This window comes from Anopheles ziemanni, chromosome 3 (assembly GCF_943734765.1).
Source record: "Anopheles ziemanni chromosome 3, idAnoZiCoDA_A2_x.2, whole genome shotgun sequence".
Taxonomy (NCBI): domain Eukaryota; kingdom Metazoa; phylum Arthropoda; class Insecta; order Diptera; family Culicidae; genus Anopheles; species Anopheles ziemanni.
In genome coordinates, this window is record NC_080706.1 from 27,127,806 (window position 1) to 27,198,910 (window position 71,105).

General features: G+C 44.1%; 6 protein-coding genes across 6 annotated transcripts; 3 read left to right on the forward strand and 3 right to left on the reverse strand.

Moving 5' to 3' along the window:
- The first annotated feature begins 7,132 nt into the window (after positions 1-7,132).
- Positions 7,133-7,687, forward strand: LOC131284445 (uncharacterized). Its single transcript, XM_058313303.1, has one exon. It carries the CDS (start codon positions 7,133-7,135, stop codon positions 7,685-7,687), a length of 555 nt encoding a protein of 184 aa, XP_058169286.1.
- Positions 7,688-9,600: 1,913 nt separating this feature from the next.
- LOC131284446 (neuropeptide CCHamide-2 receptor-like) lies at positions 9,601-18,753 on the reverse strand. The gene is made up of 5 exons (XM_058313304.1): positions 18,419-18,753; positions 14,974-15,193; positions 14,737-14,903; positions 13,577-13,891; positions 9,601-9,832 (listed from the first exon to the last, which is right to left on the reverse strand). Exons 1-5 carry the CDS (start codon positions 18,751-18,753, stop codon positions 9,601-9,603), a joined length of 1,269 nt encoding a protein of 422 aa, XP_058169287.1.
- Positions 18,754-39,661: 20,908 nt separating this feature from the next.
- Positions 39,662-42,157, reverse strand: LOC131284447 (U3 small nucleolar RNA-associated protein 14 homolog A). The gene has a single exon (XM_058313306.1). The coding sequence runs from the start codon at positions 42,155-42,157 to the stop codon at positions 39,662-39,664; it is 2,496 nt and encodes an 831-aa protein (XP_058169289.1).
- Positions 42,158-43,672: 1,515 nt separating this feature from the next.
- On the reverse strand, positions 43,673-48,331 carry LOC131286041 (uncharacterized protein CG7065-like). Its single transcript, XM_058314902.1, has 3 exons — positions 48,086-48,331; positions 47,472-47,736; positions 43,673-47,401 (listed from the first exon to the last, which is right to left on the reverse strand). The coding sequence occupies exons 1-3, from the start codon at positions 48,149-48,151 to the stop codon at positions 43,728-43,730; spliced, it is 4,005 nt and encodes a 1,334-aa protein (XP_058170885.1). The 5' UTR covers positions 48,152-48,331; the 3' UTR covers positions 43,673-43,727.
- Positions 48,332-50,431: 2,100 nt separating this feature from the next.
- Positions 50,432-55,030, forward strand: LOC131284448 (protein suppressor of white apricot). Its single transcript, XM_058313307.1, has 3 exons — positions 50,432-50,996; positions 52,254-52,426; positions 52,506-55,030. Exons 1-3 carry the CDS (start codon positions 50,626-50,628, stop codon positions 55,028-55,030), a joined length of 3,069 nt encoding a protein of 1,022 aa, XP_058169290.1. The 5' UTR covers positions 50,432-50,625.
- Positions 55,031-57,247: 2,217 nt separating this feature from the next.
- Positions 57,248-59,028, forward strand: LOC131288272 (inositol oxygenase). The gene is made up of 5 exons (XM_058317392.1): positions 57,248-57,268; positions 57,449-57,620; positions 58,209-58,554; positions 58,623-58,853; positions 58,920-59,028. Exons 1-5 carry the CDS (start codon positions 57,248-57,250, stop codon positions 59,026-59,028), a joined length of 879 nt encoding a protein of 292 aa, XP_058173375.1.
- The last annotated feature ends 12,077 nt before the right edge of the window (positions 59,029-71,105 follow it).

Below are 71,105 nucleotides of genomic sequence, written 5' to 3' on the forward strand. Positions count from 1 at the left end.
AGATCAAATTATGTCCCAGATAGGCGCTAATTAGGATGTCTTCCGGCGAGAGGTTGAGCCCGTGCTCCGTGGACATCCGCTGCAGGCGCGCGTACATCGCGGCCGCCATTAGTGGCCGCGGCGGAACACGTCCGCGCATTTGCTCCGGGTCTTCCGACGCGCTCGGAATCATTGCCAGAATTTTCTTGCCCGGCGCTGCGTGTGCACTCCTGCGGAAACGGATATTCAATTTGTTCCACCGACTCCGCTTGGTTAAAACTTTACACCGTTCCCGGTTGGCCGAAGTTTCTGCTATCTCCGGTTAGCTCTGCCTGAAAGCCACCACTGCGTCACGTACCACACCGAACGAAGGACAATGTTTGACTGCTTCCAGTGTCTGGTAGCGATAAACACACACGTCCGTTACCATGCAATGTTCCGGTCGAACCATCCTGGGTCTCCGGTTACGTCTCACTCCTGAAATTCCTAACGCACACACCCTCTCAGGAACGGTATGGTTTTTACAGTCGGCCCTGTGTTTCCCCAGGCGACGAATCTGGAAGCCATATGATGTTTTTCTCCAGACCCATTGCAGCTGATCGAACGCATTGCCGACAAAACACCCGGACTCGCCAGGGGTAACCGTGCGGCTGTTGAGACATATCAAAGGTAGAAAGAGACAACCAAACGATGGCGGTGGGAAGAAGGAGACAGAACTGAACAACCCATCCGTATCAGCGGGGCAACGGCGGAATGGCACAACAAAAAGGATACAGAGATTGGCTTGGTTTAAAGTCCCGCCGTCAACCGAGCTTTTCGCTTCCTGAGGGAGTAAGGATTCAACATTTTCTCCGCTTCGGCTTCGCTCTCTCTTTTCTTCCGCTTCTTTTTTCAACCCTACACTGTACTCATGCATTCATTGACTAGGAGTTATGATACGTTAGTGTTTCTATAGACACCACAATATTTAACTGTTTGATAAAGTATAAATGTTGCATAACGGTTTAAGTTTAGTTTAAGAATACATTAAACGACAACTGCAGCACTGCTCGAACATAATGCAGGCACTATATTATTGTTGTAACATATAAGAAATCTGTTTATTATTTTGAAATCATGATACAAACCACGAATGGATTGCAAAAAATATTAACAGCAAACTCTTGGGTGGATTGAAGCCAATTGAGCGGTTTCCGTGTTCCGTTGATCGCAGCCTTGGACCGGATCATTCTGCACCGTTGCATTTGTGGGTTTCGCCATGTGCTACGCGTTCTTGCTGCATTCGTCCTGCAAACATATGTGAGGAACGTGTGCCGTACCGGTTAACCATCCGATCCGCAGTGGAGCATGAATTCAATTGGCCCATCTGGCGCAAGCCTGCGGATATCATTAGAGACGACTAATGGAACAAACGACGGAAGTGGTCGAGGCACACGAAGTTTCTCATTTTGTGCGTTGCAACAGAAATAGTAACGATTCTTTCAAACATCTATGGTCATATGAAAAACATTTATTTTTAACATTTCAACATTTTCAACATTAACATTTTCATATCATCTTGAAATAGCTTTAATACAATAAAAAATGACAAATTGCAAAGTACATGGTACATACAAAGGGATAAGTAACTTACTCAAACAGTAATGAAAAAAATCCACCCTTAGAAATGTGCAGCAATGGTAGAAATGGCTATCGAAGGACATAGAAACACATGACCACATAAATGAACACATGCATGGACAGATAAAAAACATACCAATAACTTCGGAAAACAACAGTTAGTAGGTGGGATGATCCAGAATATGTGCAGTTGGAATTTGCTTTCGACTTGAATGGAGTTCCGAGTGGGACGGAAACCACCAAGTATGACACTTTCCGACCACATGGAAAAAGCAGTGTCTTTCGAGTTCTTTGCGATGTAGCACGTTCGTTTCTCTAAAATTATATAAGCCACTGGAGTGAAATCTTATAGGTTATAGCAAAAACCCAATCACACATTATGCTATTATATAAACGGAATGTTATAAGTATTACTTCGATATTACAATAATTGGCAACTCACGTGTTCAGAACACATTTTATTAGAACGAATAAGTAGTAAACCGTCATTTGTTCGTTTCGAAATAATTTTTTTATTTACTTTTCCACGGAACTTGTCACCAACAGATTCCTGGCGAATGTCAGCCAAATCAACGATTTTTTTCAATTATTTGCTTCCACTATAGTTACAAACAATAGAAAAATACAAAAGAAGATGACAAAAGCATAGTCGTTGAGCAGTCGAAGGTGTTTTTCTAAAAGAAAAATAACGAAATCAGTAAACAGGATAGAAAGTCTGCTCGCAAACTGTCACGTGCAGTGGAGCTTTTGTATTCCAGAATCAACAGGGGGAGGACGGGGTGCGTTATTCAGCATTGGGTCCTCATTATCTGCGGTTCCAAGAGCATTACAAGGATTCAATCACGTTTTCCAGCGTGTAAAAAAACCCTGTGTTTTAAATATAATGCTTAATGTGGAGGTTTTCGTATGAAGGTCACGGACGAACATTCAAGGAAAAAGTTAATATTACTAGAAAATACTAGCTAACACAAGACTCATTCAAAACCCCTTCGTTGGAGTCGTGTTTTATTCAGGTTAACAAACAAATCACGACTGGCTGGTGCTCTGATAATTTCGTCATCAAAAGTAACAATAAATAGTTTGGTGTGAAATATAGTAACGCGTATAATTCAATATACATTCGAAATGCAAACATAAACACAAACATTTGAACTGCAATGTTAGCCATATTCGAATTTGGGGATGCTTCCCGATGTCATCATTATAACGTGTTTTCCGGGTAGTTCTAGTGATATTCCATTTTCCGGAAACCGTAAAATGTGGTATTAATACTATCTTGAAAAAGGGTGCATATTAATAATTGTACGCGTTGCGGTAGCAAATCAGTGAGCGTAATGCTCTAGGAAAACATCGGTTTTTGGGTAATGAGCATACATACATCCACAAACATGTTTCTAGCTTCGCAGCAAAAACACAGCGATAATTGGAGTCAATAGCAGTTGCGCCATCAAATAACGGTTCCAAAATGTTTGCTCATTATCAGTTTGTTGAGGTGTACCCGGAAAATTATCAACGATATGCACGTGGTAGCATGTGCTATACAACCAAAATATAATGTGGCGGTCGGAAGCAACATAATCATCGCACGTTGAGGATGTCTTCGCAATACTTTGGCCCATCCACTCACGGGACTGCAATCTACGAGCTTTCGCTATTTGCTTATGTCATTAATTTACTGAAAAGGACTACATTTCATGCCAGTCTGAATCGAACCCAAATGGTACCGAGAATGTCGTTCACTTTTTTGGCAAGCAAGCGGTGGTTGCTCCATGCAAAAGGTTGTTTAACATCGGTAGTGAACTTACCATTTCGTGACAAACATAAACACACCGCACATAAACCTTTAAACACTTCTTAGCCTATTTGTTATAAAACTTCATAAACACCTTTTTAAATGTTAAGCTGAAATTCAACCCATCCTTAGTTTAAAATACACATCGTTCGATCGCTGGATCCTTTACGCTTTGTTCCCTTTTTTATTCCATCCGTTGAAGATCCTTCGTCCTTTGCAGCTGTTTTTCGGTGAAGTTCCCTTTTTTACCGACTACCTTTTGCTCCTTAGCCAAGGTGAAGCTTAATTTGTTCTCGATTCATGACGTGGTGGCAGGCTGAAGCTTGTTCAAGACGCAGAGAATAACGTACCTAGCACCTGGACTTATTTTTGTCTTCATGTGTGGTAAGCTAGGTTTGAAAACAGTCCGAGGTCTGCGGTGCCTCGGGAGCGGTGCGCTTAATTTTTTCTTCCCACAAAGCTTCAAGATTTCAAATGTATTCTGTTTGTTAGTTATCCAACTGTTGATGAACGATGGTTATTGAGAAAAATTCGAACGAACTCAGACATTTGGACAGTATAAAAGAGAAGTGCCTGTTCAGATACAATTTAATGCCATGCCCCATCCATCCTAGCGGAGGCAGAGTACGTAAAGCAGAGTACGAAATTAGTTTTTCTCAGAAGAGAAAGTCAAGTTTCATCAAATAATCTTGATAGGTTTCATTCGTCTTTGTATTTAGCTTAATGGTCCATTTAAAAAACATTTCTCGTCTGCCATTTTACTATTTTTTCTTACACAGATTGATAAAGTTGTGAGCGTAATGCGCTTAGTGAATGTTTCAAAAAACATTGTTAGACGAATCATTCGATGATGAATTACATTTCACAATGTTCCTAAATATGGCCATACATTCATGCATAATCGTAAAACAATCCATGATAATAGATAATCGTAAGATAATAAATGTTCCATTAGAAATAAACCTAAAAATACAAAATTGACCTAATATAGTAAAAATTAAAGCGAGACTAAGTTGTATGATAACTAATAACCTAGATCAGAGGCTGGCATATCTTTCTTGAAAGAGGCCAGATGATGAAAAAGAGCCAGCGGGCGAAATTTTTCTTTGAATTTGGACCTTTTTCAACATATTGGCCTTTTGCCGCACTATAAATTAGTTTTTTTTTATCATTCTTTGGAATAAATCATCTGCTCAAATGGCTTTACCGTAGAAATGTTTTTCTGGTGTACTCACAGTTGTTAAAATAAATCGGCTTCCGGATGTTTTGAATATTGGAACCATATTTCGTTTCGTAATGGAGTCGGAAGTCATTTTATTTGAATGTAGTTAATGTGGATAGAAAGTAATCACGTTATTTAGCCGGGGGGTTCAAAACCATATTCACGAGACTGGTATGTTTTAGATCGGTAGTAAAAGTACTTGTGGAAATCACCCAGTATTAAACACCATGTTTAGCTATTTCAACGAATATTCTTAAGGAAAAGACAAGTGTGATACAGTGAATAAATCCAATAAGAATTGAAATGTTTGTTTTATGTATGGAACACTAAAATTTTCTTACAACCAATGATCTATATGCTATTTGATTATAGTCTAAAAAATCTTGTCTTTTTAGAAATTCAATAGAAAAATAGTGGTTTTGTCATCATGTTTAGTGAGAAAAATTAGTTTATTCCTCTCTTTTAAAACTGTGTCACAAATCGATGCGTCTTTACGCATTGGCTGCGAGTAATTATGTTTCACCCTCCTGCTACCATCTTTCCAGTGGAATCGAAACATGATGCGGGATCGGTTCGAACACTCTGTTCTGGTTGCCCCCGAAGCGCAAAAAGGACATTTCATGCGGTTCCCTCGCTCGAAGCGCGTGGCTGACGCATGCGGCACGCGTGTGCCTCATCAATGCGCGTTCGACGCAAACTGATGGAGAAAGGAACAGCTTGCTTTCTTCTTCAAACGACGCGAATCCTGATGCGCCCGGGCACACACCACCGCGCTTGCCAGCCGTTGTAGCTTTGAGTCCCCGATCGTCCCCTTTTCCATCCGTTGCCAGAGTCTTCTCGTTCGCTCCTTCGTGTTCGTGTACCGCTGTTCTCGCTTCCACCGAGATAATGTTGGACCAAAGCCAACTGCCACTCGATCAGCAAACGGCCGCGGCAGCTGTTCGGCACTCGGTTCGCAAGAGGGGTGCACGGTGCGCCAAATACAACAACGGCACCTCGACGGCCGGCAAGCATAAGCACATAAGGGAAGGGCCAAAGGAAACTCTTAGCAGGCTGCGTTCGGGTCCCTTGGAGGGGTTTGATGTAGTGGGCAGGGAGAAGAAAAAAAATACAAAACAGTGCTTAACCCTTAAAGTGATGATGGCTTAGGAAACAACAACATGTTTCGAGTTTCATGGCAAATTATTTTTTGAATGACAAGCTGTTCTATAAAATTTACAGATTTATGTGTGCTATAGGAAAAAAACCTGTGTTGGAATAATGAAAGGAAATTAACAAAAAGTTTTGCTTATACCAGCTGTTAATTGTCAGTAACAACCTCTCAGATCGTTCATATTTATTATCACTTGATGTTTTTGGGTGTGAACTGCAGAAAAGTTATCTAATGGGACACGTTAAAACGAAAAAATTAGCAGTATAACTTAACATCTACTACCGTGATACAACATTTAGATTTCTAATATCTGATGTAGCAAATATATTTCTAGAATAAGTTCAAAATTTAAAATACACAAAATGTCTCACTGCAGCAACAGCAGCTGTACGCAAGTATCATAAACTTTTCAACACGAGACAGGCTTTGATTTTGAAAGCTATGTATTTCAAAATCCGTTTTAGATTTATCATTTCATTATTTAAAAAATAGGATTTCAAATAAATGAAATGATCATCGCATTGGATGCATCAGGACGACGTATGATATTGTTTTCAATACTAGCCTACAATACATGTGCCTTGAAGGGTTGTTAAATCGCACCGACATCACAGAGGGTAGCAGTTGTTTTCGTTGCATCTCGTTTACACTGCGCATGCACCACAGGCTATCGATGCACAGGCGACGCGTTCTGTCTCTTTCTCGACGAGTTGCAGCCGGCGGCACGTTCGGCGGCCAACATCGTATGCTGCGCGCAGCAATACCCATCTTCCCACTTCCATCCGGTGCGCTGCACCTTTCCTCGCGTTGCTGTGGCGCGGCTGAACCGGTGCACGGAACCGTTACCGAAAGGCGGCGAGGGATCGGCACCAACTGGCGAATAGGACGGCAGTCTGACAGAACACGACAAAGCAAAAAACCTGCCCTCGTGTTTCCGTTCCGGGGCCACCAGACGTTTCCAGCGGACGCCAGGCTCACTTCAGGAAGTGACGTCGAGCGGAGTGCACCGTCCGTGTCGTGGTTCGCTTTAGTTCGTCCTGGTGCCACCGCCCCGTGGACTTGTGGCTGCAAACACACCTGACTTAAGGATCTTTTTTGTGACATCCAACAGTGATCATCAAAATTATTAATCAAAATTGTTGTGGTGTTTTTGAAGCAAACCGTGTTCTTGTGTTTCGTCATCCGGTTTAGTGCAGAACATACTGTCCCGTTTATTAACTCACTCGTACTTAGCAAGTGTGGTTTAAATATTGTTCCAACCCGAGTGTCCAGGCTGAAGTATGTCACGTGAATTGAAGTGAACCGTTGATCGGTGAACACAAACGGTCGAAAAACGGATTGCGTTTTAAAAGAGCTTACCAACACGATGCCCAAAGCCATCCCAAAGAGCAACAATGGTCGCCGGACCGATGGCCGAAAGCGGCAATTGGACACGGAAGAAGTGTCATCGTCGCCATCGCGCCCAGTTCGTCCCCGCATCGTCGTCCAACACCGTCCTCCGGAAGTCGGCAGCCAGCGCAGGGCATCACCATCGCAACGTTCCTCGGTCGTATCCTCTACGACGTCCCCACGGGAACCATCGCCCGGCGCTGGAGCTACCTCGAACTTCCTGCTCGAGGCGTTAAGGCGCATCCGCGAGCTGCAGGACGAGCTGGACTTCCTGCAGAATGACCCGTACGCCGAGGACACGGACGACGAGGAGGACGACAACGACGACTACGGGCAGGAAGCGGAGCAAGGCACGATCGGCGGTCAGCAGGCGGAAGCGATCGGGTGGGCCGTGTGTGCCCAGGAAACCATGCACTTTTTGCAGCGTGAAGGTATCCCGGCCGACAGTCCGCTGGTGGTGAATCTTCGTCGGCGGCTCATCGGTAACCATGGCGATGGGTCCGGTCTGCCCGACGAGGGATTATCCTGCTGAGCTGGGATATCGTATCCAAGTGAAGAGAGGTCAGGACCAGCGGGAGAGAGCGGAAAAGTGGGCGACTTACGTAAAGTGATCCACACGCCGGACTCTCGAGCCATTGCTGCCAGCCTTCCTGGAACGTGTGGAACGTGACCTTCCTGCAAAGCGAAGCCAAGAGGAAATGTTCACCTACCGTCGTAGCACTTAGCAACTCTTCAAAGAGAAAACATCTAGTCATTCGGAGCATGAAGATTTTTTATGTAACTTCATGTCTCTTTTTACCCTTTACACCAGTGACCTAATAAATATTTTTAACAAAATAAAATTACGTCAAATACATGGACCTTCGACTTACCGCTCGATTGCAATCAAATAAATTGCTTTGGCTTGAGATTTTGAGAAATTATTATGCACACATAAAATGGTTGATTTCGCTTTCTGCGTCGTACGGCAGCATATTTTATTACTGTTCTGTTTGAGATGACGAATATAAATCTTTATTTTTACAACTAGAAAACATCCTCCGAGCGGTTCCTTCATGGGCCTACAGATAATCATCTAACCTTTACCATCATTTCGTTTTCTGTACGCCACATGTTTGATTCAGCGAGGAAAAACACGGCACACTTCCCTAAACAGTTTCCTTTACCCATTTTCTCCACACGCACACACATACACATACACGCACACTTGCGCAAACAAATACATTCTTCACCTGTCTTTTAACGACTATCACCGGGTCATAGGTTTCCTATTCCAGCGAACTGCTTTCCTTCGCCATTGCTACATATCACAAACATCGATACGAAACCCTACCGACGGTAGGTGCTTGAGGGTGTGGTAATGATGAATTTATGTTTGTGGCGCCCTCGGTTAAGCTTGAAGGTTGTTAAACAATGCAGGTTTTGCGACCTGTTCAAAGTTTATAGGTTTTAGAGCCTGTAATTTCTAGTTTTAATCTTCCAATTGACAATTGACAAATTTTAAACTACATTCACGGTGGTAGATTATGGTTTTTGGTATTCGTTTTCCTGGCCGGGAAGGTATCACAAAAATATATCCTATGGTCCAATTACTACAACTAGATTTTAAAGATCGGGTTTTACTAGCTCGGTCCTAGTACATATCTGGTTTTTTTTTTTGTTAATATATTTTAGGTACTTTATCCGCAGCTTAAATGGATGCTAGGAATTTCGCCGGTCGTCTAAGCGCCTAAGAACAATATTTTCGTTGAAATTTATTCAAGCTAAAATAGAACTAGTGCCGCCCGGTAGATCCCGCTTTATGAGCGTAACTTAATGAATAGAAACTTCCCCCGGTTTGCTTCTTCATGTCATGGAATTAATCGATCACTTTTATCTATGGGTTCCCGGGGTTCACAAGCATTTCACAAAACTTTGTGATACGAAAAGTTTTGCGGAAGATAAGTGGTAGTAAAAAGGCCTAAGCTGACCGCATCATGGTTGGGGCTTAGGGCGAGATTCGTAGAAGAGTTAATGGCGACTTCGGGGAACGAAGCATGCGGAAAACTTTCTCTACCCGCTAGGGGAAATTTATTTTACAGTGTAGAACATGCAACATCCGGTTGGTTTGGAAGGGTCAGGAACAACAACTGGTGTTCCTCTCCAGCTGGACCAGCTTCCCTGCCGGAGGATCAACTTCCATGGGAATGATTGACGGCACGCCTTCAGCCTTCATCACGAGTTCACGGAGTATTAGAACTCTGTGTCTCTCTCACACAAATACATGATCTAAGTTACCTATGGTTCAAACCGTTGCTGATGCTGCTTCTGCTGCTGCTGTTGGTGCTCGCGGATCGCCATGGGCATCGTTCGATCGACCTCCTCCGACGGCAGCGGCCGGTGGTCGAGCCGGACGTTCTTGGCGTCCGCGTGGCTGCGGCCGTTCACGAACATGCGCACGAACTTTCACCTCTTGCAGGGTACGCTGTACTGCACCGAGAAGGACTTCCGGATGCTGTGGTTGTTCGAGCGCCGGATGGTCGACACGAAGCTCGTCTCGCAGGCGTTCCCTCCCGAGGACAGGCCGATCCGGCGCTGGACCAGCATCGGCCGGCAGCACAGGTAGCGATGGAAGTGCTGCCGGAAGACGCCCGACACGCAGTACAGTGCCACCGGGTTGATGCACGAGTTGAGGAAACTGTTGTAAAGGAATAATTTAATTAAAAATAGAATTTAACAATATTTCATCTTTTCACTATTTGGATTTGTTTCGTTTTTTATGATTATCTGTTTTGAAATTTTCTTCAAACTCGAAAGGTTTGGAAAATTTTACTCATAAACTGTATCTTTCACGCACATCTTCGCAAGAGGATAAGCTCCCGGATGACTGCATTCGCATAGTTAAAACCCATCGACATCGTTATATTCACAACAAACTTTCAACAACACTCATGGAGCTTCTAAGGCATATCCTTTTCATTCCGTTTTCATTAAGACTCCATACACGAGAGTTGCAGCTCCGATTCCTTGCCTTTCCCGCTTCATGTCGCACGATAATACCACGACCGTTTCCAGTGGATTCCACCACAACTGACGCCAGAGTCAGCGTTGCGTCACAAACTATGCGTAACTTTGCCATCGCACACCGAACATTTCGTCCTGGCGCAGTAATTAAATTCCTACCCTCTGTTTCGGAGCACAGGGAAGGCAGCCCGGCGGCACATTTTTTCAATCGCGTTTCGAAGAAAAGTTCAAGATGGCGCATATGCCAGCCAGGGGTGGCGATGATTGCCAGAGGGGGGGAAATCTTTGCTTTCAACGCTTGCCCAAGTTCTTGTAACATCCCTCACGTGGGATGGTATCGTTTCGCTTGAAAAGTATGGAACGATAACATTGAAGCGTGCAATTAATGGAAAAGCAATCGCTATTCGTTTGTGTACTCGGGCAGTCGGCAAACACCATCAGATACTAGGACGAACTAAATAATTAGACGTAACGATTCATAGCGTAAAGATTTATGAGACTTCAGAAGGTTTCATGTCTTACATAGAACTTTACGCTAACTTCGACAAGAAATAAAATGATCATTGATATTCATTTAAAAAGATTTTGAAACAAAACTATGAAAAGTTACAATTTAACCATAACTCTGTGAGTCTTCCATTGCTTCTTTTATACATATGCACATGTGCGTATATGTTACTGAAACATCACGATGAACTCTTACCGGGTTCGCAAACGGTTCGTTCCAACCCATTTCGTCGCTACTATGAAGAAAACTTTTATGATGTATCTCCTCGAGGCTATCCGCTTCCCATTGGAAAGGCGCATCATCGGCATCCGGTACCCGCTCCATCATTCCGCTCAACATGCACCGAGACAGCCCCCATGCAGCCTTAAGGAAATTGTCCGGTCGTTCCGTTGGACGGGGAAGATTTATGAGGTGCCTTAACTTCCACCATCGACAACGCACTCACACAGCATGCCGTGGCGTGCTAGAGCATTCCGGAACGACGTGCTCTAGAAAATCAATCCAAGCGAGAGTGAATTGGATGTTCACCCAGAAGGCAAAGTCCTTTATTTCTGCCTCGGAAGTGCACGGATTTAGATCGACCACATGATGGATGTTATCAATCTCACAAGATAGCGGAGCGCTTTTGTTTGAAAACTAAGTGAATACCGGTCCTGCAAGCGTTCCGAATGCAACCTATCGGAGTGAAACTTTGAGCAACACATCTTGATTATCGCGATTTCTTCTTTACTGTACAGAAACCAACAGCTAATAATGCCATATCCACAGTCGTATTAACGAGGTACGTCTTTATCGTCACGATACGCTGCGATGTCTTTATGGATGAGGAGTTAAAGCTGCACGTTTAATATATCTGCCATCCTGGACCATCTTTACTGCTGGCTTTACGATTGCAGTATAGATAAAAACGTCTATAGAGAGATAGGCACAGCATAGCCGCCATTTTTATATCTAGGCGTAGCAGATTAAGCAGACTTTGCTTCGAAGCGAACCCAGTGAACGTTTGTACCAAACTGGGTTTATTTCCCGTCAATTGTGAGGCAAGCGTCCGGTAAGTGTGGATCATTTCTTTTCTGTGTTAGCGACAAATTCACCAGGGCAGTGCCATGATTCGGCCCCATTATCTTAACTAACATCTTTCTTCTCTCAACTTAACCCATTTTTCAAACTAAATATGGCGTTCGATTATATTTCTTTTTTGTCAAACTATGAGTTCATTTTTTAATGATTTTTTAAATTTTCAAGATAGCTTATGAGATTTTATTCTAAACATCAATTTATTTAACTGGTTTTTCCTAAATATTTTACAAAAAGATAATCTAACTAGTGTTGTGCCTTATGAATCTTTAATCTAAGATTCATTCAGTTTGATTCATGAATCTATTGGGATTCGAATCTTCTAACGTTGACGAATCTTACGAAACTCAAATTAATCTTCATGAATCTTTCATGGCTCTTCCAGCTTTTGGTCTTCAGTTTTCTGTTCTTTTAACATTAATGAATCTGTGCATAATACTGGGAATAATACAACTCTAAATCTAACCCAAAAATCCCACTTGTTTTGTAATAACCACAATACATAGAAATAAAACAACCATTACTGCAACAATGTATTCTAAAACCATTTGAAATTATGAAATCACAGGAGACATAAGTTTTGTTAAGCTAAAAGGTTAAATCAATTTTATTTTTGTCATCCATTTCAAATGGTATAGAACACAGTTATCAATATGATCCATTTGGTTTGATCTGTCCTGTTTTAGGGTCTTTCAAACGGGATTACGGTGCCTAATGAAAATGCGTTCAACCAGTTCAATCGCTTCCTTAACAAATAGCTCCCAGGCAGTTGCAATCGATTAGGCACTATCAACCATGCGTGCCCATTTGATTGCCGAATAGCTCATTTCGTACTTGCCAAAGCTAGGGTTAATATAGCAGCCCTCGGAGCCATGGTTTCAGTCGTAATCTTTTGATGTTTGGTATCGTGATGAAATTGAACCCATTAATAGGACCAACCTTTCTTCCATTACCCAACCTTCCCCTACCACTAATTTACCACGAATTTGGCCGAAACCGGAGGTCAAACAGCAACACCTCAACGTACCGCTGCTGGCGGGTATGAATAGAACAACTAATTGACTGCCGAAGCCCTTCCCGAGGGTGGGAATTCAACTATTAATTATTTACCATTATTCCATCACCTGGCTGAGATTAAGAGCCAACACCGGGGTGGGAAATTCCATTATCACGCATCACCAGACGATCTGGCAGAACCAAATTATGGCCAATAATCTCGCACTCAACTGGCCGTCACATTTGCGCAATGTTTTCATCTTTCACTCGGTCCTGCTGGGCAAATCGCAGGTCATACCTGCATCAGGTTCAGGGCGCATTGATCCTTGCTATAGAATGTCGGTCCAGAAATCACGCCGAAAGACGAAAGGCGTAGCTTTAACATTGAGCCGGATCTCGGTAACGGTTCAAAGGGTTTCGATTAATTGACCACCGTTTCCGAGAAGTGTTAGCCCCGGTCCTTGCTATTGTCGTATATTTCCAGCTCATAAAAGCTAGCAAATCGACCGATTGTTTCACGGTCAGGGATCATTAAAGGTTACTTTTTCCCAAAATTTGTTTCAAAAAATAAGACTAAGGACATTCTGTTGAAATCATATTCGTTTGGCAGATGTTTAAAAAGCCTTAACATTACAAAACCTCTAACATTCATGCGACAGCAGATAAATAGTATTGGGACATGATAAATCGGCAACAGATAAATGGAATAAAGGCATTGGGTTAACAACCACTGCTGGTAAGACTTCCATAATCCGCTACGGTCCGAATCGTGCCGACCAGTGCGTCGTCCTAGCCGGGCCCATTAAGCTCTCGCTCGGAAGTTCATCAGCAGCTTACCTCAGACAGAAGCCAGTGATACGAAGGATGTGCCACCAGTCGTCGTAGTCTTCCATGGCGTGCGGGTACAGATGGAACCAGAGCGCGAACACGTGGTACGGCAGGAAGCAGACGATGAAGGCGACGACGAAGGTGATCACCATCCGGGCCACGTGCCGGCGGGCTCGGGCTTGCGAGCGACTCTGCGGGCCTGCGTTCTCCCCCGGCATCTCCCGGGCGCTGGTATGCAGCCGACGTGCCATCAGGGCGTACAGCAGACCAATGATGGACAGCGGCAGGAAGTAGTAGATGATTGAGTTCAGTATCGTTTTATACCTGACCAGGTGTATGTGTTGCAGAATAAAGAGAAATACAAGATAGCGAGACGGAGAAAAAGGAACATGGACATGCCATTGTTAGTGTTTAGTTTGCTGGTAACACAAAGGACGCGCGTGAAAGAGCCAATGTTAGGCTAAAGTCCGATGCTGCGGGGTACTATCATCATTTAACACTAGAATACATTGATTTAGAATCTTGCCCGAATGCTTTTTAGGGGTCATTTTGACCCCTATTTGTAAAATGGTACATCATGATGATGAATGATGAAGTGGTACATCAAAAGATTAAAAATGCCAAAAGATATTCAACAAGTATACTAAAAAGTAACAGTTTACGAATTTGAAGAATCTTCAAAAATAGTGAAGTTATAGCGTTTTACAAATCGGGGTCAAAATTAACCCTACAAAGTATTCTAGGGATAGTCTAGTTGGTTCTCGGAACTGGGAGAGCAGAAAAATATAAAAATGTTGTTCAAGATGTACCTTTGGATTTTAAGATAAGCCTTATTTTATTTATTTTTTTGAAAAATATTCAGCCGTTTTCGAGATATTAAAACCGAAAATTGCGTTGGGGTCAAAATGACCCCAATTTGGATTCTAGTGTTAAGGCTAACAAATAAAGTTTCATCGGCTTCATTTCGAACATGCTTTCGAAGGAGATTTATCAACTTTGCTAGCATCTCAGTAAATTGGCACATTTATATCGATTGGGGGAGGGATAAAAACCCACCCAACAGTAGCACCACCTCAGAGATTAATTTGAAACGATTTCCCTAATGCGCGTGGTTTCTAATTCACCGGCGATGAAATTTCACCGAAACGAAGACAAACGATACCACTTACTTGGAGTAATCGGAGTCCGTCGCCCTAGGCCCGAACGGTGTGCAGTACTCGATATCCTTGTTCGACAGGTTCGCCGTCACCACGTCGGACATGACCGCGGAGGGGATCGCGCAAATGATGGCCAGCAGCCAGATCAGGAACGCCACCACGACCGTCAGCGGTCGAGTCTGTCGGAGCCCAGGAAAAGGGGATTCGATGAGTGTCGCCGACGAGAAGTCGTTTAGTCGCCATGCTTACCTGCAGCTTCCGGAGCGGATTAACGATGGCGCAGTACCGGTCGGCGGACAGGGCCGTCAGGGTGAACACGGATACGCCGATCGAGATGTCCTTGGCGGATTCGGACACCCGGCACAGTGTCGCTCCCCACGGCCAGGACTCGAGGGTGTAAATCATGGAGGCGAGGGGTACGCAGATCAAAATCACCAGCAGGTCCGCCAGAGCCAGCGAAAATATATAGCTGCGAGTATAAGCATGCAAACAGTTATAAATTAATTTTTCATGTTTTTAAATGTTGTAATACTTGGTTTTATTATGTTACTCATAACTCTTACATAATATTTCATGAGAAATATCCCTCCATTCAAGCATGAATGAAACTTTGATTTTTATTAATGATAACAAACAACTATTCATCAGCTGGAAAGACCTTTGTTTTTGATTAAAAGGTTCAATCACATAACAATCGTTCAATCACACATGTCCTGGAAAATACATATTTATTCAGGGAAAATTACAACCACAAAATTTTAACCGTGCTTTTCACACGAGTTTCGACCCAATCAAGGCTTATAAACATAAATAATCCTACATATGAGAGAAAAACCAAATCGAGTGTACGATGCAATGAATCTACCGTCAAGTACTCTTGAACGGTAGATTCTTGTTTGTTATGGTTGAAGCATCCGAGGCTGCTTGCCCCATATCACATTCCTGAGCATGCCATACTCGAACGAGCTAACGCAAGAAACCGGGTGTATATGATAAATGTCCCACGAGGACGAAAATGGGCGAACAATGCGAAAAACTTTCCCCCCGACGAGTGTGAAGAGTTCTCCGGTTTCACCTTTGCTCGGTGACGAAGATTAAGTTTCCTCTCTGGCACAAAACGATCGTAACGGACGTTCCGGGGAAAAACACTTTCGTGCGTCACGTTTCTGCGCCCGTAAGGGCTCAACGGGCTGATGGTGTGCCTTACCGCGCGAACAACATACATTTCTTTCACGTCCCATTTCTTCGGCGTACGAGCGGCACTCATCGCGTCCGGTCAAAGGGACGATCTGCTAATGCCTTGCAATTTGTCTAGCTCTCACGTGGGTTCATGGGAATTGTGAGGTAGGTTTACATAACGGCACACGCAACTTCCGACCAACAGTGATAATGATTATGATCCTATAAATTAGACGCATGACAAGAAAAAAATTATTGTAACAAATATTATGCGGATTCGCTGCCAGCAAGCACTCTCGTCGAATCAACGGCAAACGACAAAAAAATTGCCCCTCCAACGATAACTTTCACTAGTTGCCACGAGACGAATGGGCCAACCTCTATCAAGACAGTAACTGATCCAGTTAAACACCGGTGGATGTATGTTTTTCGTTTACGTCACAGTGATTATGTTTGACTAGTCCAGCACGATCCTAGCAGGAGCCTTTTGACCCTGGACAAAAAAGGGAAACCCTTTTTTTTTGTTCCACAAAGGCTAACAACATTTTCGAGCCACTTGGCACGGATTGATGAAAGTAGCTTTATAATGAGCTTGTTTGTTAACCCAACGAAAAGGGCATCCAAAAGAAAATTTACCCTCGAAAAACATATTTGAACCATAACCGTTTTTACACGCGCTAAAGACGCTCAAGATTTTCGAGCTGCTAACTAGATTTATCCCTTTTTTGTACCTTTATGTGTGCTATAAGAAATTACTCAGACATAATAAAGTTTAAGAAGTACACGAAATGGATATTTGAATACTTAGAAAACGTAATAATTTTAAAAACAGAAAGGCTCATCAATTATTGCTGCAAATGTAAACGTTCTCATAAATTTACTATAGTTTGTAAACATTTACATTCAAATAAACAATCATATTGCACTCAAATCATATTTCTAGGATACCATTTTTCCTCTACGAGGGATTAAATATTCATACGCCAACAAGGTAACCCATGGTTTTCACTCGGTAGTGTTGTTTGATGCTTGCTGTAGCGATAAAAACACTTATAGGATTAATGAAAAAAAAAACCCTAATTAAACAGGCTCACACATCAGCTATAGCTAGGCTTCCCGAAGCATTCGAAAGGATAACAATAACCGGCGTTTATTGCACCGCTAGTTTTTCCTATTTATCATCCAATCGAATGCACACTCACATCGAATAGCAATGCAATCAACAGGCGTCGATTGATTGGCAGCATCAACGTGATGCATCAAATGAACGGTGGCGATGTGGATTTAATTGAATTCATTAAAAGATTGAAGCTCAACCGGATACAATGCATTGCATCAAATGGAATTCAATCAAAGTGTGTTAACCACAAATTTTCCTTTTTTTCGCTGGTTCATTACTTGCAAAGACTTGCCAACATCACAATGCTGCCTACAAAAGGGAAACGAGGCAATATTATTGATAAATTAAAAGTTTGCCGCTGACCACTATTCTGATACTGATATACGGTAGCGGTTGTAACCAAATAAGACAAGTGTCGTTTAGCAGCTGTGAAAATAAGTTTATTTCCCCGAAGTCACCGTTTCTGGGCGGATTTGGCAGTTCGCAAACAAAAATATACTCGGAAAATCGGTAAAAAATCACGGTTATAGGCATACATTCGTTTTAAAGCATACAATAAAGACTATAAATAACTTCATACTATAGTACGGTAACATGAGTCACCAGCTATGTTGGAAGAAACGTTTAGGTTACCCTTCCTGCATGCGTTCGACAGTGTGTTAATGCTAGAAAGATGGGATAAAATGCGAACGAATCAGGAAAATTGCGTTCATATATCACCGTCGGCTGACAGATGTAGGTAGCGGTGCAAATATGATTACTTGAAATCAAACGCTAAGCTCTACAACTAATGTCATTTCGTCGTCTTTCGCAACGAAACCATTCCCGGGAAAAGGTCGGCTCGAGATGGACGGTCAGCAAATGGAATGATTTGATTTACTAAACTTGATATATTGGGTATTGGGCACTGTTGAAAGAGCGTAGTCCCAAGAGAACCAGAGGCTATTTCACGTGCGACAAATTGTTGATCAAGGCATCGTGGAAAGCATTTTCATAGTTTCCAGAGAATTCATCATCCGACGCTTGATTCCCGGTAGTCGTTATCGGATGGTAGTGGAAATCGATTGTGGCATGGACATTGTTAAACGTTATCATTCTCTTTTGTTCTTAACTGAAATATGAGACCTTTATAAGCCGCAAAGAACTCTCATAGTCGGAATTGGTCAAGTCTTCAGTGCTTGAAGACGCAAAGTACGGTGAAGCTTTGTTCGTGGAAACCATTATTTGATCCACCAGATCAATCACTTCCCAAGAGAAATCGGGTATTATATCATCGGTCATTAGATTTATAATTGAATCTGAGAAAACTGATTTTCGAAACGTTTATCAACCAACGGCAGACATTTGAAAGGTAGCGACATCAAAGCAGGCATACGGGCTAGCTTCTCCACTTACGTGTTGGGTATGTTGCGCATGGCTCGGTGGCGTAGGAAAATAACCACCAGCGTCCCATTGCCGACGATGCCGACGATGAAGATCAGCGCAAACACCACCGGTACGATGTACGTTTCCGGACGCTCGTCGTACGGTACGTAATCGTCGGTTACGGGCGAGGGCGAGGACGCGTCCTCGAGCGGGTGCCGGATGGACTTCTGTATCCGGTTGATTCCTACCATATCTTCCAGCAGCGTCACCGTGGTCGCCACCGTCGCTGTCGGTGCGTCCTCACGGAAGTAATCCACCGAGTAGCTGTCGTTGAGCTCGGGCCCACTCCACCGGGTGGAGGACATCTTGACGCGGGTCGGTGCTTTTCACGCTGAATTTCACCGGACGGTTCCGGCGGGTTGAAGTCGATTTGTGGTGATGGCTCTGGGTGGCTGGAAGTGGATTGAAAAATAAAAAATAAAATAAAATAAACTGTACTCTACCGATGGGATCAAAGAACGGAACAAGGAAGGAATAATTCAATCAAGAGTTTCGACCAATCGGCTGATCGGTGTTGCCCTAAGTCATCGCAACGACAAACGACATCAGCAACGACCGACCGATGGCAGGGGGACAATGAAATGGCGGTTCGGGAAATAGAAGTACAAAATTTCATGAAATTTTGCAAACTGCTCAACTGCGCTGGACAAAGAAAAAAAGGGTTTAAAGGGGGTGGTTCAAAAAAAAACGAAAAAAAGGCCAAAAGTATACTTCACTTACCAATCAACCTGTCAGCTTTTGCTGTTGCTTTCTCACGGTACAAATTGAAACTTCTCCATAACGAAAATGACATGTCATTCGAACTGGTGAATTTTTATGAACAGGGCCACTTTGCGAGTATGTTGGTAGATTCTATTGATGTTGAAACATGGGTTCTTTAATGACACTCTGTGGAACGAATACCAATGTTGTTATGTTATCTGCCTACAATATTATATTACAGCCTACTCCGAAATGGAATGGAATATTTTAACGAGCTTCAAACAAGTTTCTCTGCGGGAACCCAAACAGGTGCATTTTATTGTACTCAAATGAACAACATTTTTACCAGGAAGGTGATTAAAATAACACATACTCAATGTACCACTCTTCTTTGCTGCATTATCGGGAAGGTTGAAGATATTCTTAAATCCATGAAGACAATACTTCCACTGGAGCCTAGCACATGCAAGCAGCATGCGAACGGTGCTGCAAAATAACACATGTTGTCTTCCACTGGAGCAAAAATCTGGCGTATTAAGTCCCACACTGAGCCCCGAACCGGTTCATCCTTTATACGACTGTGTAGAAAGACAGATTTTATAGCACGACTTTTCGCCAGAAAACTTTCTCATTCATCCGTTCTTGTGATGCTGCCTTGAACTTCTTCAAGGTTTTATTGTCTCGGCCAGCTGGGCTTGCGTCTCTTCCGAGCGACACTTTTCCCGCTTGGAGCTAGTAGGTGTTGGTAAGCTTGGAAGATTTATCCTGTCATAAATGTAAAATCCCGGAAAATGGACTCATCTGGTGGAAAAGTGCCAAGTGTATCCCAATGCTGAGCGAATTACGGCAAATCCACTGTTCTCTGGAGACTGTCGTTTGAAATGTGTCGTTTTAAGTTAATTTATATAAATGCATCTTGTTTCGTCTCTACGGCGGAAGGGTTATGGTTGTTCAGGAAGCACAATGGAAGGTTCTCTGTTCAACCCCACTTACAGCATAGTGAGTAAAAATGTATTTCAAATGTGAGCTAACGTGAATTGAACACTAAACTGACAACAAAGAAAAGAAAAAATTACAAACGTGTCTAAAACATACCATCTTTCTAGTAAAGACTAAGTCGTGTAGATTTTCCAAATATTTGCGGTTGTAAATTGCCAATTTCGGACACAAAGCGTAACGTATACCCGTGCAGCTGTCACATCCGTGAGCTGGAAATGGAAATTAATTTCAATATTCCACCCCTATGAGCTTCCTCCAAGAAGAAGAGCTTCCTCCGACGGCTCGTCCAACTTTAAAGTTAACCATGTGCTGGTTTCTGCTGGTTGACATATTCCGCACACACAGGTTGGCCCATAAATCACATTCAATTTTCATATCGCAAACAGCATCAGGCCGCGTGCAAGACATCCTTTCTGGTCGGGCAGCACAAATGTCAAACTCGTCATCACCGGCAAGAAGTAAACGAGGTACATTTCACCGACCCCCTAAAAACCTTACTGCCCTCGTGTGCCTGTGGGTAAAGTAATTTGAAACATCTAACACATGCTTCACCTCGCATAGCGCCTTCGCTCTCCGTGTCAGCGCCCGAGCCCGAGGGACGGACGAGGTCGGTGGGCAGGCGGCCAACATTGTGTATGTTTGTTTGATTAAAGGATTTTTCCATCTTCTTCGCAGCAAGCGCTCAATCAAAGGGAAGGCTGATGAATTCCTGTGCCCGCGCTAGAACACTCGTTTCGAGGCACGTCAAATTTACGTCGAGTTCGTGCCGGTGCACCCCAAGGGTCCAACAAGTAATCCTTTTGCCTCCCTCCCCAAAGCCATCATAAATGCCAACCTCCTTCGGTGGGAGGAGAGAAAGTATTCGTACGGTCTTCTTTCTTTTGCTACCCGATAATGACTTTAAACAAGGCGAGAAAACCAACGGTGCTATTTACGAACCGATGAAATGGTCGATGAAATGCATACCAGCTGTGTTGCTACTCAGTGGCTTGATTATTCTCTAACCCGTTCTACTAGTGTTAGAAGGATTAAAAAAGGCAACAGTAGACGAAAGTGTAAGAACACAATCTTCCCACGGAGGATTAACCCGAAAGGCGGGTTCAAAGTGGATTAGATGCCGAACTGCGACACCATATGCTACCCACAGCGATCGACAGATGATGGATGGATCGCCGAACCGCCTTGGACTTATCCCATCCTTTTCCTAATTCAAATGTTTGACACGACCGATTTACAAGCGGAAATTAGAATCCGAAGGATTGCTCGTCCTCGTGCTGTCGGAAAGTTCTCAGTCTTACCCGACCGGATGGCGGGATGGACCGCATTGCTAGGCATGTTCGGACGTGTCCGGATGCGTAAACAACTACCGCCAAATGGTACGAGACACCAGGCGTCTCCATCGCTTGGCATTCGATACGCCCCGGGTAGGCCCTAACGGTTCCACGGGACGGATATCATCGAAAGCCGACCCCAGATTCAAACATTGACACTTGTCCTGTCCGGTCGTTGTTGGTTGAATGTCGTTTGACAATTTGCATAATACAAGCGATTCGCCCTTAATTCATTCGGAAGGGCGTAGTGTTCCGTGAAAAGGGTCACCTGGTCAGAGTGATACCGGTCAAGTAAGATGATGCTGGAATAGTTACAATGGTTGACGTGTATAATGTAACATCCGTCGCTCGTGTGCTCATATTATTTTGGTGTGAAATTTGAATTTTGTTCTAAGTCACTTGAGCAAACGAATGTTACACATTATACAAACATTTCTAGTTAGTGGCAGACTCTCCGAATCTTGTACGTTTCCTATAGGATGCTGCTTAACATTAGACGTCTTTTTTCAACACCCAAATCTTGTAAGCGTCCCATGACAGATCGGAAACTGCCAACTGTAATTTATCTCATCATGTCGTCGCCTTCATCCACCGCTCGGCCAACGGCAGATTGGACAACCGGCAACGAGGACGATAAACCCAGTGCGACACCAAATCAACTATCCGGCCGACATTCGATCCGAGATGGAGTGCAAACGAATCGTGACGCGTTCTGTGTGGAAATCCATTACGAGTTTTCCCCCAAGTCCGCAGATTCGCTCGCTTGCTCGGGGCAACCACAGCCTCTGGCGACCAAACGTCCGATTGAATGTTGCTTTCTTTGGCTGAGCGTTCTTCTCCTCTGCTTATCTTCGAATGCTTGCCGTTGGGCGACCGAATTCGAAGCGACCCGAGCCGACGGTGGACACTGAAATTCCGGCACGATTTATGCACGCGTCATCTGAAAAATCCGCCGTCCCTTTTGGCTTTCCTTGCCCTGCCAAACATTCCAACATCCATATCTACGGTATTTGGTGACCATTTTAGACAAGGCCGAGAAATCCTATGGAAGTATGTGTGTTGGTTGGGTTATTTGTCCTTTCGTGAAACCGGCTTCCTGGCAGCACATTAGGCTGGGATTGGAACGTGCAGCATTCCAAGGGCTTTGGGAATTTACCATCCTTCGACACCTCGCTTGGGATGTTTCAATAGCGGAGGGCGTTCGGAAAATGAAATCAAACGAAACCCAATCAAGCATCGAAAGCCAAAACGTAAAGCACAATTCAAAATTAAGTTTTTTTTTTGCTCTTTCTCCATTGGCCACGGGTGATTTGTTGGGGCTTAGTCGTCCGATTACATCGCTGTCGTTTGTAAGAGATATCCTGTGGCATTCCGAGACCCCTTGTGGTTGTGTAATGTTGGTCTTGTGTCTGGAGCTATCTCGGATACACGGGACAAGCGTCTGGTGAAATCGAAACCTCGTCACAGGAAGCATCACTCAATGGAAATGGGAAAAATCCAATAATCTCTTTGAAGCAAGCAAACGGCGTTGGTGAATCAATATTTCATAAGCTTTACCAGTAGGAGTGGTGGTTTTACCAGGCATGTGAAGAGCAACAGAGAAGGTTAAACGGAAAGAGGACAATTCTCTACCGTTATAAGCGGTGACATACGGTGTATGCACCGCCAACTAAAATTTAAACCCACACAAGGGATCTACTTCAAGCGCTCGGGAATGTTATAGACCACTCAAGTGGGTGAGAATGTGGTTTTCATTACGCACTTGTTTATACACTCGCATTGGTTACCATCGCTGCCCACTGTGATTCGGCGAAATATGGTGAAATGTATTGATCGTACATCAAAATCATATCAAAGTGCAGATTCCACCCACGATTTCCAGCAAATGGGCAGTGAGGAAAAATGCTTCGCCAAATGTCAGTAGTGTAGGTGCGCCCCAAACAGTATTATCATCGCTGTTCCTACTTGGCTTTCTGCATTTTGCCTTTTGCGAGGGGGTTTTCCACTTTCAAAAGAGACCAACAAAACAACCGGATATTGTGCTGATGTGGGTGTACTTTGTGAAAGAATGGACGATTGATTTCATAATATTGAAAATGGAAAACGGTACAACCGAAGGACACAGGCAAGAAAGCGTACATCCTGCAAGGAGGTCGTCAAAATAGATATAAATAATACATTATCAAAACGAAGCATCACCAGCTCGGGAAGAAAAATGTCTACCCGATAGTTTCCCCACAAAAGTGCTCCAGTTTTGCTTTATTCAATTTTTATGCTTACATGGGAGGAGTGCTTTATTCGCGCGTTGCCATCCATTAGACTTGCGTTGCTTTCATACAGTTTTAGAACAGTTTGGTTGCATATCTGGCACAAAGGAAGCAAAAAGAAAAACGCGTCTCCAACGAGCCAGTCCCAAGCATTCTGCATTAAAATGGATACATTATTGAAAGGAACACTTTGCCAGCTTGGGAAGAAAATTAGCTCAACGAAATGCCACGAACGCTTTCTTGCTTTGCATCTGAACAGCAGCGAAAGGGATTTTTCCAAGAAACAGATTTTTGATGAAAACCAAAAAAACAGAAACACAAAAGGAACAAGATTTTTAATGCCAGCGGTAGGCAAACGAAGGCTTTTCATATCAAGATAATTCGTTGACTATCAAGCGTTTTAGCACCCTTTTGTATTACAATCTGTTTTAATAACATTTATTTATAAATCTTATGAAACTGAAGGTTTTTCGAAAACCAAGTAAGGATTAAGCTTTGTAAAGAATTTATTTTGAATATTACTATTGTTGCATTTTAACGTATTTATTTATTATAACTAAACTTATTTTATTCGGCTCAATTGCATTTTTCTTTCATTGTTTGGTCACTAATGAAAATTTATGGTAGAAAAGAATAGAAAGTTGAACAACTCAGTATCAGTAGTTGCTTGTTTTGACCTCACCTTCCGATTTTGATGCATCTTCGAGAAAAACACCCTTCATGCTGGATTCACGAAAATGTTCAATTTTATTTTTATAAAAATAACCTAACCCAAACAAATTAAGTCTTGAACCGTAGGAATCCTTCGCGCGTACGAAACAATCAAAACAAAGTCCTTTTGAATCAAATGCCATAAATTGCCCCGGGTCTGGCAAAGATAAACACAATCTAAAAGCAAAGGGCTCATTTAGGGCTGGAAGTAGAACTTTTTCTTGGATACCACCACTTCATGAGGGGTTGGCCGAAATCCCCAAGCCACGTCACGAACGGCACAGGAAGGAATGTACGAAATAACATGAACTCAGATCCATACGCAACCAAACGCCTCCAGGAGGAAATGGGAAGATTCTCAAACTGATTCGCAATGTGTTTCTTTGGTGTTTGTAAGTGTCCAGTTTTGACAAATATTTTTTTAGTGGATTTTTAGGAAAACGAAACAAGAACGAGGGAAAATGTGGAAAAGGACCTCTCATTTATAAACAAAACAACTGACATTTCAATAGCCATTTCGAATAGCGTTCGAATGTTTCCTCGTACATTTTTCTTCGTTTACGGTTCCGGTTGACAGTGGAAAAGCAATCTCCAAACCGAGATTGTCAGCCCCGATCGAGCGCCCCACGAGCCTAATGAAGTCGTTTTTAGGTTTTATCCACCTGTATACGGGATGGCAAAGAAACACCGACCTTGTTTTACGCCGTTTAACGTCCGGTACGCACTGTGAAAGCTAAACGGAAATCTCTAAGGAGACAAATCCTCTCCTCGATTAGGGCAGGATGAATAAAAAAGGGACCAAGTCTATCGAAGGACCAAAACATGACCCAACTCCAAGCAACACAAACGCTCGAGTCTTTCTATCTGTGTTTGCTTGAATTGCGCAAAGTGAACGGTCACATTTGGGGCGGGTTTGGTTCCGCACCCGAAAGAATGCCTAAAAAGCAAGCAAACATTACGATTCCTGAAATACCCGCAAGGAGCAACAATAAGGAAGCGGTGATGCCTACTCAGTTGGTTTCCAACGACGTGTATTGTGCCGAAAGGCAACCGCAATCATCATCAAACGAGAAAAAAAGCATTTTATGCAACAGCAGTGTGATTGCTTCGAAGAATCGATTGATATACTTTATAACTTTTTTTTAAACAGAACATTGTTTTTACAGTACGAGAATTTTGCAGTATTTATTTTTTGGGTGCATAAATAAATTTATGAATTAATCTGTGGAATGACAGTTATTTAAACAAATTTCACTTTCTGCAAACCCGATGCCAATTCCAATTCTATGAAAATGTCATCAAGTTGTCCAAGTTTCGTGCATAACGGGCTATAATCGCAGTTATTTTAAACTATCAGTAACAAATCTCAGGGCCATGACTTGAAGAATCCGTAAGGCAGAATTATTCCAGAAATCAATACTAAATATTTCGATGCTAATTTCCAATGTGCTGAAAAATTGAGTCGCTGGACACCCACCTACATTTCTACGTGTTAAGTAAAACTCTCGGACCAAAGCGTTCTCTACCCAGCAGACAATAACTTTGTCGAAGAAAATACCGGTATGGTGCACGTTCCGGTACGAAGAATGGGACCTTAATTACATCGTCAAAGGGTTGCTAATTATACCACGCCGGAACACAATCATTTCCGCCACGCTGGATGTACATTGCAGCTCGCTTCTCGTACAATAATTGATTCGCCAGTGCCGGGGCGGCCAATGGAGCAATCCGCTCGAGTTCTAGTAGCAAACCGAAGAAGTCGGTTTTTAATTACTTCCCACTTCAACTGCCGGTTTTGATCCATTTAAAAAGCACCATTACAACGTTATTAAGCCGATCCATACTGCAAGTGCTTCATTTAATTTCTTCAACTTTTTGTGAAGCGTTTGAGCGCTCAGCTTGCCATCATTGGCCCTGAAATGGATGCATTAAAGTTGATGCTGTTAAGATGATCTCTTCGGTCGTTTTATTCGCCGAAAATATGTTTAGTCGATAGGAGCGTTGGTGGAATGTACAGAGCCTTTATGAAATTCCATTCCAGTTTCGTGACTCTCGTTTGCGTGAAAATCGTGTTTAATGCTTAATGCTTTTCAGAAATGCGTTGCCATTCTTTTCATCCAGCGGTAATCAACGTATTCCATTGCACATTTTTATTTGCAAAACAGTCCCGTTTAAAAATGGTAAGTGAATCGGGGTTTGTCATATTTTATTAAGAGATGATGCAAAACACCTTCTACCAACAATCATAATTGTTTTTGCTGTTAAAATACACCAACCCAATTCTTACGCTGTTGCAATGAACATTAGGTAAAATATTGCTCGTACATGCTATGAATTAGTCTCATAACGGAGACGGTTTCAATAAAACTATACCATGTAAGCCGTCCATGTATATTGGCCTTTTGTGACTAGTGTTTCAGTTGAGCTTGAAAAACATCCTTTTGAAACTGTTCACTAGGATGTAAAGTGATATTTCTTCGATTTAACGCTTTGTCGATCTGTTTCGAACGACTCGATCGCATCCTACCTCATTAGGTCAATATCGAGCGTATTTTTTCATTTCCTGACTGTTGTAGTGTGATCCTAATTGTTTCCGATTATACAACATGAAAAAAAGAAAAATGTTCGGTTTCATCAATGATCCGAAAAGAACATGAAAGCTGGAGTTCGAAAGCTGCTCCCAAATCCTCTGAAGTGTTTCGTTTGTTTCCGTTGTCGGCCAGGATTCGCCAACGGACGTATGCCTCGTCGAGGTCGAGTGGTATCCGATTGAACAAACTTTTACTGACGTTCGAACATTTTTATCCTTCGTGGCGACCATTTGACTCCAAGTTTCAACAGAGTACGGACGATGCCCGTCTGTCGAACAACGATCCGTTGACCAGCGCGGTCTGCTGGCTATTTTCATTGATTTTGTTGTCATTTCTGATTTTTACTGCCCGCTCCCTAAATCGATTGGTTTCCGAACCGTAACATGATGGTCATAAAACGCATTTAGTTCAACCGCAAGCCAGCATTCGACCGATTTCCCAAATAAGTGCCACTTGTGTGCACACGCTCAAGTGGGATGTAACGGGAAGGTAATAAATTGTGTCTCTTCGATTCAGTTCCGCTTCCTCGTCAGCTCATGCGTTAGTACGTGGTTTTGATGTAAGCAGTATTAACTGAAAAAAAAACATTAGAAATATTGTTGTTGTATTGCTTCCAAGGTTGATGTATAAAATCGAAGATTTTCCATTCCCGTACGAAGTGTTTCGGTTGCTAGGAAATGTTTTTCACTGTCATCCAATTGATGATACAAAGAAAGAAGAAAGTATGAATTGGATCCCTCTAAGAAAAAAAAACTAACACTACACGTGCACAATGACGCATGCCAAAAGATCCGAAAGTTGGAGAAAAATGTTCGTTTCCACTGACAACAACCTTTGATAACAACCAAAAGGCGGGCTTCTTTCTCAGAACATTATTTTGACATGGCTTTGAATTGAACAGGCATTATATTGTGGTTGACGAACGAATGAACGTTTTATTATTCACCATAGGATCTTTTCCTTCTTCCATAGACAACCAAATACGCTATTTTTAACGCGTGAAAAACATCTTATACCCTATGGGATTTATTTGGTTCACTAAAATATTACAACTTAACATAATAAGAGTTATGTTTAAACCTTTTCTACCACTCTCTCGAAAGGAAAGTCAAGAGTTTTATATTTTCTTCTTCCACCATTTGCTAGAAACTCTTCCCTATCCACTTGCCTAGGCAACAAACTATACTCAAACCAAGTCGATAAATTAATAATTCATTATGCCCTCGGACGGAACGGATTAGAGGCTAAAGGTGACAGTTGTGTGAAGACGGCCGGAAAATCGATTCGCTCCGCAGGTGGAAGTCCTTGAACGCGACTCAACCGACACCTCTGCACATAGGCACACGCAACGAGGGGGGCTATACAGAATCCCACCGGTTTGTCTCATCTCATCCGTTTACAGCGAAACGGCTTGATTAACATTTCCGACAACGAGCACATTTAGCTGCTGTGTGCATATTTAATTTCTTCCGGAGGGACGAGGAGCACAGAAAGATGAGGGTAAAAATCAAAGGGTTGTAGGGGGTAACGTTACTGATCACGCCTTGATTTCTTGGAAACAGGACAGTAAAACGATATCATAAAGATGTGCATGTTTTTTTGCTACAGCTTTTGAAACAAAGGATTAATTTTATTTTAATTTCACGTTTATATGAACTTAATGAAGCCGTTTAAATTCTTCACGTCATCAGAAGGATTATTTTCTCGCGGATTTAATCTACCAGAGCATGAAGAGGATAATTTTCCCAAAACTATTCTAAGTGTTTGTGAAAAAAATACGAATTAAATGCTTGATCAACCAGAATAAAACTTATTCGGAAGCAAACGTCTTAGAACAAGATAATTGAAGTTAAGTTTGCTGAATATAATTTTATTTGGAATGATACCGATTGCGGTAAATGAAATTGATTTGGAATTTGGTTTTATTCTCATATACCTACCAATAAACACTGTTAAAGCAGTATTAATCTTCGAACATTGTGGGTACTAATTACGATCGACCACTAATGAAGCAGATTTTTTTTTTTTGGCGAAGTCAACTTTTCTTCAGCTGATTTGACTGCTAATGACTAAAGAGGTTGTTCATTACACTAATTAGCTGCCATTCATGTGGATGCTAAGAAATTCTCAACACGTGTACGCAACCCAACCGGATGAACTGCAACATTCTGCCGATCCGAGCGGTAGATGTTTCCGATTAAGCAAACAAAGAAGAAAATTTCCAGAAACTATATTCAAGCAGAAAATGAAACTAGAACAAACTCCTATGGATCCTTCCTAAATAATGCAGCGCACAATGAGGGCTCCAGGAATTTATGGCTTGCCCCATTCCATCAGTCCGCATGATTCCACAAAATCCTGGGTAAAGGAAGAAACATGGAACGTGTCGATGTTGTGCTCTACTTCATGTACGAAAAGGAAAGTAAAAAGCATGTAATTTTGCCGTATGAATAAGAAGTTTAGAATGAAACTGTACTGCTGAAGCTTATTATATATATTATACGTGTTCTAGGTCCACAGTTTGTAAAAATCGAATGTTTGATGAACGAATAATTTAGATCCATTTTTCAGTATATTTGCAAAAGAAAAATACGTTCAATTTTTAAGTATATTTTGAAACGAAAAACATACGATCTAATCGCAGAGTAATATAAAGTGCTTTTATATTTTATCAAATTAACAAAACATTTAACAAATTCATGATCATTTCTCAAACTAGCACGACGAACGCTACGTCGCTAGCTAAATTAATTCCCACACCAAACGCACGCAGTTTACGATCCTTCCCATCCCATCAACGGAGCCGGATGGTGCGGTTTAATAAAACCGTCAGCTTACGATATTCCCCACCGTTCGTGGGCCACACCGGCGTCAAAATCGACATGCGAACGTTTCCATAACCGTCCCGACGAGGGAAATGCGGCCTACAGCGGCCGCCCGGAACGGAAGCTGCGCGCATTACGATTATTTATCTCGACGCCAAAATTGCCCACATCAATCGTTACCTCGGTTTTAGGTGGTGCTCATGTCCAACGCTGCACAATACAATGCCACCCGAATGGTCGAGGTCAGGGTTGTGCGGGGCCGCTGTGTAAAAACTGTAAGGGGTTTGCGCTTTTTTTTTCGGCGCCACCCTTTGGCGTACCACTTTCTGTCGGGGATTTTGGCGTGTTTTCTAGCGTTTGTGTTTTTAACGGCTTACTCAGTCAGCCGCCAGCCGATTAACGGAAAACTCATCGACACAATCACGGCAAGAATCATTTTTCACATCTGGTTTTTCGATGTTTAACTTTCCGTCCGCCGCGCTTTCCAACGCCGCTTGTTGCAGCACTTTTCCTAGATAAATAGCATCACTTTTGACGATTCAAAATAATCCGCCCCGGGTGGGGAGGGACGCCGCGCAATAAATCGGTCACAAATCAATTGATTACCCCACGAGCGAACGCACACACACACTAACACTCACATACTCACACGCAAACTCCAGCGTGTCGATGGAGGCGCCTGGTTAGTAATGAAGAAAAATAATAGTAATGATGGGCGTGTAAATTATGATCCCACGGTCGTGACTTATTTTTAGAATCCATCAAAAGCGCTCCAAACAACACCACTCATCCATCCACCGGCACCAGCAACACTTTTCATGTGACCTCTCCGACCCGGACCGGACACTCGGGGTCTATAATTTTCCTTCCGTGTTTCCCAACCCATCCGCCACTGTTCCGGACCGGAATGGGCGGCAATACTTTCCACGCGGTTTAATGATGTTTCACTGGCGAATCATTTTCAACGCCTGGTGTGTGGCAACTCCCGTGTGCAATTTTCCAATGCCCTCCCCGACGTTCCCTTCCACGGGCTTCGGGTGCTACTGGTGTTTGGGTATTTTTCACTGAACACACTTTCGCACAGGAAAACCTACAGGGTGTGATATTTCATTTCTCACCGTTTCGCGAACGATCCTTTCACTTAAACCTCCGTTTTTCACAACTTCTTATCTGAAAAGAGATGTTGATAGAAAAGTCTTCAAAATGCAGCTTCACCGTTGGAACCCGCGCCCACCAGCGAGGGGAATGGATAAAAATGAAAACACAAAATTTGAACCCAAACCACGAACGAATCCTATGCAAACAAATCAACGGCAGTTGCCATTTTCTACGCTTTTCGCACGTATTATCGCCGCCTTATCGCGTGCCTTATCCTTCGGGGTTCCCTTTTAGCCACAAGAAGGAGAATTTATATCCCTTCTACTCCAGTTTTTTTTTTCATCCACTGTTTATTTGGGGTTTCTTGTCAACTTTGCCTCTATTTTGACATCCTCTTATTATGTTTCAAGTGCTCTCGCGTTCAAAGTAGCATAAACATAAATTAGGATAAAAGTAAAGTTATTTCAAAAGGTAAAACATTACAAGAGGTTTACTTTCCTTTCTTCTATCGACCAACTTCTTTCATTTACCCACTTATTGGTTTTGTTACACAGTCAGAAAAACACATTTTTATTTCTTCGATCTAATTTCCATTTTTCTAGCGCTTCTTTTTCAATCAAAGTTTTCAAACCAATCGAAATCACTTCGAAACAAACTCCAACACTTTACAGGTTACACGAGGATTCTGCTCGAAACTGCTCGAAACGGGTCGGGAATTCAAAACGCAACCAGCACGACTAGAACGTTGACGACCGCACCGGATGAAGGACCACCAGCAACTGGCAGGATTCCGGCCCGTGGTTTTCCCGGTAGAGAAGAATTTTCCGATTGGTGGGCCGGCGCAACTCGATATAAATTCGGACCGAGCAGGGGGCAGGAGGAAAGCGAGTGAAAAGACAGCTACCGCAGCCAAGGGAGCGGATGCTATTTGCCAATAGACAAGCAAATCGACCGACTGTTGCCGCTGCATGCGTGTTGTTGCGACAGTGGTGGTCAGTTATTTTTATATCTAAGCATCTAAGTGGTGTCAGTGTGACATATTTAAGCATTTGTAGAAAGAAAAAAACAAACTAACAAACTAAAAAATCAGTCGATGTTTGAACCGAAAATAGCACAAGACAAGTTAGAAGGTTACTAAATCAAACAAATTTGTAACCGTTATCGGCCTTCATTTAAAAATAAAATTAATCTGTGTGAATTTGAAAGCTGTTGCTAAATATAAATAGAAATTTAACTACTGTACCAATACTTTCGTCACCTACTGTTGGCCGGAAAACGATGCTGCCCGTTCGGTTCTTGTTCGGTCACGATCGTCGTCGTGCCACGTGCTCCATTCGGGTCGCTCTTCGGGGATGCTTTTCTTCGCGCGCACTGCCGGAACCGCCAAACCGGGCGTGACATTTTCCATTTTCCCTCCAAAACAGCTGGATTGTTGCTCATTTTCTTTTCCCTCAGTGTTTCCCACTGGGCAGTATCGGGGTCTCCATCGTTTCATTTAGACTCTGTTTGTGTCCAGCAAGTGAAAACAACTCGCTTGATTCTGTCACGAGCAAACGTCGGAACGAAACATTAGATCTGCAAACAATCAAAAGTGCTTACGCGTTCGGTTCCCGTCTGATTCTGACAGGATCCATGGAAAAACTCCGCGGGATCCCGCTCTCGCATCGGATTGGAAAAATCAAATACGAACAATGGGAACTGAAACGAAGGAAGAAGGGAGGAGACGGGGAAAGGAACAGGAAAGTAAAATATAATAATTTATTATGCCCGTAAAACAAGACGACTTTTTTCCGCGCCGATGCGATGTTTGTTTATTTGATTGCCTTTTCCACGCTCCGTCCACTTTCGCCGCCGGTTTCCGCTGGTGGTCCATTTGCATTTTCCCCTTTGGGTTTGATTGGTGTGAGTTTGTTTTTTTGTTTTTGTGCTCCGCGGCACGATTTGCACTGACATTCATACCGATATGACGTTGATTTGATGGTGAAAACCAACTGCTAGTGCATTCATCAACAGACTATTTGGGCCGTGGCTTTTTTTCTTTGTTTTAATTGAATTTCTGATATTGACAAACTGTCTCCTTCCTTCTTCAGTATTGATGTTTATTTGTTTTTTAAATAATACATTCATTAATGCATTATAAAGTAAGCATGATATGGTCCTTGTTTCTTGGCCATCTTGGATTAGATTTTCGTAAAATTGCTGATAATGTGAAAAGCCAAATGCTTCTTATTTTTCATGGTATGTAAGTAAGTAATTGTTTTTCCATTCTGTCCAGGCTAACCGTATTCGTTGTAATCGTAATTGATCGATATTTTCGCACAGGAAAGTGGGACACCCTTGTTAGCAAAACCTTGTTACCTTGATAATAAATTCCATCGTCCCTGGCGAGTAGTACGTAAACCACAAACGGATCACTGTCGTGGTAATGAAAATTGATTGCAAATGCCACCAAATTTTACCGGAACCAAGGGAGCCGCGCAACATGTAGCAAAGTCCTGAGAAAACGGGCCTAGAAGTCATTGTCACCGAGCTGCGCAAATTAATTACTCTCACTTCACCCACTCGGTATCAGCAAGCAGCCGACCGTTTCATGACCGGGACCTTTCTGGAAGGACCAACAAAGCCGGATAATTGCAGCGGCAAACGAAAAAGGGATTCTGCACGTAATAAATAGTTTCGTTTCTGGAACCAGCTAGTCCCAAGCTTTATGGAAGCACGACCCGAGCCTCATTTAAAGGAAAAATTAAAATTAAAAATGAGGTAGAAATAGGACCGGCCGTACTTTGCGGACTCCGATCTGTGGTATGCACTCTGCGGTGGTGATAGGCGGACAAATTAATTGTGTACACTACACTCAAACCACAGCGAATGCACGTCGAAGGGATTTTGATGTGGATTGGGTGAGAGAATGGATGGCAGGGCACGAGGATGGACATCGTGCTGACAACGACGTGAAGGTCCCTGGTCGCAGCTGGCACGTGGTGTACAAGCGTTTGTTTCAGATGCATGCACAAGGACGAGGTACGAAGGATTGGTGGTAGCTGAGGGACACTCCAAGGAATGTTCCGCTACTTTGAGTACCATTGATGAACGAACATAACTGCTCTCACACGGCGTTATTTGACTGAGTGCTCCATTAGAAGGATGTAAACAGCGTTAAACAGGATTGTTTCGTTCTTTCCCCGTTAACTAGAAGCAAATAGACCGTCTGAAATGGTGCAGTAATTCGCCTCAAGAAAGATATTCAGACCTGAAGATATTTAATAGTATTAATGCTATCTAGAAGAGTCCTTTTGGGCACCGATGCATTAATGAGCGCTCGTTAGACTAATTGCAAGACGATATGGTAAGTGCACCCGAAAATGACAACACTCGTACAACATTTGGAGCATCGTCTGATGTTCTAACGCAGGGGTCAACATCTTGGAAGGGGCTAGATGATGAAAAATAACCCGGACCACGGGCCAAAAACCTTAAACGATGATTTAATGTATTGAAAGTGGTATTAAACTCTTTTTAAAGGAACTACATACAAATGTTTTAATCCGGAACATAAACATACTATAAATATTTCATTTTGATTTTTATTATCGTTTAGTCTTGTACTTACTCAACGTATAAATGTTTGTTCGTTGGACTTCAAATTAATCTCTCTTAATGTACTGGAAATTAATACTCTAGTGCAATTATTTTACTGCCGGGCTGGCAGTAATTAAAATAATTCAGCTTCTAGTTGTTTTGAATGTTGTTTGGCGTCAAAAATAGTATTGCACGAATTGTTCATGCTCTCTTTTTTTCTTTTCGTTTTTATCTACAGTACTACAATTTTCATACGGGCCGAATAAAAATTATCCTGACTTTGCCGACACCTGTTCTAGCGCACGATGGCTGAGTGATAGCTAGATGCAGAGAAACTTTATCCAATTACGACTGTCGAAATATTGGCGGACGATATAAAAGCACATTCCAATTGAACTAAACCTCTATGAGCTCTAGTTTTGCAAAAATACATTTCCCGCACGTGAAACTGTATTACGTAAAAATATGTATTCCAATGAAAGAGATAAAAACGTGGGGCAGCTTTTAATTTAAATTCTTGTTTGTTTATCTTGAATTTTTTGTACATTTTTCAGTTGAGTATTTTTCAATGGAGAATCTTTCTTGGAATTGCAAACCATTTCCAATCGGTACTTATCATGCGAGCATCATCATTTTAAATAAATGTTTTAACAATATTGCAAGCAACGCAAATATATTTTTGCGTAGCATGATGACGTATGTTTGTAATAAAACGGAAACAAAAACAGTTTAACGATCGCAAATCATCATCTTCGTAGCTTGTGAAAGTTGTTATGAAAAAAGGGTATTTTTTCTAGGAATCGTGGTGAATACTGAAAAGCGTTGAACAATTATTGAAAGCAAACCAATTATTCACTGCTGTTCTTCTATAGTATTACTACCACTTTTTTAAATTATAGATTATCCCTATTTCTCAGCGTATCTCCTACTCTTACAGTGAACCTTTTCTTATGAAATTGCACACATCTGCAATGCAGAACCTAATAAACGAATCTGATCTGTTTACCCTCGCAACTGCGGCTTGATTCCCCCAATTGGCAATGATTTGTTCACTACTTTATTTATTTTATCACGACCTTATTCCCCCATTTAGCGCCTCTTTCCCTGCCCGCTTCCGGTTCGATTGATTTTCCTCCCCTTTCGTTAGCCCCATTTTGATTACTTCAACCGTGGTTCACCTCGTTTACATGTTATCAGCGACCGGGGTTCGGTGAAGAGCCATATCGGCGAGCCAGCCGAAACCGGCCGGATACCACGCACGGGCGAGGAATTGGCACACGGCGGGTATCTTACCCCCAATGCCTTATCGGGTGGAGTTATCTGGGCGCGGTCGACGATAACATCTCACCGGTATCGGGCTGCTTAAATCACCGTTCACAGTTCGACCCCCGGACCAGCAGAAGAGTTCAGTTCGGTTCAGTTTAGCTCGGGCCAGATACCGGATTCAAAGCTGCTCCTAAGAGTTCGCCGGTTGGAGTTTTTGGCCTTCCCGTTAACGTTGCGCCGGAAATGCGCAAAGGCGCACGGAGCCAGCGTAGCTAACGGACACGCCGTATCGAGTCGGAGGGTCGTTGCAACAAAATTGGATAGAGTTTTACGTTTTTCATTCCTCTCTCAATTGAAAAAGAAAGATGGGCTGTTGCTGCAGTAGCTGTAAGTATCGTGCGAACCGAAAAGTTTCGATTATGCATAGCAGTTTTTCTTTCGTAATGGCTCCCTATCACATTCTGCGCTGGCAAGCAACAGTGATAAGACTAACACTGGGGCAAACGTTAAAAAGTGAGATGACAATCAGTGCACGTGTTAAGTCGTGGGAAAATCGAGTCGATACCTGTGCGTTACCAAACGTTACGCGGGCAATCGGATACGGTGTTACCGTGCCAAAAGTGTGTGACCCCGCGTCCACATGGCATAGTAGCGTAGCGATTTTGACACTCCGTCGTAGTGAAAATGTTGGTCGAGAGGCCTTAGCCACGGCCATAAAAAATAGTTGACACTACGACGGAGTGTCAAAATCGCTACGCTACGATGCCGTGTGGACGCGGTCTGAAATAAAATTCACAAAAATGAAAATTATCCCATCGAATGTCCGAACTCTGGGTGGCTTGATACGCTAATGACCCGCTGAATCATCCCTTTTGGCATGAATCATCGTTTGAACGGAACCAAATACCAATGAAAGAGTCTTTTGTTTCCTCGTTTTTGTGCCAATCGACATACCTACCGATTAATAATCCATGGACGAATTGAGTTTTCGCAGTTAAGTAGTAAAATAAAAATGAGCCCATGGTCCATGGTTGCTCGCGTCGTAAACCTCCCTCACATCGAACCAGGCAGTCTGGTCGGGTGTGAAATGATTTACCGAAGTCAATGAAGTTCGGGTGTAATTTCCCATCCATCACACATCATTAATTTCTCTCCATCATTCGGTGGTTTTCCGCCGATTCTCCGTCAATAAATGGGCGAAAAAAATACGCGACTTTTCGAATGTGCCTGTGCAGAGCATATGTAATTCCAAATGATCGCCTTTGTATTGTGCGTAGCGATTACTGAGTATTCAAATGATTGGAAGTACGCAATAAATCATGTCCATGGGCTATTATTGACATGGAAGATATGCTGCACGCCGATTTTGATTTAAAAATTTAACCTTTATATTACTTGCAATTTGATACACAAACCTGATGCCGTTTAAAACGATTGCAAATGTTAATCGCTTACACAATTTTTTTTAGTTCACTAGAATAGCTACGTTTGAGCAAATCGTCTAATGGGAGTAAAAAGTTTTGAAAAGTGCGGCATTCCAAAAATAAATGTCCTTCCATTTCGATGGATAACCTCATTCTTATCTCGTTGCATACTTTATAAACAAAGTAAAGCAATGACGAATAGAATACCAAGAAACGAAATGTAGTTTACGACATCAAATAAGTTACGTTACTTTTCCGTGGATTTTCAAGCAAATTAGTAACCCTCGCAAGATTAACCCTCCGATTGGATTAAAAAAATCGCGTAAAGCAAGATAAATGAAGTTACGACATAAAATGGAAATGCAGCAGATTTGTGGGAATGTTGAAGACTGTGGATGGAAAAGTTACACATTCATCAAAATCGCTTATTTTCTTCTTTTCTGCTACTTTCTTCTGCAGCCGATTCGCAGGACATTACGCCCGTTCCGGATCGTCCCATGCCGGTGGAAGAGTTCCCACCAGCATCGGCCTTCGGTGCCGGCGGGGATAACGGTCCAACGAATACCAACGAAAATGGATGATGACCCGGGAATCCATGGATGCATAGAAAGTGCTGCCGGACCCCAACCGCCGTTACGTTTCAGTGAATAATTTAAATTAAGATTTCCTTTCCAGTTTTTGTACGTACATGCCTGAATAAAAACGCGAAAAAACGACAAGAGATGTTCTTAGGTAGTTAAAATATAAAAAAAGTTTTATTGAACATTCGAACGAAATGGTGGGTCTTTCATTCGTATAAGGGAGGTCTGATAATAAACATGGCTATATATTTATAAAATTTAATTCAAAAGCATGGCATTTAAACATTTCAACCAACACAAGAACTCAGCTTTATTTCTTTTCTTTTATTTTCAATCGATACAATTATAAACTGTAAGTTATGACATAATTCGGCTTTTGATATTGGCAATATGTGAAAACAAACAAGAAAATACCATGAAACCTACGAAGCGCGATATGTCCTGGAATTCGTAGAAATCATATTTATTTTTTGTGGAATTCATATCTTATCCATTGAAACAATGTTAATCGCTTACCGGCGTTAACGATCAAATCGTCACATGCAACATAAATTCCTGATAACTAACGCTCCGTCCGTCTACTTCAGTTTAGTCGGTAGGGATATTCGGTCGAAGTCGCAGATATTCTCTGAAGAAACCCATTTTGATACAATTAAAGCTGTGTTTTTCATTTTATATATTGTGGACAACTTGTCAAGTACATGCAGTTTACATTTAATTTTAAATGGTACAATGGAATTAAAATGTCCATGAACAGAAATTTGATGGTTTACTCGTTGGTAGAAATATCTACACTTTTGTATCTTACCTGAACCTTGCAGTCGTGTTTTTCGCATTTACATATTGCTTATCATAAGATAATATTATTTTTCTCCTGTGATATCATCTCAATCGCATTACAAATATTCATATCACACTTCTCGGAAAAACTAACCACTGATATCAGTCGGTGATTCTGGCTGTTCCGTATTGGCACTCGCGATCAATGATTCACCGAACCGAATCTGACTTATCTTTTCCTTAAACTAATTTCTAAAAGCTGCATTACGATGGATAGGCCAACATAGCTTTTTGTCGCCCTTAGTCAATGTTAAACATTAAGCAGGAACGAACCGAAAAAAAAATAAAATTGGAACCCCCCGTGTGGCACAATGTTTTGCTCCTATAGCTGTAAAACTTGTAATACTTGTTTCTTTCTAACAAGTTCTATATAAAATATTGTTTAAGAAGTTGAGACGTGAGACTTAAAAACACGACATTATACGTGCTTAGACACCCTGAAACTCCTTTCTCTTTCCTGCCATCTTAACATACATGTTACAGTTTCCATCGTTTTGAGGTGATAATACCATGGCAGTCTTGAGTATCTCACACCGAAAAACTGGAGTTTACTTATTACAAGAATGAATTATTTAAGAGTCTGGCGAAGGACTGCTGAAGATGAAAATTCACATTTCGGAAGTGGATATTAAACTGTGGGAAGTATAAGTTTATTTTTATGACATTATCGAAATGTTCCTTTTGTGGCAAAACCTATTGGGTGCATAATATAAAGAAAAGTAGTAAAATAAACCCAATCATCATAGTCGGTTTGAAGATGGATGATCTTATTTTTCATTGGAACATGCTTCAAAACATCGATAAAAAAAACAACAAGTCGTTTTGCTAATTGATACTGTTGTCAATGCAGTATGAATAGTGCGAAAACAATAAACAACAGGTTTACATACATTTAATAATTTTATTTCAAATATCTTCCACTGTAGATATTTACAAACGCCTTTACGTTATCTTATTCGGCCTATAAAATATGCAACGTACGGATTTCGATTTTGGCAATCATTTTTTAAACTTTTTTTTCGGATTTGTTTTCTTTTGTGCGATATTTTCGACAAACTCGTTATATTTAGTGAGTGCCCCCTTACCCGCTTTCGGCGGAGCGCTCTTCCGAACCACGGCCGGGTTCGTCACCAGCATATCCCTTTGCATAGGTTCAATGACGGCTCCCTGCTTGGTGACGACGCGCGGCTCGATCATTGTCACGTGAGCCGTTTCCGGAACGAACGTGCGTCCCAGCGGGGCCCGCAACGACGCCTCGTAGTCCTTCACCGTGACATACGGGAATGGTACCTCGTTGACCAGATGTTTGCTTAGCTGCGGGTTCACCAGTGCGTCCTCGTTGATGATCACCTGATCCCGATTGTCATCCCGACGGGGTAACTCCTTCGGTGGATTGACAACCTGGCGTGCTTTGTATCGTGGTGCTTCCGAATCCATGCCCGGTCCGACCCAGGAACCCCATCCGGGGAGGCCAAAATCGACCTCCTTCGGAAGATGACTCGCCCGATCGTCCTGCTTTTCTTTCAGGAAGTCCGCCACAATATCATCGTCCTCGAAGGCTTCCGCAATCGTCAACCGCCGATGGTCATCGTCATCATCGTCGTCGTCGTCGTCGTGCTCTGGCTCACCATCAGATAGTTCGCCGGCCGCAATCGAGTCCGGAAGGGCCGTCAGGAGGTGTTTCGGCTTCATTTGAACAACCTGTTTGAGATTTATGTCCGTGTTTGGTTCGGAGCCACCAGAAGTCACTTTAACGTCACTCAAAGTAGGCACAAACTTGGGCAGCAAACTGTCATCCGTTGCCGCTCCACCCATCGTCTCGTTTAACTCTTGATCAGCGTCACCCAGGCGAGGCTTTTTCTTGAAGCTCAAATCGTTAGGGTCACTTCTTCGCTTAGCTTTGGATTCTTTCTTCCTGCTCGTTCCGTTGACCCCTTTGTTTGCTTCCATATGTCCCACTCCATTCAACTTTTGCTTCACGCCGACTAGTTTGTCTCCCAGTGCATCCTGTATGAGCTCCTCTGCCTCCTGGAACAGTTCCTCCACAGTGGCGGATTCCTTTTTCAAGTTTTTCTTCGCCTTGGTTTTAGATTTTTTATTTGCCTCCGGTTTCGGCTCCTCAGCCTTGGTGTCTTCGTCGTCCACTACATCCCAGCTACCGGATGCCATACGTACCACAGTTTGCTTTACTTTCTTGCGCACTTTTTTTGTCAGCTTGGTTGATTTCATCTGGTTGGAATCACCATCATCCTTGGCTTCGTCGTCGTACGCCGGATGATCTGTATCAGGAGGGACATCTCCATTCGTCTCCCCTCCGATGCTAGCCTTCTCCTTCGCCACCAGCTGCTTCTTGAGAGCCTCCACCTGGTTTCGTTCCTCCCAGTACTTGCGATAGCTGCTGGTCAATTTTGCCCGCTCGGCAGCCGCGCGCTCGTGGGAACCAATGTTCTGTTCCGTCCAAGGATTGTCACCGTAAGCAATCGTTTCCTCGCCATCGGACTCGGAACTGCTTTCATCCTTCTGAAAGCGCTGCGAAGTCAACTCTCTCCCGATGGCCAACTGTTCCGCCAGCTCCTGTCGCACCTCCGTATTGTATTTGGCGCGGACCTGCAAATTCTTCGCCCACGTGCCCGTATTCTTGTGGCGCAGGGTCGCCCGTTCCTCGAACCGTTGCTTTTCGATCTGATCCAGCTGGCGCAGGGCCGCTGCCGGATCTTTTTCCTTCAGCTCTTCGAACTTTTTCATCTGTTCCTTCAACTTATCCTTCTTGAGCAACCGATGGTACTTTTTGCTCTTGATCTTGTTCTGCCGGCGTCCCTTCGCAATCTGGTACGACTCGAGTCGCTTCTGGTGGGCGCGTTGGATTAACTGCTGGCGCATTTCCTCCACCGTCAGGTCATACTCTTTCTGCCCTTCGCCATCCAATAGCTCAGCCTCTCCATCTCTGACGTACTCTTTCTCCAGCGACTCCATCTCTTCCATCAACTTCGACTTGACGCGATACTCGGACAGTTTTTTCGGTGGCTGCTTGTGTACAGTCACCTTATCATATTGCAGCGGAAAAACGACCTGTGGAGCAACCTCGGCAGCTCGCACCACCGGTTCCCATTTGTCGAGTTTACGCTGGGCACGCAGGAATCCGGCTTTCCGTTTCAATCGATCTGCCACCGGTTTTTCCAGCGGTTTCGCCAACCCGTGCCGGTGCTTTAGCCGATCGAGCTGCTTCAGTACCTTATTTTGCTTCGGAGTTTTACTGAAAAACTTGCTCAGATCCTTCAGCTGCACCTTATCCTTCTTTGCCTTGGCGAGACCGAATTCCGACCGTTTCAAGCTCGGTTCCGTACGCGTTACCTCGCGAATGTAGTACGAGCCGGTTAGATTGTTGATACCGTCGAGCAACTTTGCGTGTGCCTTTGGATCAACGTAGTTCTCCTCGTCTTCGACGGTGGTATCGGCCTCCGACGCGCCGAAAGAGTGTTCCATTTCGACCGGCATGACCTCTTAAAAGTGAAAGAACAGAACAATTATCAAACCAATTGCTTTCGAACGATTCACAAATAACACCGAGTGTTCACCACAATAACCGCATGCTACAATCACGTTTATTTACATCGCTTGTTTGACAGTTCAAGCGTAACACTAGAACTACCGGAATTTCGACGTGCAAAGTCTACCGAAATGACTGGTAATTATCTTGTATTATTTCGATATGCTGGTGTATTTGAGTTTGGACTCTTGATCGGAATCAAAGTTAAAATCAAACTGAATTTGACGAAATAAAAACAAACCCCGTATTCATTAATTATGGACGGAAGTCCTAGTCAAAGTTACTGGTTCGGTAGTTCTAGTGTTAATCATCTAAGTATGACTTCGTTTATACTATACCTGTCAGATTTTTCAAACTAGTTTCAAATGCAACGATTCAGACAGCTGTTCATATTCAAATCAGGGGTCGGCAAACTAATGTTATTGAAAGAGTCTTAATTTATGAAATGTCCATTAATGCAAAAGTGAAAAAGTCGAACAAATATTCAACCCGTTCATCCAATTTTGAAAATAAAGTTGACGTCTTGAATGTGTTGAAATTGTCGATTTTTTTTAAGTTACAAAATAAACATAGAAATCACGCGATAATATTGAGACTGCTGTTTTACAACATTAGTTTTCAAATGTTCAACACCAAAGAATATTATTATTCGCAGCTTTACTAGAATACCCGACCCGACCAAGCAAATATGGTACACATGTTACACTTTTCGAATGCCACGACCAACTCTTCTCTTTATTTCTTTACATAGTCCTCCCGTTTTGTTCCTTATCTGTATGAAACACTTTTCAAGATACAGTTGACTCTCGATAATTCGAAGTTGGAGGGACCCAGAAAACAGTTCGATTTATCGAGACTTCGAATTATCAAGAGTGGTAGGAAATAAGCGGCTACGGTTGCTGAGTTATGAACTGGAAATAAGTATGCGTGTATTGATTTACGCTATGCCTTTACCCACCTTTTACGTTAACTGTTTTTTCTTCACTTTTCTTTGTGCACCTTAATACAAAACATGTGTGCCCCAAATATGTCCGTCCACCCGTCTACAACATGTAGTCTAATTCGGACGAAAATCTTCGCCCCCATTCAACAGAGTGTTACAGGGCACCCGCAATGTACGCGTTCTATCACGTTTCAACTTGCTCAGAACTTCGAATTGTTGCGAGTTGAGTGGATACAGCATGGTCTAATGTAATACTCGTATCCAGCATGGTCTAATGTAATGTGTAGTCATTAACCGTGGGATACAGCTTCGAATTACCGCGTAAAGAGCAACCTAGCTTCGAATTTTACTTCGCTTTATCGAGTGTACCAAATCGTATTGTTTTTATTCGATATAGTGAGAGTTTTCCAAGGGACTACGGATATACTTCGAATTATCAAGAGTTTCGAATTATCGAACGTTTGAATTAGCGAGAGTCGACTGTACATTCAATTTATTTCTTTCGACGCAATTCATAAACTTAAAAATATAATAATTGTCATCATCAGGCGGCGGGAGCCGCCCTCTCTTTACTCTCAGTAGTAGCCAAAATTGCCATATCCACCATACTGCTGTGCCTGCTGCTGGGGATTGTTTCCTCCAAACATTTGACCTCCAGGGTACATAAACTGCTGCCCGAAGGACTGTCCCCCCATCGGTACTCCTTGCGGTGGGCCTTGTGGGCCTCCGTACGGACCCATCGATTGCATGGACAGTCCTTGGGGGCCTTGCGGGCGTGGTTGCATTTGTGCCATCTGACCAGGGTAGACCTGGTTGGAGGAACCAGCAAGGGAACCAATCGTCGTTATCGGATTGGCGTAATCCATTCCGCCACCTCCGCCGGCCGATTTCGATCCTCCGGCATTCGCGTTGCTGCTATTGGCATCAGAAACGGACTTTTGCAGCGATTCCATTAAGTTCGCGATCAAATTCTGCGTGTCGGAGAGTGAAACTGAGGCCGACCCGCTAGCGGGATCGTTAGCGGTGCCCCTGGAATGGGACTGGTTCGAGCTTGTATCGTGCACGTCTAGCGACGACTTCGATTGCGGGTGCGCAACGTTCGAGACGTTCTTGGAGGCCGCACGCAGTATATCGTCGTAGCTGTAATCGTCCTCGTCCTCAGAATCGACAAGAAGTTTGTTGCCCTTCGGCTGCTGAAGTTCTTTCTGCCTGTTCGCTCCCATTTGTGGTGCTTGCTGGTGTTGTTTCGGTTGTTGCTGCTTATGCTGTTGTGGATTTTGCTGCGAGTGTTGCTGCTGTTGTTGCTGCTGCTGTTGCACCTGCTTCTGCTGCTGCTGCTGCTGTTTCTGCTGCTGTGGTTGTTGCTGATGTTGGTTGTTAAAATTCGGTTGATGTTTAATGATCGCAGAGGTCATTTGCTGCTGGTTACGAGCAACATTCGTCCCCATTGATGAAGCACCTCGGAATGTTTCGAAACCATCATCGTCATCCTGATCTCTGTAGCTATGTCTTTCGTCATCCTCCGAAGGATCTTGATCGTAGTCACGACTATTCTGCCCGTTCAATCCATCGAAATCGACGTAACGCCGCAGTCGCTCCACGCGGTCCGGTTCGGTTCGTTCAAGCTTCCGGAGGTATGATATTAGATGCATCTGCTCTTCGTTCGATAGCTCCTTGAAGCTCTGCAGGAGTGTCTGCAGGTCGGAATCACTCAAATTTTCAAGCCCTCCAGTCGACGATGATGCCATGGCGGCGGGTGGTGCCGTTTCACGGGCTTTCGTACCCGCACCAAGACCAGCGACACCACGGAAGTCATTTATCTCCGTTCGCCGTGGAACAGGCACATCCATTCGGGCGCGGTCTAAACTTCCCGACTTGGGCATTTCCTTCAACTCGGCAGGGAGATGAGTTACTGGAGTAGCAACAGGAACAGAAACAGGAACGGCAGTAGCTGCAACGGCAGCCACAGACGGAAGGGCGGCTAGATAGGCCTTTGTGGTAATAGTGCTATTCCTCTCGCGCGACATCTTCTCCATGGCAATGTAAACATTTATCAACTGCTCCAGCTCCTCGGTGGTGAAATCCACCTTACCTTGCGCCACGAGCGCCTTTGCCAGCTGTTCCGCAATGGCAATTTTGTCGAGTCCAACCGCACTCGGCGTCGACGGTGCCACGGGGGCGGGAACGTTTCCATCGCTGAACGCCAGCGAATCGCGAGATACTTCCTCTTCCACCGGTTTGCTAACCGGTTCCCGCTTTGAAGCCTCGTGTAGAAGGCGCGCAATATTACATACGGCTTTCTTGATCGGAGCTATCTTCGGAGGATCGATCGTCTCAGCCATCATGTGACCCTTCAGCTTCTCTTTCACCGTCTCCAGAAACATGCAGTTATCCTCGTTCAGCAGCAAATCGTCGGCCGAATTGGCCTTCACTTTTTCCAGGGCGAGCGCTTTCGCCATCAGATCGATCACCTTCGGCCCGAGACTGCCGAGGTACTCTTCGAACGCCGTCAGCAGCCGACAGACGGCGATGAAATTTAGCGGTACATTTTCCGTGTCGAATTCCGTGCGCACAAACACCTTCTTGTTCGGGCCATAGTAGTTCTTAGCCCAAGCATCATAATCAACCCGCTCGGGGGGTCGGCTATCAGCAACACTACCACTGGATCTATCACGGTCCATCGGAGGAGGAGCATAACGGCGACTAGAAGAACCACGTGAAAAACCGTCCATAGCGTCATCACTGATTGGACTGCGCGAACGGCGCGACCGGGAGTTGGATTCGCGACGAGTTCTTTCCCATCGTTTCTCTTCACCTCGTCCCCCGCTGCGGGGCTTGGCCCTGCTGGACATCGGTTGACCACCCTTATAATCATCCACCTCTTCGTCGGAATTTACGTCGATCAGCACCGTCGTCAGCGGTGCATCGGGTTTGGGGTCGTTCGAACGGGATCGCTTACTGTTCCCGGGTGGCACCCGTACAGCATACTGTTCCCGCAGCTCGTCCGTCCGCTCTTCGCCATCCGCCGGGAGCTGCATCTTGGTGCGAATTTCCACCTTTTTGCGTTCCACTTCCTCATCGTGCAGCTCCTTCATACGCTTCGTCCAAAACTCGATCCACTCCGGTTTGAAGTTATGCTTCTGTGGATCCTTCTTCTCAGCCTGCAACTCCTTGTACCGTCGGTTCCAAAACTTTTTCCACTCCTCCGAGTAGAGCGGATGCTTTTCCGGGTTCTTCTCGTACTCCTTCAGCTGCTTCGTCAACTGTCCGACCGCCAACTCGACCGAGCACCGATACTTTTCCCACTTGTACCGTTCGTGTGCGATTGCGGCCGACTGCAGGGAAAGTTCACGTGGTGTTGGAAGGATTTGTGTTTTCCTCGATGATCGCTCGATGCCGCCACCCTCTCCGCGTCGATAATCAACACGATTGCCCGAAATAACGTACCGATCATCCACTGGCACCCCTGAACGCCCACCGTTCAGCGGGCTCCGTTTACGCAACCGGCCCCGTTCCGGTCCGTCATTATCCCCGCTAGAAGAAATGCTCATCACCGAGTTGGCGCTACTGATGCTCGAGATCGAATCGAGACTACCGCGCTCGTTTCGATTCCGGTAGCGTTTCGGTGCCCCCGGTCCGTGTGCCTGTCCCTTGTCGTGGGTCTGCTCCGAGCGATCTTCCGCATTGGCCAGATCCTCTAGTACCTTATGATCAAGCACTTCGACAAACTTTTTCCCCGTACGCTCGTCAAAGTGAGTGCCGAACGTAATCTCTTGGATGTACTTAACCTGGTTACGCTCAAAGTCACTTCGTTCGTATACCTGCGGTGTCAACCTGCCGTGGTGATCCTCGATCGCTTCACATACGGTTTGAACCACCCGCGAAAACACCTGTGCTCCGTTTTCCGTCTTGCTGTGGCGGTACGGAGCGAGCACATTCCGGACGGTCGGATAGTGTTTCTGAAGATACTTGAGCCGATGCTGCAAGCTGATCAGGTGGGTCGTTATGTCACCCTCGTTGCTGTCGTTGATGTTGCAGAGCGTACAGCTGTAGACCGGATTGTCGGTGGAACTTCCTTCGGTTAACTCAACCATATATTCCAAGCCCACCAGCGGCCCATTTCGGTAGGCGTCCAAAATTCCCTGCACTCGAGCGACCGGTTTCGATGAGTCGTCTTCGTTCCCACCCTGATCGATTGCATCTCCCGAGGCGGAGTTATCACCGGACACACTGGAACCAGACGCGGTACCTACAACGGCAATGCGAAAGGAGTTTATTTCCCTGCGAAGATAAGGACCCACACGTTTCCGTGGTCATACCTTTCACCAGCGGTTTAGCCACCAGTGCCGCACGGTACTGCTCAGCATCAAACACCGTCACGTTCAACCGGGCCTGGTGCTTGCGACCGGCCATATGAATCTGCAGCATTCGCTCACCATGCAGACACACGACGCCACAGATATGGCAACTGTACCCAAACAAGAGATCCTTATTGCGCGGAATCCGGCTAAACACGCGTCCTTCGGTTCCATCGGAGAGCTTAACGGTGGAATTGAGTACGTGGTTTTCGATCTCCAATTCAAACTGAAACGAAATATTGTGATAAAAAGAATATAGAGAAAAAGATAAGATCTTTAGTCATTACAGAGAGTACAAAGGTTTACAGCGTTCGCGAACAGTAATCGGAGCTATTTGAACTGCACTTAAGACATTTTCTTCACTGGCTGAAAGAGCTTATAACTTCAACAGTGCTGGAATATGAATTCGAGCCTTCGCGAACTAAACAACTTTCACACACATCACTCGATTGTATAGACACTTGCTTTGATATTTCACTACGATCCGCGGTATCGGGTTTTCATTTACCCGATCACGTCGGCACAGAGAAATGGTACGTACTTTTATTTCGCACGTGTGTACTTGATGAACTTACCTTCGTGCGGGCAATATTATCACCCGGTGTTATCACTTCATCATCATTTCGGCGTTCGAGATCCATCGCCGCGAATGATCGTTAGTTGGAATACTTGCAGATGGTATCCAAAATCTCTCCTTTCGATGACTCCGGGTTGCGCAGTGTTCTTGGTGCTGTCGCTTCCCCGGTTTAGAAGAGAGAACGCTAACGCGATGCTAGAGAAACGGTTTTCGGTTCACCCTTACGTTAATCCCGTGAGAACAACAGTTTTGGGATTGAATAAAAATGTCGCTTTTATAATACTTGCGGCTCACTGACACTGATCATGTTGTTCGCAGAGTATGGCAAACGGAATAAACAGTAATATCATAATCCGCCAAGTATAGTTCTCATTAACAACACACTTTTTTCCAGACGACACTGAAAAGCACCCAAACAACCTTTGACAGAGGAACGTTCCGGTGTCCTTTGACCGTAACTATAGGTAAGATTGTGCAAACAGAACGCACCGAACGCGCTTCGCGAGTTTGTGCACTGTTTCGTGACAAGATCTGAAAGGAACAAGTGAAAGAAGGAATACGATTACTAAGGATACACCTTGTTGCTCGATTATCCGGGGATCGTTGAATTTGATTGGACTGCCGGACGGAACACCACAATCTGCTCAATCTATGATTTTGCAAGACGACTGTTCATTAATTTAAGGAGAACAAACGGTTATAAGTAGCAATAAAATGTATTCAGAGTATTGAAAAATCGAACAGGATGTGCCGGAGCTCCAATAACAAAGAAAGATTGATCCAGGGATACAGGCCTAAAACACTTTACTTACCTGGTTGAAGTAGGCTAGTGGGGATAAGAGCAAGAGAAACTTGTTCGATGTACTTCAACTTACACAGTTTACAATTGGCATCCAAATGTTTTGCGGTGAATCAAGCTAACCAATTTTAGCCGATCCTTTTGCTAGGAGTGAAACTTTCAGTTTTCATAAATAGATCGGTGTGTTGAGTTCCGTGTGTTAAGTACATCCGTAGTCTTGAACCACCGAATTAACAACATTTTCCCAACAGCATCTGCTGTTTAACACTGTTGAGTAGTTCTTGTTTTATGCCAGGTTTAATGTTGTCGTTACATTGTGGAGTAATTGGTATGAAACAGGAACCAAGTTATCTGTTACACTCAAAACTTTCACTAAGTGACGAGTCCCTATCATCAAAAGGATTTTCCTCTATTCAATTGATCGAACCATTTTTGTCTTCAACAATGATTGACAGCTTTCTTTGCACAAGATAAACGATAAAAAAATTATTTTAAAGTTGCACGAAATCTGCTAAAATATGTTTCGTAAAACTTCAACAAATTAATAAAATAGTTTGGATGACTATGCTTCTTTTGATAATTCATAAGAACACAGTGTTGACAGTATATAACACGAAACCATTTTCCGTAAAGAAAAGTTTGTTGCGTACCGTTTTGTTAAGCGTAGGGATCACGTTATCACCATAAACCCTATGAAAGAAAATAATACAAACTTTAAAAAATAAAGACGACATCAAACTCAACAACCCGAATAGGCAATGATGTTTTGTTCGCGCTGATGCTGCGTAGTCCCGCAGATCGGACGGAGGATCAATATCGTTGATTAATTAAAATCTTGTTGCGACTTGCTTGACAGAGTTTCACTTCAGCACCACTAGATTTGAGTAGGAGTTTTTGCAAAAGAATTCTTCATATTGAACGCATTGCATTTCTTCTAGCGGTGTCCGCCATGTTTGTCGATGCTGCCGCAAAAGATGCGGATGGTTTTCATCGAGCAAGAAACGAATCAATTCCGAAATAATTACCCGAGACAGTGACACATCGAAAGAAGCTAAAGACTAGATAACAAAATGCATATTGTCTTACCTACGATTTTAGTGGGAATCTATCGTTTTTTCATCAATTTGTATCACTTTTGCACTAGCAGTATTGTTGCCTTTTGCTGCTTCGAGGATTATTGTTTGACAGATGCGAGAAAAGCAATAAAAATGCCGTTATGTCACATTTTTCCAAGGAGATCCATTTGGAGGTAGCTTTCACAAAGTTCCGTCCTTTTACTCAAGGCGAAGTGTGGATTTTTGTCCAATCCAAAATCTAACAAAAATCTTAATTTTAAATCAATTACTCCCATATTAGGTAAACACAATCCGAGTGAAATAAATATTTTAGTTTGAATTAAAATGGAACAACATTTACACTGGCCACCCTGTATTTGACATACGAACATCTGTCGACTACCCTGCTGGAAAGCTGTCAAAATTTTTCAGAGGCGTCTGTTTTGCTACACGAAACTGTGCAAATTAGTTAAATATTCTTTCTCAATATCGTTTGAGGCAAACTAGTTTACCTGTAGCTTGAAAGCAGAGGTGCAGAGGTACCAAATTAGTAAGAAAGGTGTCCTCCAGAAACGGTGGCATGTGGAGAATCGATCATGTTCCGTGACGTCGTGTGAAGAGTTGTTCAGTTGTATAAGAAATGTGCTGAGGACCATATCGTAGCAGAAAGTGTGGTAAAAAACAATGACCGAGCGATGGAACCTTACCAGTGCGTTGAGAAGTGGGTTAGGAGCTAGTAACGTGATCGGTGGCGGAAGTAGCAATGGAGGCAGCAACGGTATCGGCAACAACGGATCGGCAGGCTTTGCTGGTAACAGCATGGGGGGCGACGGTGGCAGCGGAACCACGACGTTCAGTACATCCAACGGCGAATCCGGCATACTTCGAAAAACTGGCCACTACCATCTGCACGGCGGCAACCCCGAAAACTTCAGCGATCTGCTCGTGTTCGGATACTCGTGCAAGGTCTTCCGTGACGACGAAAGGGCCCGGTTCATCGATCAGGGCCGTCATCTGATACCGTGGATGGGCGACAATCAGTTGAAGATAGACAGGTTAATAGCTCCTTTCTCTACCTTCTATACTATTTTCTTTCTGCTCAACCTTAACTTGACAAATATCAGAAAACGTTTGTACCAGCCGATACCAAAGCAACAGGCTCCAGACTTCCAACAGCAGCCGCACCTGCCACAGCTACGTGAAGATGATCACTCTCCATGAGGGAAAGGATTCCGTTGATGCATTCAATAAACCCAACAACATACCCGCCCGAAGGCTCAGTAGACTTGCACTCTGTGTGGACCATCTTCTTGGCGCATGCAAGCTTCGCTCCATCATCGTTAGAGGATTCGATGTGAGCAAAAGCGACACAGCCCCCCAGTGATGGGAGGCTACAGATCACGGTGGTCCGTCCGAAACCCAGTCAAGCTTACTTTAAACAATGCTGGACACAAACATAATGGACACTGTCTTCCGGAAACTGTTCCACAAACGCCGGCCCCCGTACGTGCGGGGGGAAGGAAACCAGTTCGGTGAAACCGTACGTTACACATTCATTTTTAGGTCTCTATAATCAAACCAAACTCAACCCGACTAGTGCTCGAAGCGGCAGTGGTATGTATAAACATCAAATTGTGGTAATATTGATACTTCTCTAAATGTTTAATTTATATCTCAACATTTTTTTCTCTATTTCTCTACTCTTCTTCTTGTGTTGTAAGCCAAACATTTGACCAAAAAAAAAAAGAATATGTCACATACATGAGACACAAACTCTTCCTGCCATCGACGACCTCAAAACCCCTGGACAGAACGAATGCCGCTTGGCTAGAGAGAACCTTGAGCTAAACTCCTCAGTGGTGGTCCTTGGTAGAAAGTACGCAATCATCCGGTTTTATTTGGTATTGGCTATCGAAGAACCACCACCCGGGAGGCCGCGAACGGGGTTTTCTTTAGGTTTACTTTATTCTTTCGTTTTATCATATCCAACTCGATCTTTTTGTGTCCGATGGCCGATTTGCTCAACAATCCCTGGCAGCGGATTTTACTGAGGACTCCAACGTCCTTCTCCTAAAAACATAAAAGAACCCTTTGACAAAAGCCCAAATAGGCAAAGATACAAGAAAACAAGAGATCAAATAATCATACCACACACGTTCGCACCAATGAATGGGCAAGGGAAGACCGAACCGTTTCTAATCGGGTGTTCTTTTTGTCTGTTTTCTTTCTTTCTCTTTTTCTATTTTGTCACTCCCGCTTACGACGCATCGGTTTCCTTTGGGGTCTGTCTCGGTGATGTCCCAATCGAGAAGATATGATGCCCGAGGTGCATTACATGAACTGGCGTCGTACGAACCGCCGTCGGGTGGTTATCACGATCGTCTGGAGGGGCTTACGAGTGCCGAGCAGAAGGCAGAACAGCTCTGCGAAGAGGAACGCTACTACAGCCTGTACAACAACGAGGTGGAGGAAGAGTACTACCAAGGTAAGCTACTGGTTCTGGTATTGCTTGCTAGAATAATACTATAAAAAAGTAATATTTTCTTCGAAACAAATACTTTCAGAAGAGGCACTAAAGCGACAGGCAATGTTGGGCAATCAGGTACCGTTCAACTATGATGCTCCACCTCCGCAGGACGGTGCCATCGTGGCCACGGTTGAAGATCGCACGGCAAACAGTACTGACGCAGAGCAGGACGATAATCCGTACGAGCCACCAAAGAACTTCGAAATTCCGGCCGACATTCAGCTGCCGGAGACGATGAAAGAGCACGCGATCATCGAGAAGACGGCCAAATTTATCGCCTCCCAGGACGCCCAAATGGAGATCCTGCTGAAGACGAAGCAATCCAACAATCCACAGTTCGAGTTTCTCACTCAAGGTGCGCGCTTGTTTCGTTACTATCGGCACGTCTTGCTTGCGTTCCGTACGAACCAGTATCCGTCCGAAGCGGAGGAACCGCCGGGTGGCGAGAATGGTGCAGCAGGTGAAGTGGATGATGCGGCGGCTGCTCCTCCGACCGAGATCCGTCCGAAGATTGTCGTACCGGCAATCAAGTACAAACCATCGGTGGATTGTGCGTACACCCAGTTGATAAGTAAAATAACGGGCGCTCCGATACCGACGATCGTGGCCGACGAAGAAGTGGACAATCACGCGGAGGCACCAGTAAGCGCACAGCAGCTTACTTCGCTCAACACCGAGTTCGATTATTACCCGGAAAGCTCGACCAACTCGTCCGCTTCGGTCGAGGTGAAAAAGGTGTCCACCGGGTTGGCCGGATTGGTGCAGTACGATTCCGAAAGCGGTGGTAGCGACGACGAGTCTCAGGATGACAGTGACAAAGCGAAAAATGATGCTGAAAAGCAGACGAAGAAGGATACTGGTCCATTCGAAGGACTTGTACCGCCGGTTACCATCCAGCACGTGATTGATCGGACGGCCATATATGTGGCTAAAAATGGGTACAGCTTCGAGGAAGCGCTTCGCATCAAGAATGACCCACGGTTTGTGTTTCTCAACCGAGCGCACGAGTACTACCCGTACTACGCATACCTCGTGCGCCAGCGGATGACGGGTGGTGGAGACGAGCTCACCCGATCGCAGCCACCACCGTCTTCGGCACCTTCACCACCTTCCCCGACCAAGGTAACGATCCGGATGGAAACAGAAAACGGTACGGTGGTGGAAACGACACCAAGCCTCGGGATAAAAGCGGTCCATACGGCGGTACCGAAAGTGGTGCCAGTACCGATCACGAACATCCAACATCAGAAACTTGGTGCCCCGGTTAGTTTTTCGCTCGTTGTGCGAAAAGCGAAGGATGATGGCGGATCGGCGAAGGCTATGCCGGGTTTGGGAGGTAGCGATGATGAAGAGGACGCGAACGATGAAAAAGTGGAAGAGGATCTGAAAAAGCTTCAACCGGGCGAGGTAAGTGAATGTCCGACGAGTGACGTACACATTGAAAGTGGCGTTGCAAGTAAGGACAATCCACCATCGAGGGATGTAACTACGGACGACATTGCGAGCGAATTGTTGGACGAAACGGTCGAGGCTTTGGAAATCAGTTCACTTCCCGTCGTCGCAGATGTACCTACCGCAACAGAACCGATCGTTTCGAAGGAAAAGCAAGCGGAACGCAAGAAGCGTGCAAATATGTTTATCAATCTGATCAAAAATCAACCTAAGGGAGCTGGTGGAGATTCTACCGTCGATGAAAAGAAGATACTCGGGGAAGAGAAGTCTGGCGCAGTGGATGGCGATAGCAACAGTGAGCCGGAGGAAGGATCAATCCATTCGGTACACTCGACGAGTCCTTCACCAAGGGGAAATGAGAAAATGCCCTTCTCAGGACCAACCTCAGGAAGCTGCCCAACGACAACCGTGATTGACGACGATGACGATGATGCTAATGATGACGACGACGACGACGATGTGGTGCTGGTGAGTGAAACGCGACCCGCTCCGGAGCGATCGAAATCGCGACGGTCACGGTCCAGAACCAAACACGACGCGAGCGAGCGAAGGATGAAGAAGAAAAAATCGAAAAGTCGCCACCGTTCCGCACGGGGGAAGAAAAAGTCGAAGAAAAAGTCTGCCACCCGATCGCGCTCGGTTTCTCGCTCGCAATCCCGGTCGCGCAGTCGCAAACGGCGCAGTCGAAGTCGGCAGGAAGGCAAACGAGCTAGAAGTCGGAGTTCCAGCAGTAGTACCACGGAAAGTCCCAGCAGCCAACGATCAAAGCGCCGACGATCAGTAAGTCGACCCAGTAGTCGTACGAAACGGACCACCAAGCGATCGAAGCGCACATCCCGCAGCCGTTCGAGAACGCCAGAAGTGAGACGCAGGTCAGTCAATCGGGAACCATCGGGGGAGAGGAAACGCCGTAAGGATAGTCGTCGTTCGCGGGAACCGAGCCAAACGAAGAAACGAAAGCGCCGCTCGCGGAGCCGCTCGTCAAGGAGGAAAATCGACAGTGATACAGAAAACCGGCAACATCGAAAGCATCGGAGAGGTACAGCGGATCGGCACGACGGTTACGAGGCACGGTATCCACCGACCAGAGGGCGATACTGGGATTGTTGAAATGGGACATAATTGGGAGAAGAGCGAATGGACGATCCGTATCAACCTCCAAACAACAATCATTAGATCAAACGCTGATCGCACTGGCTACTGTGACGGCGTTGTCTATGGATGCTGTACTTTAAGTGGAATTGGAACCAAACTGTTTTTGGTTACGAATGTCAATAAAGTGAGTTTTAATGAAAGAATAAATGCGAATGCTGTTTAAATTTTATTCACTTAACTACCGAGCATGTCGAAGGAAAAGTATGGAAAGCAGTACTGCATGAGGACTGACTAGTCTTCAGTCTAGCTGGGTGGTAATAAACGGTAAGGAATAGTTCATCTCAAATTTGATATTTGAAATAAATTTTAAAAATCAATCTAAGGCAAAACAAAATCAAGACTTAACGTTTATAGTCGAGATGATCTAGCTATCAGAGTATTGGCAATCGGCAATCGCTCATATCAGATGATAATCAGTAATCGGAGATCATGGCGAGGATCAGCTTCATGATTCAATTTTAAGATCAGTACAAAAAAAGACTAGAGCTACTCACTTGCCGCTGAAAACCTTATGTTTTTCTGATTGGTTTATAAGATGAGGTTTGACTTGATCGATCTTACATTCAACTTGTAAAACCTTCTTACATTACGGGATCACAAGCTTTCATCGATACTGCTTGTTATCGTAAAACGTATAACCATCTTCGCGGACAGATGTGTGTAGCATAATCTACTATCACCGACTTGGTTGAAGAGCCATAGCTCTACATTTGATCATCTTCGGTTCTATCGGCGTAAGAAGTGATAAGAACGACGGTCGGTCTTGCGATGGATTTGGCGTGCAAAAGTAATTGTTTCATAATTGCGGCATCTTAATGGTCCATTATAATTATAGGCATTGTGATTTTAATGGCAATCATTAGTGACACCGATGGCCACCGTTGGCATGCGGGAAAGATAGTAGAATGTGCGATCTCATCGTAGCTGAAGCTTGTATATTCCTTGACCTCCGATTAAGACGAGCCGACTGATAGTGATGTAACCAATTTTTTTTTCTTCCTACAAATCCTGCTACTCCATGATCATGTTGTGAAATATTGTTCCTCCGAAAATGAGAGGTTCAAAGCACAGGCCACAGGAGTTGTTGGGAACCATACGATAAGGTGGCATAACTTCGATGGGTAGTTCTTTTTCTTTCTTTGCCTTTCCGTGTAGTGTGGACAACTTTTTTGTCTTTCATCCCATGCCACATGTGTTTGCGGGTCACGAGACATCTTATCATCCTCTTGAGCGTCGTCTGCTTAGCCGGAGGCTGATGATCTGGACATCACCAGCTAATGGCAGCGAGCCCATTCGGTCCTTGCTCGTGCATTTTCCTCTTTGGAGGAGATTACGCTGCGGCCAAAATTAGAACACTGATCAGTGGCTTCGTTGACCTTCGTTCAAAACCAAACGTGTGCTTCAGACGACATGCTTCCTTTGTCCACCGTCGGATTATTGGGCCAATTGGCCAATTCTTCTTGGATCAAAACAACCGGGAATTCGAGGGAACTAACTCTGGTTTGTTCCAGTTTGACTGCACAATTTATATAATTTTCAATTTTGCACTTCTGTCGAAATCACGTGTCGTTTCATGACAGTAGCACTCGAGTTATGGCGCATTCAGTTAATGAATCTCGGCATTTGGTTCAGGGTATGTAAACATTACTATATTAAGTAAACTATTGAGGTACTTAGCACGTTGTAAGAGGAATATAAGATTTATGGTTTTTAAACAGAAGAGTAACGGAAAAGTCACTATTAAACGATTTCAACCCCCCAATACAAGATTAGGCTTATCTCTCGCTACATCGTCACTACCATACCAGTAGGTTGTCGTGATAGTATTTTTTTCTTCAACCAATTACGACCAGGATTAATCTTTCAAGTCGATTGAGATTTTCCGCCGTTCAGCCGCACGGACACGGACGGATAGACGCGGACTATCTTGTAAGCTTCCCCTATCTCTCTTTCGATTACGGCTCGATTTGTATAAAACCGCAAGCGGCCTCGTGCCAGGATCTGCAGTTATTGTTGGTCGGTGGAGTTGTTAACTACAACCAGAGCTACGTTCGCAGAGTTTTCTGTTCGAGTACCTGATACTTTAGTGGCCTGTGGCAAGTGTGTACGTCTTTTCCGAGTAAAATTTAGAAATCTTGTGCTAAAAGTGAACTGCTTTACTATCATCGCACCATGAGGATTATAGTCGAACAGGTATAAAAAACGAATATTTTGAACTAGACAATAAGCAAACATTTGTATTTAAACTACACCATCTCAAATTTAGTTATGTTACGAAAATGTGTGAAAATAATAACGTTTTAAACAGTGTTATTTCTAGTTCCTGAAGAAAACAAATTTCTTAACAGCTTTCTTTTATTGCGCTTTCGACAGCATCCAAACGTGTTGGACGTTTCGGAACTGATGCGGCCCGAGCCAAAGTTCGTCGATAAGGAGGTGTCCAAGTTCCGGGACTACACCGTCGACGAAAATGATCCGCTTAAGGAGCGCGTGCGGCGCACGTACAAGCTTATGCACACGCACCAAACGGTGGACTTCGTGAAAGGTAAGTGCTCGGGGCGCCAGGCTCTTGGCAAAAAAGACGTACGCCAAGTGGATGGGCATTTGGAGATAAACGCAAAGATAGGCAGTAATCGATGTAGATTATAATGGATTATACGCTACCCCCTGTAAACCGCGAATCTATTGTATTTTTGCTATCAGCAAACAAACATAAATCGGCTCTCAAAAACAACGCAAAAAAACTGGGAGTGTCGTATCAGTATCAACAATCTACGACGTCCGCGATTTTGTATCAGCTTGCAGAATCAGGTCACTCGAGGGTCAACTTCAATTGTCACGTACCGTTCCATGGGCAAATCGAGCCTTCTAGTCTGATGACGACACTTAACCGTGTTGTGAATTTGTTTTGATAGTTTTTGATAGCGTTGGATTAGTTTGCAAAACAAACAGACCGAGCATGCAGCGTGACTCGCATCCATGTGCTTGGCCATGTGCTTGCCCGAGAGCGTCCATTTTGCGCACTAGTGGAGGGTGTTTTCCGCGATAATCCCATCGGATGAGAATCTAGATTTCGCACGGAGGGGACGGTTTGTTTGTTTGTTTGCACTAATGACTCCATTTCCGTTTGAAGGTCGTCGTGCGGACTGGCTCAAGTTCGACCATTTCAAGGCAACGATCCGGGAAGCGCTGGAGAAGCTGAACGATCTGGTGGATGAGTCAGACCCGGACCTGGACCTGCCGAACATCGTGCACGCTTTCCAGACGGCCGAACGGGCCCGCGAGGAGTTTCCCGAGCTCGACTGGCTCCATCTGACCGGCCTGATTCACGATCTGGGCAAGGCGATGGCCTTCTACGGTGAACCGCAGTGGGCTGTGGTGGGCGATACCTTCCCGGTTGGGTGCGAGTGGGGTCCGAACATCGTCTATCGGGAGGATAGCTTCGTTGATAATCCGGACGGTTCAAACCCCAAGTACAAGTACGTACGAGAGCCTGATTGGAGCGCTTTTGCGGTGCCAACTGACAAAATGTTTGCGAATCTTACAGCACCAAGAACGGAATGTACGAGCCGAACTGCGGACTGGAGAAGCTGACCATGTCCTGGGGCCACGATGAATACCTCTACCAGGTGCTGAAACACAACGGAAGCACGCTGCCGGAGCAGGCGTTGCACATGATCCGCTACCATTCTTTCTACCCGTGGCATTCTGGTGGCGACTATCATCATTTGACCAACGAGAAGGATGAACAAACCAAACAGTGGGTTCTAATGTTCAAGTAAGTATTTATGATTGAGGTGTTTTGTTTTTTGAAACCAAACTTATCAGTTATCTTGTTCTTTAGCCGCTACGATCTTTACACGAAATCAACCACACTACCTGATATCGATGCTTTGTGGCCGTACTATCAAGGCCTCATCGACAAGTACTGTCCAGGAGAGCTAGAATTTTAGAGGACGATAAGAATACACTCCTTGGAAAATATGCAATAGCTACAAGCAAATGAAAGCACAAATTAGTTAACCTAGACGTCAGCTTAAATTATGTTTAGTCAATGATTTAGCAAAAACTCCTATACCTCCAAGTACTTTAAAGAAATATTTACATTGTGCCTAGGAAACTGTTGGTTCTGGTTTAAACATATGAATTGCTTTACCACAAACTGTGATGAACCTTTTAATCATCGTTTTCAAACCAAATGCGTAAACCGTTTGACAAAATGTTCTACTGTTTTATTACAAATAAAATGAAGTTATGTTATGTATGAAAATATGATTATTTGTGGTTTAATATTCGTCGGAGAAAAAAAGTATGTAAGCTTCGATCTGATGAACGAAATGTCCAATGAAAAACTGTAAAGAAGCTAAAATATTTTTTTAGGAGGGCCTAGAGCTAAGACTTTTTTCATTTCAAATTTTCAGTTACTTTTGAGTGGATCTACGGATCAAATGGTTTACGTCTTTAACGCACAACAAATTCCAGATTATTTTTTAATAACCGTATTAAACTGAAATATCGAAAAATAACACGAAAAACTAATTTTTAAATGTTTAAAGCTCCAAGTGAAGAGCTCCGAAGCTTCTAAAGAAGGAAAGCTCATCATTCAACTCTGTGAACTTTCAAGTGCTTTGTCACAGTGAGATCCGGATCGTCGAATCCGAATCCCAATCCGGCTGACAATAATATATTCAGCTTCAAGTTAGGTTTCAGCAAAAAGTACCAGGTTGGTAGTTTACGATCATTTCAAAGGATATTACAATATATCAAACGTGAGGCATTCAATTCCTAAAGCCGCGGAGCCCCCAGTGCCCAGAGCTGTTTTATTCACAGGTTCAGATTGGAATTACCCACCACTTGCTCAACATTTTCGCCGCTCGTTTTTGAGGCGAAAAGGCGATTTCTCTCAAGGTTACTTTACCTTTTCGCCCATCGGACGAACCCGTTCCCACCCGTTTTTGTCAAAAACAAGAAACGATAGTAAAACTTACCTTCAACAAAGTTGCGCGTCTTGAAAAGACCTTTCATTTAAGAGATCAATCGTGTATATCGGTTCAAAGAATCAAAAGTTATAAACAAATTAGCAAATGTTTGCCTTTTAGTAATTGAGGTGTATCAACCTTGTTCTAGTAGAGTGCTTTCTCTTTTGCACGTAATTAATTTTCTCAAAAACTAGAAAACACGGAAAGATTTGTTGTTACACAAAGTTGTGTGTCTTGAAAAGACCTTTCATTTGAGGGGTCACATGTACAAATCGGTTCAGCGATCATAAAGTTATTAACAAATTTGTTATTTCAGCAGAAATACCAACCAAGCTTCTCGGTCCGCTGCAAAACGCATTTGACGGCGATTTCAGTTTCTTTCGAACCATCGTGGAGGACGGTTCTCGCACGGGTGTTGTCGTTGTCGTGTGCACTTTTGCTGCTTTCGTTTGTTTATTTGCGTTCGTCTGCACTTTGCAACTACGCGCGTTGGTGCTGCCGTCGTTCCGTACTTGTGTACTGCAGGCCGATCCGGTGCAAATGGTATCGTGTTACGCGTTACGGTTGAATAGATAGTGCCCTTATTCTAATGCCGGGCGATTGTCAATGCAGACGACGCTCCCGGCATTTTCGAGCAGGCCAACGGCCGTACGGTAGGACAGCAGACATTTGTCACCGGTGCGGAACGCCATTCCGCGGGGCCGGGTTAAGGTTGCTTTGCCCAATCGCCATTCCGCGCCAATAAAAGCCATCTCTGCCCCGTTTGGTTTGGCTTCTAGAATCCGGTTCGAATCGGTCTGTCCGCACTGATTTTTTTTTCTTATGCTGCATCGAAGCGTACGATCGAGTGCGACGGAAGGATCGCTAGGGCCGGAATGTGCGAACGAGAACCAACAAGCAATCGTTGTAATGTCGTCGCGGCCAAATTTTGACAACTGACTGTGGCGGTCATTGTAGAATACGGTCGTCCAAGGTTTAGGAAAATAAAACGCCAAGCTTACTGAGATGAGGATTAAAACCAGCAGCCTACGAACGTTTCCATCCTGCAAAAGATCACTCGATCATTTTCTTCTTTCAATACTTCCAATTTTCGGTTTAAAAAAATTTGATTTTGAAAAATGTTATAGTTGGTCAAAAATCACAATATTTTACAATTCCTTTGGAAATAATCGAGTGAGTTTGTTGCTTCGGATGTGTTCTTATTCTACCATGCTGAATTAAAAGCTCTTAATTTCGATTCTAATCTTCAATGAAATGTGTTTTCAGTGTGTGAATAAATGACCATCGTAGCCATTTCCTTATCGCTGGTCGTGGAATTCGGTTTTGTGGCAAGTCGTTGAATTTGAAGTGTTGTGCAGAAAGAAAAATATAGAAAATAAAAAGTGTTACCAAGAGTGAATTGCGGGCCCGCGATCTCGCCCCCGGATCGAGACGGCGTGCGGCGGCGGTGGAACCGGCCAGAGCTAGCGAATCCAAAAACCTGAATCTTGTCGGCGGGAGAAAGTTTTTTGGCACTTGTTCCGTACACCGTGTGCGATCCGGAATTTGGGTTTGCGGAGCGCAATCAAGAAGACGACTGGCTCGAACTTTTCTACCGCCCATCTTGATTCCATCTGATCGACTTCCGTCTGACGTTTTCTTCGGGCGAAAGAAGACGTCCCAACATCATCAGCCTCGAAACAGCACAAAGCATTAATAACCCGTAAGTGTTGCCTAAGAATGTGACGATCGTATCGTATAACACCCTTCTTAACCATTTCGCGAACGACTATGGTGTGATGTCTCTCCCCGGTGAAATCAAGATTGTCATCCGAGTATCATCCGTTTCTTGCTTTAACGGCACTAACTTAAAACGCAACGCATCCCGTTGGGCATGCAGGGGGAAGATGCATTTGCATCTCTTGCTAATTATATTCCACCTAGGATGGGTGGAACAAGACACACCAACCCCTAGGCAAGCAGATCTGTTGACACGCTGGGAAGAATTCGTTCTTAAGAACGCCATGTAACCGGAACACCGTTACCTTAACGGTTGCCAATGAGCGTAACGACGACATCATCATTACGATGGGGTATTTTGCGATTGTTTGCTTATTGCTTGTGTCACTGGGTTGTGCCCAACTAGTACACCGCAAGTGGCGTCGAGAAGGTCGGGGATTTCTTTAATGTTCGTCCCCCACATAGGATGAAAGTAATAACTCCACGAAAGTGGTAGTTTTATGAGGGCTAATGACACACACGCACAAACTGTTTCCAAAGAGAATAACCGTTGCGACTCAACGTTGCACAGTGCGAGGCGTTAACTGCAAACACTCTTCAAAGCTAATAGCACTTAGACGTGGAAGGAAATGCGTTACATTTCCCGACAATGATCAACCCTGTGCTGACGGCTCGAAAATCGTGTCCCCAAATCCTGTCCCAAGATGATTCATACGAAAGAGGTGGTTTTGGATACATTTCCATTTCTTAGGTGTGGCGCTAATTAGCTACCATTTGTTGGTTTTCTCCTGGAGAAATGCATGGAAGTAAATTTAAATTTACATTGCGCCAATGCTTGCGCAAGTCGGATCTCTTCTACAGTGATGTCATAGTGTCACTGTTTAAGCCAAAGTGTATGGGCATGCAAGGCTCGGAAGATGACATCAGCTTCGAATCATCCTTCCCGATGTATCCCGATTTAATTGATGAGCTCATCCAATCCATGGGTATATCACGAAGCTGTAATCAAAGGAAGACGATCTGCATGCACCAGAGGCACGAGAATTATATTGATAATACATACTTGACTTGGTGATGTGTGTGCATATTTTTGTTTTTAAATTATAAAAAGATAATTTTTGAAAATTATTTGAACCTTCAGAAGCCCTTTATATTCGATTGGCTTGCGGTCACCCATTCCAACGGAGGACTGATGATGGTTAATTTATTTTTTCAATTGTAATTTCTCCGGGCAACGACAAGGCGGTAGATGATTGTGTGTCATTAGTCGTTAAACAGTTGCAAATGAAGGAAAAATACTTGTTCGTTCGTGGCCGACCTGACACTGCGACCTCCCACAGCAGCACAGTTTTTCTCCCTTTCCAAACCGTGTTTTGTCCGGATGCAAATGCACGTTGCCTAAATCACGTCATCGCACACTTTGCATCACAGCTCGCTTGTCGCTGCGTAACACGCATCACGTTTCATTAGGATCGCGTTACGTATCGGATCGATCGAGGAGTGCAGACGTGTTTGTCTCCATCGCGAAAATGTTTAAATCTCCGGTCGGTTTAACTTTGTCACCAGGATGCAAAAATTCCCTCGAAAAACTAGTCTTCAGGCAGCAGCAAGGTCGATTGTGTGCAATTCACTGGTGCTCCCCTTTCCCCCCGTTTGGAATATTGATCACTTCGTAACGGAAAACAATATACCCAAATCACTCAATTTTCCACCTTGACCGAAACGGTGATCATCAGGTCCGTAATCACATGATTCGTCATAATCGCAATTAGCCATCGGCGTCAACGTTCTGCCGTCGTCCGACAAGGGCGGCATTTCGTCCGCTGCGATGGGGGTATTTTTATGCAAATGTACCGCGTCCACTGACCTTGAAGAATTCCCTTTCGGGCAGCAGCAGCAGAAACTCCCTGACCGACGGACCCTGGCTTGGAGCCGGCGGGACGGGGGAAAGGATTTCGTTACCCTTTTGCCTGCCTTGAGAAGGCCATCTAGCAAAGGATGATATCAAAGAGGAATTGTTGGCGAGCAACGTCTTGGCGGTGGGTTTCGATAAAGAACAACACGACCGAAGAATAACATCAACGGTAGCAACGGCCGAAAGGGTGAAGCTATAGAAAAGCAGCGCAATCGAGTTCAGATAGGTTTGAACTTTTGCTCTGATTTAATTTTCATTTGATTACTGCATCTTCAAGTGCTTGATGTTTTCGCTACTGGTTTGTGTACGTATTAATTCATAGATTTAAAGATATTTAGAGCATCGTTTATTTGAGTATGTAAATGATCTCTTAAGTAATCATTTTGAATCGCTTTGAAATAACATGTGCATGTGGAAAATATTCGACTCATTCAGCGATGGGTTAGGTCGCCTTTGTTTTCGAGTGTACTCATCAGCAAAAGGTATTCTTAACCAACTCGTCCGTAAACGTGGTGCAATCTCTGCGGCTTTAATTACGCTCAAGGCTCATGACCATCTTTTGGACTCCCCGAGAAGCAAGCACCGAGCAACAAAACAAAAAAAAAAAAACAAGCAGTACCTCTGCCATCAAATCTGCTTCGAGTTTTATAGTTCCTCCTCCGGGTTTACCCTAAACCCGTGGCGTCGTGTTGTTGTGGGGCTTCAGATTATTGGTGAAGCTCCGCGGCGTCCCGATGCTGGTGTTTGTGCATGAACGGTGTGTACTTTTAATTTGATGCAAGTTTTCCGTACAGTGACACGGGCCAAAAGTATTTTAAAACTGTTGGTCTTTCTGTGTAGCCTTCCGGCCACCGCACGGCTGACCTCCTCCGCCTCCTAAGCGGAGTGAATTATTTGTAACCCTCCTTTTCAACGCACATAGAGAAAGCATAACACCACGTCCTTTGGAGCCCTCCGATTTTGAAGCTGCTGCTGGGTGGCCTTTTGGGGCTGTTTTGCCTTCGCCGGCAGTCAGTGTCACTCGACCGGGCCGTGCCCTTGCCGAGTGCTGGGTTGTATTTGCCAGCACGCGGTGGCTTCTTCCTCCGGGGTTCGTTTTCGTCCGCTGCTGGTGGAATCTTGCTGAATATTCAGTAAGCGAACATCAGAGGGCAGGGTTAAGGCTGTTTAATGCGTCGAGCTGGGTGTACTGGTTAGGGGACGTATCAGGGAAATTTTAGAGATACCCCGAAAATAGCCGGAGATGACCATCGCGCAACTGACTTATGAACGTTCCATTAAGTCGAAGTGATACACTCCGGGTTTGGGTTACTTTCGGTTAGAAGATAAGGAGTACGCTTCCGTAGATTCATCAGAGCTGGCCGTGCGAGTATGTCGCAGGAGGAGGCATACAGACAACAAAAACGATGCTGCCTAATTTGATTATCAATTCCACCGCGCGATCATAAAGAAGCTTGACGAATGATCCTCACGATCGTGAGACCGTCCGTTGCCTCATCGCTGCGAACGGCGAGAAAGCAGGCCTCGGTTTTGGGGCCGCCTTTGGGGTGGTAAACTGTTTTATTTGCTGTCTTTTCTTCTGCTCCCAAGGCAAGTTCATCTGGTCGCTGGTCCGAAAAATGGCAAAGAAGAGAAACAGGTTGTTGCATAATTTTGCCAAGTCTAAACTTCGTAGACAAGGGATATCGTGGGATGGTGGCTGAAAAATAATATTTAGCATCATTCGAATCAAATAAATTTGCATCAATAATCAGATTGAATTTTCAATAGGTGGCAATTCCTGCGTGTGTTTGGATTTGCGATTTTCTTTGAGAAATTTGTCTCCTGCCATAAAATTTTACAATATGTCTGTATATATTCGACAAGATTTCCTTGATTATTTCAACAAACAATTTAATTCATTGAAATTCAATATTTCGTCTAAATGATTCTCACACGAATCTACGCACAAGAGGATTAAAAATATCGATAAAAAAAGTAAAAGTATCACTCGGTGGAGAAGTGAACCAAACCAGATTCTCAAGTTGATCAAGATCAGGTGTAATTGGAGCAGCATTATTTTTCATATTCTCTTCTCTTTAAACGATTTAGGCTTGGCCTTTCCCCCAGCACAGCTAGGAAAGGCTGTGGTACGAGATATACTTTGTTTTCGAAAAGGAAATCATGTTCTTCAGCACTCAGCGACACCTGTGCCTCTCTTTCTGGGTGTTCGCCAAATTATGCGCCAAACACAACCGAAAGCGAGAGAGAAATCGGAGGATCACCCTCCATTGATGTGCAAAAGAAACAGAAAATCCCAAACAAGCATAAAATTAATATTCTTCTCGTAGCAGCTCATTTTCATCATTACATCTACAGGGGAGGCTGTGTCAGGACTTTCGAATATTCCTCCCTTCCCCAAACCCCTCCCCCTAGTCGGTGAGAGGAACGACAAGGTCCAAATGATTTATTTTCTTTTTGTTTTTCCTCTCGGACGCATATATTCGAAGTGTCCAAAAATGGACGGACAGATCCCCGTTATGACGAGACCGAGAACCGGTCAGCTAGAGGGTGGGGCGTGTACGGGTGGACCATTCCCTTCGAACGCCACGGTCTTCCACGGTGGTGAATGTACCGTAATTGTTTGATTGTGCTATGTATTTTTGGAGGCATACATAGACTGTGTTGATCGATACAATTTCTTTCCGTGATGTAGCAATGTTTTCCAACAGTGCGTGTCCATCTGCAACATAACACTTAATCACGTTAAAACGCACACGCGGGAGAGAACGGAACAAAGTCCCAATTCGCATGTTTTTTTTTATGAATTTCTTTTGGCTAATTTTCATCCGTATCCGAACTTCATATTTGGTCGTTGGGTTTTATCACTTGCTACGATCATCTTTGTATGCTTGTCGCGTGAATGAAGCTACACAACAAACATGGCTCGAGCGCCGGACACGAGATGGAAAAGATGCTGGATGTTGATTGCCGAATATTTAAATTCAAATAAAACACCAACGGGGACAGTTATGACCAACCGAAAGACATTTCTTTCGTATTTTATTCCCAATGGACGGTCACAAATAACAGTAAAAAATTGACACGTTTCGAAATTAACTATTTTTAGGCCATATTGTAACACCTTCCCAAGCTTGCATCGCAAACCAAACCCGAAACAGGCAACATCTTTTGGAAGGTTTCAGCCGAGTTTGGGTGACTCCAGAAAACCGGTTCCTTTTCAGCGTTTTCGCATGTTTTTCCTCCACTTTTCTTCTCGACATCCAACGGTCGGTCGGTGGAAGTAATCATCTCGAAGGCAGTGGAATTATCAAACGCACGCTGGATAACGATGAAGGAGGTAGAAAAACATCTTCACCTCATCAAATTACCGAAAATAACCCGTCTTTCTAAGTCCTTCTGAAGGTCAATGCCGTGTCACGATGTCGAATGGAGGGGGGGGAAACACATTCATGGGACTCATCGTCAGGTGTTTTGCCCGAACGTTTTTACCCTCTGATGTTGTTTGACGTACGTATTTTGATGCTCACCGTATAAAAACTTCCGAATTAGGAATATAACTCACGGCCGCAGGGAAATGTCGGCACCTAAGACGACGCAAACTTTTTGGTGCCCGTTTTGAAGCAACGTTTTGGTAAGAAGACTAAGGCGAACCTGTAATAAAAGTCATAAGTCTTTAAGGTCGCTTAGGACTGCTATCAAAGAAGCGAAAGACACGTCAGTGAGACGATAACGCTGCATTCTTGTAGCCCCACGTGTCATATCCTATTTGAAGCTGGACTACTTTTTGTTAGCTACCAAAATAATCTAGCACTACTTCTGATAACAAAACTGAACTTTCATTACTTTTTTGCCTTGCACTTCCTGGATATATTTCTGCTGGAAGTAAAGATTATTTGGCGAACTTTTATGAAGCAATGTGTTGTGGTGTATTGGAATGTCATAACTCAAGATAACTGGATACATCTTACAATGTCACGTGTTTGCAATTAATCAATCACCGAACGAAGAAGATAAGAAACCTTTGTCTGCGAAGGCTTCCTTGGCCAAACATTAATCACTTTTCTTCCACCATTTATCAGTCCGTATCAGTTTTGAGAAGGGAAGCGCTACCTTGTTTGGGTCCGCGAAACATTGCCCCCGGACGATAACGTTCCGTTTGACCTCCATATGGCGTACGGTTTGGAAGCGTGAGCTCCAAACTAGGCGTCAGGTTACCGGATCCGTTGGCCAAACCTGCATTCGTATGACCATGAAAATTCATTGCCAGCTGTTGTGTAGCTTTGATTTGGTCATCCTGCTGTGACCGCGCCGTTCCATTCGGGTTGGTGGCGCTAAGAAAATGAATAAATCAAGCGATACTCATCCGCGCGGATCCGGCTTCGCAACACAAGAGAGCTTTTTTTTTTAGCGACTTCGGAAGCCAGCTGCTTGGAATGTCGCCTCATCGTGAATTATTACGCAGCCCCGTGCGCAGGCAAGGACTTACCACCCGCTCGATCACTTGTTTACTGATCAGTTTGCTAAAGATTTTACACCTCTGTGACTTGAATTTCAAATGGAATTCGATGAGTCGAGGCGGATGATGCAGACACCTTGAACGGATGTCGCTACTGCACTCTACGTTGCAAATTCAAGGTCAAAGGAATTGACGAAGTTCATCGTCACATAGTGCCGCATAGGAGAAACCCCGCTGCATGTCCGACTGCTGATTGTTGGCTCTTGAAAGAAATTAAATTCAACATTTTATGACTCACGGAGCACGTGAGCGAAACGTTGTTCATGAGGGGGTGCAACCAAGCGATTCATGTGGGTTGGCATAGCGAGGAATTAGGTGTAGCATAGGTGAGGCACTCTGAAGAGATGGCGATTGCATAATGAGGAGTCACCTGGCCACTTGAGCTAGTTTAGTTGGTTGAAAAATGAATAAAAAGTTGGTCAGGTGAGGTTATTACCGCTCCACAGGCTTTCATAACCTATCTACATGGAAGTTCTAATTTTCCAAGACTTTTAAGGTTCAGAACTCTTTAAGAACTTGTAGTACATTGCAATGGTTTTACATCAGTCACTATTCTCCACTGTATTCGGGCAGTTAATCAAGTCGATACCAATCCAAGGGCGATTGATACACTACTTGGCGACTACTTCATACTACCTCACCTTCATAAATCCCCAACACACGGAACCAACGGCTACGTCAGCGCACGTAGCCTCGCGAATGATGGGCAACGTCAGCGGTGGTTTGAGTTTTTATTGATCCATTGTTCTGCCAGTGGCACATCCGGCGTTCGGTGCCCTGGGGGAGCTGATGGGCCCTCTCCACCGGGGAGAATTTAGTAAGCACAAACCCTCCAACCCTCACCGAAGAAATGTTGGGTAAGCGATACCTCACCACTCGCCATGCGTGTTGCCAGCCAGCTGGAAGAGAATTTTGCCAAACGGAGCACGAAATGATGATGCCTCCTCCGGCAGCCGGACCAACTGTCCGGAGGTCGGTGACCAGTAACTGTTTGGCAAGGCAACGTCTTCCACTTCCCCGCAAACAGCAGGACACTCGGCATGTGTCAGATTTCGCAACGCTATTACAGTAGTATCACTTGCCTCATGCCCGCTCCGCTCTGTGGCCTGTTGTTGGGTTTGAATTTTAGATCAGCTTCCGGCGAAAGAATTAACGAAGATCACCCAAAGGGTGCGGACCGGCGAAGGTGCCAATTGCGTCTTTGGAAGTTGGTTCGCTACCTCGCCAGCTCATCGCCAACGATTGGAGACCTGTTTTTGCCTTTCGTTAGGGGCGCTTTGCAACAAGACGTTTGTTTTGTCTCGCTTTTCGTAGGTTTGTTCGTTGTTTTTTTTCACCTCGTCGAAGGACTTTAAGTTACAGCTTTGTTGATGGTTTTTCGCCAGTTTTTGTTTGGCTGTTTGCGTTCCCTCCCAGTTGCCTTCGGTTGCTCGGTTTGTTGGCCACGGTTTGTTGCCTTCGGTTTAGTTTGGATTTCAGATGGATGAAGATTCCGGCGGAATGTTGCGTCAGGTGAAGCTTCCCAGTGGTTTTCATTATGACCATTTTAAGGTACCGGTATGGTTCTTGCGATCAGTTTAATTTTATACCATTTGATTTTTGAGTCCACGAAAGAAATCATCTCCCACTATCCAACGTTTTCCATTTTTTCTTAACTCTTTTAGGCAAACAACAGTTACCCGAACCGAACCCACTTTACGACTCGCCATTGTGGTAACGAAACACAATCATTTGGAATGTCGTCGGAATGTTTAGCAACGTTCATTCTACGCCACGAAAGCACTTGGAAATGATGCGTACCCTGCTGGCACAAGAATTTCTTCTGAAAGTGATCAGCTCGCACTGGCGGGCTGGGGTCCGGTTATATTTCACATCCCGTTAACCGACGTAAGCCTGTGCTAATTCGGGGTTCTTCGATGGTCGGAATTCGTTTTCGCTGCCATCCGCGTTCGCCACGCCACAGCGTCGTCCACACCGAAAGCATTAGTGCTGCTCCAGCTGACCACCTGTGTGACCTCTTGTTAGATTGGGAGACGCCGAGACAGGTCCGCGTTACTACCAACGGTCGACCGATGGGGAAGGGATGGAGATTTGGCTACGAGCCGAATCTCGGAGATGCACGAAGATCCGATGAAAGAACCAGGCCATAATCAGGCGTATCATCGTTTCACCGGCTTATTGACTTTCTGCTTTCTTGTAGAGAGCGTGGACTGGACCGCCGTATGGCGACGTGGCGCAATGACGCAAACGCGAACGTGGAGAGTCCGGCTGGTGCGTTCCTTTCCGAATACCGGTCAGGTTGGAAAGATTTTCGGATGACTCCAAAATTCGGGCACCTCTCTCCCTTGGGGGTGCTCATTTTAATTTGCATTGCGACCCCCAACCAACCGCGGTGAAGAATGTGGTGTGATGTCCGATATTCGCTAAGGTCGTGGTGCGACGGCACCCTAGAGCTATGGCGTGCCAAAAAGTGTAGCTCGCCGTACCATCGCTAGCCATGGTTCGAAAAAGAACAAGTGGGGGAATGGAACCAGAGGTCTTTCTTTGATATTTAACACCGTAAGGAATTTCTTAAACTGATTCGCCGACGCGCCGTGAACTTTTGCGAAAACAGGTTTCGAAAGTCGACGCGTTGGTATTGCGTGTTCGATCAGTCCGGAGACCTTTGACCGCCAGTTTTTCCACACCGTAGGTTTTTACTTCGTCAAGAAAAAAGCATAGACCATGGAATTGGTTTAAGTGCAGCACAAACGCCTCCGTTTCTAAACCTAAGGGAAGCTGTATCTTGGAGCTCGTTATCTTCGAGGTTAACCTGGTCAAGATGCATTGGATTGCATCAGGCAAATCGTGTCCGATATTGCCCACAGACTTGGCCGTGTATAAAAACGTGAGAAAGCA

What these genes read in the sequence shown, in the direction of transcription:
- LOC131284445 (XM_058313303.1), top strand. Translation starts at nt 7,133, where the DNA reads ATGCCCAAAGCCATCCCAAAGAGCAACAATGGTCGCCGGACCGATGGC.
- LOC131284446 (XM_058313304.1), bottom strand. Translation starts at nt 18,753, where the DNA reads ATGTCCTCCACCCGGTGGAGTGGGCCCGAGCTCAACGACAGCTACTCG. An exon ending in ATGCGCAACATACCCAACAC is followed by an intron (nt 15,194 to 18,418) that starts GTAAGTGGAGAA and finishes TTATACTCGCAG; the next exon opens with CTATATATTTTCGCTGGCTC. An exon ending in ATCACTGGCTTCTGTCTGAG is followed by an intron (nt 9,833 to 13,576) that starts GTAAGCTGCTGA and finishes CCTTTACAACAG; the next exon opens with TTTCCTCAACTCGTGCATCA.
- LOC131284447 (XM_058313306.1), bottom strand. Translation starts at nt 42,157, where the DNA reads ATGCCGGTCGAAATGGAACACTCTTTCGGCGCGTCGGAGGCCGATACC.
- LOC131286041 (XM_058314902.1), bottom strand. Translation starts at nt 48,151, where the DNA reads ATGGATCTCGAACGCCGAAATGATGATGAAGTGATAACACCGGGTGAT. An exon ending in ATAATATTGCCCGCACGAAG is followed by an intron (nt 47,737 to 48,085) that starts GTAAGTTCATCA and finishes ATTTCGTTTCAG; the next exon opens with TTTGAATTGGAGATCGAAAA. An exon ending in GGCTAAACCGCTGGTGAAAG is followed by an intron (nt 47,402 to 47,471) that starts GTATGACCACGG and finishes TTGCCGTTGTAG; the next exon opens with GTACCGCGTCTGGTTCCAGT.
- LOC131284448 (XM_058313307.1), top strand. Translation starts at nt 50,626, where the DNA reads ATGACCGAGCGATGGAACCTTACCAGTGCGTTGAGAAGTGGGTTAGGA. An exon ending in AATCAGTTGAAGATAGACAG is followed by an intron (nt 50,997 to 52,253) that starts GTTAATAGCTCC and finishes CCAATCGAGAAG; the next exon opens with ATATGATGCCCGAGGTGCAT. An exon ending in GGAGGAAGAGTACTACCAAG is followed by an intron (nt 52,427 to 52,505) that starts GTAAGCTACTGG and finishes AAATACTTTCAG; the next exon opens with AAGAGGCACTAAAGCGACAG.
- LOC131288272 (XM_058317392.1), top strand. Translation starts at nt 57,248, where the DNA reads ATGAGGATTATAGTCGAACAG. An exon ending in AACGGTGGACTTCGTGAAAG is followed by an intron (nt 57,621 to 58,208) that starts GTAAGTGCTCGG and finishes TTCCGTTTGAAG; the next exon opens with GTCGTCGTGCGGACTGGCTC. An exon ending in GGTTCAAACCCCAAGTACAA is followed by an intron (nt 58,555 to 58,622) that starts GTACGTACGAGA and finishes CGAATCTTACAG; the next exon opens with CACCAAGAACGGAATGTACG.